General features: G+C 61.7%; 1 protein-coding gene across 5 annotated transcripts; it reads left to right on the top strand.

The window, feature by feature from the left end:
- The first annotated feature begins 50,000 nt into the window (after positions 1-50,000).
- GATA5 (GATA binding protein 5) lies at positions 50,001-62,152 on the top strand. Of its 5 annotated transcripts, none has more exons than XM_037812334.1 (7): positions 50,001-50,131; positions 50,513-51,068; positions 52,341-52,516; positions 58,095-58,220; positions 58,767-58,854; positions 59,166-59,290; positions 59,593-59,892. In XM_037812334.1, exons 2-7 carry the CDS (start codon positions 50,534-50,536, stop codon positions 59,746-59,748), a joined length of 1,206 nt encoding a protein of 401 aa, XP_037668262.1. In that variant the 5' UTR covers positions 50,001-50,131; positions 50,513-50,533; the 3' UTR covers positions 59,749-59,892. The 5 variants fall into 5 exon arrangements, with proteins under 5 accessions (XP_037668262.1, XP_037668263.1, XP_037668259.1 ...); XM_037812335.1 differs by having other exon boundaries at positions 52,193-52,516; positions 59,593-59,734; XM_037812331.1 differs by lacking the exon at positions 59,166-59,290 and having other exon boundaries at positions 52,193-52,516; positions 59,593-62,152.
- The last annotated feature ends 6,954 nt before the right edge of the window (positions 62,153-69,106 follow it).

The following is a 69,106-nucleotide window of genomic DNA, read 5'->3' as shown; positions in this document are numbered from 1 at the left end:
TGCAGCTCATTCTGCTAATGTAAAATTCTGCTGTGTGAGCTACTTCCGGAGGCCACACAAGAAGCAGATAATGGGGCTGGGGGTGGGGAGGGCAGGTGCAGACAGGGGCACACTGTCAGCGGGCAGGTGTGAATATTTTAACCACTTCTCTAAAAACCTTCAAAATATTCTTTAATAAAACCCTCCATCTAAATGATAAAATAATCCATTGAAAACTGAGAAGAATCCTGGTTTGGTTTATTTTGTATTGGGACCCTTTGTCCAATAATAGAGGATCAATGGAAGTCCACAGGAGTAAAAACCAACTTTAATTTCCTAGTTTCTTGAAAGGATACAAATATTTTCCTCCTATGTTCTTTAAGAAATTTAAAAGAGAGGCTATAAAACTCTGCTCAATAAATTCAGTACATAATTTGTGTGTATCAGTGACATATTGTTCCAAGTGGGGGCAGAGGACAAGGGTGAAGGGAAGTGGGTGCAGAGGCAGCTGCGCCCGAGAACGGAGGAGGACCGTCCCCCAGGCCCGCTCTGTCCGAGGGGTGTGCCAGCGTGCCCCTTCCCCAAGCATTCCCCAGGCATTGCCTTGTCCCTCGCCTCGTGGGGGGGCCAGGGCTGGGGTCCCCACCGTAGACAGTGCATCTGCTCATTGAAACGGATGCTGGAAACAAAATGCCCCAGGGTGACGGCCTGCTCCGGAGGCCCCTGAGTAAATGCTGGGTGAGACTCAGGTCTCCTTGCTCCCCAGTGGAGCTCCCCGCGCCCAGCCGCCCTGCATTCGAGGGTCCCCTAGCTCCAGCCGAGCCACACTCTGCTGCCAGACCCCGAAGTCTGCCCCTTCCTGGGAGCCGACTGTGACCTCCCACCTCCCCGATGTGCAGGGGGAGCCCAGGCCCGGCCGAATCTCTTGGACATCAAAGAAAGAGCCTGAGCCCTGGGGCTGGGCACCCCCCAGTCGCCAGGAAACAGCCCCGCCCAGCCCTGCACTGTGCCAGAAATGTCCCCAGTGACGGGGCTGCGGGGGCAGGCCTGTCTCCCTGCACTACCCAGACATCCCCTCGGATGGGACCCCTCCCCTGGGCACCAGGGTGACCGCGTGTCACCAGCTATGGGCCGGGGGTATGCCAGGGTCAGGGCGGAGGGCGTCCGGGGCAGGCAGCGGAGCAGGGCTGGGGGAGCTGGCAGAATCCCGGGAGGGGGCCTTGCCCTGGGTCCAAAGGGCCCTGCACCCGGGGGGGGCCCAGGACGCCAGCGTGGTCCCGAGAGGCTGCGCGTCAAGCAGCTCTGCCTGGGGGCCGAGCCCAAGTGTGTGCCTGAGCCGGCGGCCAGCAGGGCAGGGGAGAGGGGGCTGTCTGCTCACAAGAGCCCAATGGGGGTGTCGGCTCACCACAAAGGGCTCCCAGAGGCAGGGGCCTAGGAGCTGGGCAGTCACAAGCGAAGGCCCCCGCCCCCCCCCCCCAATTAACCACTGCTTCTCCCTCGAGCCCCAGGTTAAGTGACCTTCCTCCAGGAAGCCCCTCATCCTCAGACTTGGCTGCCTCTGTGTTGGGGCATCCCTGGGCACCCTGTTCTCTTCCCTTGCATTGCCTTTGCCCTGCATCGCCCCCACCCCCCAGGCCGGGTGCTCTGTGGAGGCTGCGAAGGGTCAGAGCTGTTTCACCACCGTCTCCCACGCTCCTGGCTGGCACGTGGTGGAGGCTCAGTAAATATGTGTTGAATGAATGAATGAATGAATCAATGAGTGAATGATCAGGCGGAGTCACAGCCGGTCATCCAGGAGGCCCCTGAACCCGGGGTCCGCTCCCTGGATGGCAAAGTTGGCACCCACTGGAGGGGCAGCCTGGGCCGCATCTGCAGGAGGCTGGGACCCCACCCTGGGGTTTAGGGAGCCTGTCCCCCACTGCCAGCCCCGACATCATGGGTGCTCCCGCTGGGGACAGGCCAAGGCAATTATCTTGGCCCCGTTGATCCCGAAAGCATTTGAGCGGCCGCGACAGGTGCAGCCCGGGTATGGCCCCCTGCCCTTCCTGGTCGCTTGGGGATGCCGCCCAGCCCCACCTTGGGGCCCGGCCGGAGCAGCACCTGCCAGGAGGCCACACACGGCCCCTTCCTCCTGCAGGCAGCCGGACACAGAGCGGGCACTGGGCATGCCCTGGAGGCTCCGGGCACAGCCCCTTGAGCAAGGGAGCGTGGGGGCACCAGGGGTCACAGGGCTCGTTCCTGCTTGCCCTCGTCCCGTTTCCCCAGGCTCACCTCCCGGGGAGAACTGGAGAATCCCTGGGGCGGATCCCAGTGGAATCCTGGAAACCTCAGAGTCTCGGAATCCTTAGAGCCACAGGGACCCGGAAGTAGCCGGGCACCCGCCAGCCAGCCCTGCGTCCTCGAGCCTCTGACCTCCTGGGGACCTGGTGACTGATGCTCGCACCGTGTTCTTGGACACTCGGCCTCTGCCAGCCCCGGGCACCAAGAGGACATACTGTCCCCCGCTGGGGACACTCCCAGCTCCGGCACAGAGCTCCTCCCCGCCGTTCCCGGAGCCACACCCGGCTCAGAACGAGCAAGCGGAGAATTTGGCCCAGCGCGGTGAGGGCGGCAAGTGGGGGAGCGAGTGGCCTGGCAGCCCACCTGCCCGTGTGAGGGGTGGTCCTGAACAGTGGCAGAGCCCCCTAGCTGGGGTGGGCAGGGGCTGCACACCTTCCGGAGCGAGTCCCACAGGCCTGCCCAGCCTCCCACCCCCGACCCCAGCTGGTCTCTCTCTGCCTCGGCGGTGGGCCGGGCCGTGGGCGCCCCCAGATCCCCATGTCCAGCAGTCCCGAGGGGAGCCCCCGGCCACAAGTGCCCTCATATCCGGGTGAGCTGTGAACCAGGCAGACTGGGGTGCCAGTGGGGTGGGAAATGGGTGCAGTCACCTGCTGTAGCCTGCGGTTAGCCAGGCCAAGGAGTGAGCGAGGAGGGGACGTGCAGCCCGTGCCCTGGGAGAGCCAAGTTCCCTGGGGCAGGGGAGGTGGAGAAGCAGCTATGGAAGGTGCCGGGCCCTGTGTGCTGGGAGATGAGGGGGCTCCCAGAGTGGGGGCGGGGGGTTCCCAGGGTGGGGGTGGGGGGCTCCGCAATGCCTGGTTCCAGGCTGATGGGCCCTGTGAGCTGCCCCCCAGGTGGGTTCAGAGGTGGGGTGAGGGCCCTCCCCCGTGCACCCTGGGCTCTGATGAGCCAGCCTGGACACAAGCAGGCCACTGACGGAAAGGAGTCCTTAGGGACACCCAGCTCAGAGCATCAGCTGCAGGGTGGCCACTGCCCAGCAGGGCCTCAGGGACGTGGGTTCACAAGCTACTGCCGCTGCCCATGCCGGGAAGTGCCTGCATCTTGCAGGATGTGTGGTCGGGTACTCGGCTCCAAGACGGCAGGTTTGGGATTATCGATGGATTCCTTTGGCTTGTTTTTCCCTTTGCAGCACCCAGACAAATGCAGGTGTACTTTTAACTGAGGGGATAGAGACGCCCTCGATGTGCGGCCATAATTATGTCACTGGCTAAATTAAAGCCCACTGGGAATTCCACGCCGCCTGCGACGGGATGGCAGCAGCTTGGAAGCGAAGGTCTGGGGTGGGGGCACACGGCGTGCTGGGGGCCCTGCGGGACGTGCAGCCTGAAGTGTGGCTGAGTCCTTGATGGGCAGCCCCTGGTGGCCAGGGCCCCCATGCAGCCTGGGCTTCGCCGGCCCGTGCACCTTCCAGGCTGGGGACAGCGCTGGCTGCGCCCCGACCGCCTCTCTCGTGCCCTCAGTTCCCGCTGGTTCCCTCCTCTGCGGGGCGCGGGTGCTGCGTGGGGCTGAAGCCCGGGGGTGCCTGACTTAGCGGCCCAAGCATCTGTGTCTGCGCTGAGGAAGCAGGGCTCTGCTGTGGGGGCTGGCACGCTCCTGGGGGGCCATGTAATGGGGGGGCTTTGGCAACACCACCTGGACGGTGTTCCCCCTGGGGGACCCCATCCCGGGACAACAGTTAATCCCAAAGCTGTGGTGGCAGCAGCCATGTCCGAGCCCAGCTCCTCCCCCCAGCGGCTCGGCGGGGTCAGTGCCCACCCCAGGTGCAGCCCCCGGGGTCCGCTCTCTCCCCTCCTGAAGTCCAGCCACGCTCCGGGGATCTGACCTCCAGAATTGTGACCTCCTGTGAGCTGGTGAAAAAGAAAAAACACTAGTTGTCAACCTCACGAGGACCCTGTGTCTGGGGTCACCACGAGGCAGAGGCGCCTGCCTGGGGACAAGGCCCCGAGGGGACCACACAGCACACTGGGGGGGTCTCACTGGCAGACCGCGGGAGGCAGCACGGGGGCCAGAGGAGCCCTGGACGGAGCCGGGGCAGGACGGGCCAGCGCCGTGTCGCCAGGTGCCCACCCGCTGAGCAGACCCTCGGGCTCCGCAGCACTGGGCCTGGGAACAGGTGACCAGAGGGGACACCGGCTCGGAGGCCGGTCCACCACCTGGCTGCCCCCCGAGAGGGCCGGCTTCCCGGCGGGGGGCCTGCTCCACGTCTCCCCTGTGCCGGCCACAGTAAGTGACGGGCTGCACTGCACGGCCCGGTGGGAGCCAGAGGCTCATTAACCAAACCTGCTTCTGCCATCACCTTCCTCCAGGCCCCCGGCCTGGGCCCGGCGCCCTCCCAGGCTGCGCTGCCTGAGCCCGGAACATTCTCTGAGCTACGTCCCACCTGCCACCCTTGCCTCCCGCTGCCCCACACCCGGCTCCTTCCAGCCTTGTCCACCCTCCCTGGAAAAGAGGCCCTTTCCACTGACCCCTGAGTCGCTTGCAGGGGTCAAGGTCAGAACACCCCCCTCCCCCATTCCAACGGCCCCTTCCCCACAGGATATCCCCTCCCCCACCCCAAGGGCCCCTCCCCCACCACACTGCTCCAGTCCCCGCTTTGCAATAACCCTTTCGGCTGAAGTCTCCTTGCCGAGTCCAGACTTATTTTTTACTTGACGCTAGTCTCTGGCAGGAACCGAGCGGCTCCCAGAACAGTGATATTCTTACCAGTATCTCGTTCTCATTATTAGATTTCTAGGTTTTTTCAAAGACAAAGAATAGGCATGGTTAAAAAAAATCTTACAGTGGCAAAGGGCACGCGGCTAATAGGAAACTTCCTTTTCACAGAGCACAAAGGCAGGGAGGTCTGACGTTGAGCCCTTGGAGGGTCTAGAGATGGTGACAGGGGGCCCACAGCCTGGGTTCTAGGGGACACTGATGGCAGAGGGGTCCGCTGGAGGGGCTCTGAGGGTTCCACACTCCCCCCGGCCATCCTCACCCGCCTCCGTGCTCCCCCAGCCCTCGGGCTCTCCAGCTGCATCTCTGGTGATGACAGTGACTTTCCCTCACCTCTGTCACCCCCATGGGGACCCTGAGGAGAAAGATCACTGCTGTCCCCCTTTGACAGAGGGTAAACTGAGGCCCACAGGACTTGCTCACCGGGGTAGAGGCCGGATCCGATCTGGTCGGAACCCCTGAGACTCGCTCCCAGCCCTGGGCCAGCATCAGCGGCCTGCAACATGGAGCGGACGGTGGGTGGCCGGTGCTGTCCCAGCCCTGCATCCTCTCGTGTGCTGACCCCAGGCCTCCTAACCTCCCCGGGCCTCGGCTCCCCCACGGCACGCGCCCTCTGCCACGTCCCAGCCCCAACCCCAGGAACCGCCAGGGGAGGCCCGGCGGAGGGTCCTTGCCCCTGGGTGTGCAGCGTCCCCTGGAGCAGGGGCACCCACGACACACTCTCCGTCCTCAGTGCTTTGTGTCCCCGCGAGCTGCCCGGGAAGTCTCGGCCTCTGGGGTGGCCTGGGGTCTATTAAAAAAAGTAATGGAGCAAAATTAATTCCTCTTTCCCAGCAGGATATTAGAATTTATCTGCTTTCCCAGCAAAATTAATTTAGCTCCAAGTTCCTCCTCACTGGACAATAAAGACACCAAATGCAACTGCCACGTTTCACGGTCTCGTGCAGGAGAGGCCGTGGGTGAGCGAGCTGCACCGGCTGTGGCCGCCTCGTGGCAGCCCCAGGAGGGTCTCCTCAGGACACGGGGTCAACAGGCCGGTGTGGATGGTCCCCAGCTCCTCTCAGCTCTGCCGTCGGGCCCACAGGTGCCATTCAAGGGGAGCGGGGAGCTCCGAGGCCATCCCTGCTCCTGGCAAGATGGCCCTGTCTTTCCTCCAAACTCCCCTGCCCCGTGGAGCCCAGTATAGCCACAAGCTCTCCCCCCGGCAGCCCCAACCGACCCTCCTTCCCACAATGCTCGAGTCTCGAAAGCATTTCTCTCTTGGACCCGTTGGGCCCGTCGTCAGTAGCTCCAGTCCTCCTGCCCCCAGGACGGGGTCACACCCCCCTCCTTGGCCGTGGCACTTGAGGGGAACGTCCACGAGCCTGGGTGAGGTGGGCAGCTCCTGCGTGGAAGTTTCAGGGGTTACGACGTGGTATCTTGTGTCCCCTTCCCCGCCATGGAGACCAGCAGGGTCCCAGGGGGGTGGGGGCTGCCTGGGGTGGAGGAGTGGCTGCAGTTTCCGACAAGGCAGTCAGGGAGGACCTCTCTGAGGAGGTGTCCAGGGGGAAACTTGAAGCACCAGGATGTTCTCTGTTCTCAGAGTTGGGGTGCTGGACAGATGTGGCCCTTTGGGCTGAGGCAACTTGACTTCTGAGCTCCAGAATCCCTTGGGGGATTGGACGGAGGCTCCAGGCCTCCCCCCAGAAGTTCCCCTGCACTCAGCCCTGGGACAACTTAAGGGGCTCCCGCCTGGAACCCGTCAACGGACTCAGAGACAAGCTCCGCTCGCCTGCACCCCGTGTCCTAGTGGCTGGGGACCCCATCCCCAAACCCTCATCCCCCAGGTGCCAGCCCTGACTGCAGAGTCATATTAAGGAACAACAGTGGCGGGGTGGGTGAGCTCCCCATGGCTCTCACCATTTAAGACCAGTAAGATGCAGCCGCCCCAGGCGCCGATTCATCCAGCCCCAGCAGCTGGCGGCTCTCGTCACACCCTGGGCGGCCCTGCCCGGCTGGCCAGTGGGCTCGGAGGCACTCGGCCGCCCCACCGGCCGGCGCAGGGATCGATCGGGGAGAGTGGTTTTCCTACAGACACGCATTTACCGGACGCAGCTTAAAAATAGCACCAAGTCAGAGCAGCTGGCGCTGCAGAGGCCCTGCCCCCGGCTCCCACTCCGGCTCGGGGAGAACCGACCCTGCCAAACCCCGGCTTGCCAGGACCCTGAGGGACGTTACCCAGCAGGCATGTGGGCCCGGGGAGGGGTCACCCAAACCCCCCCCATGTGGAAGGCCCCCCACTGCAGCCGGACCCGTCACCCCTCCTGACCTCTCTGTTCTCCTCAAGGTCACACAGCAACGCGAGGCTGTTTGGGATGGGACCAGCAGCGGCTCTCAGCCAGCCCGCAGTGGGCAGCCTCCACCAGGGGCTGGTCGGCCTGGCATGGGCAGTGGGCAGACGGCTTTTGGGGGCAGCGTGTGCTGCGTGGGCCCGGCCCTTAGAGGAGCAGCGGGTGCCTCGCACAGCTATTAAAAGGCTGGGACTGAACAGGTGCAGGCCAGGAGGGAAGGGGCCGGCGGGGGGGTGGCTGGCATGGGGCACCACGTGGGGGTCAGATGACCCTACCACGGGCCGTGGCATCGAGGGGGAAGACTGAGTCCCAGTAGGGGACCGGGCTGGGCAGCAGCCATTGGCCCCTGGGAGCCAGTGCACCCCCTGGCCCACCCCCGGCCCCTCCCAGGGCTGCGGGAAGATGACTCAATCTGCAGCCGGCGCTGAGGCTGGCCCAGGCTGGGAGGTGGGGTCCACGGGGCCCCCCGGAAGAGGCCGGAAAATCCCCCAATGGGAAATGAGCCCAGCAGGCGGTGCTGAGAGAATTCCACCTTTCCATGGAGCAGGAGCAGCAGGGGTCCGTGCCCCACACCTCCTGCTCTACCAGCCCCCCCACTCCACACAGGCTTGTCCACAGGAGCCCTGCCGGGTCTCCCCTTACAGACCCATGCCCCCTTGCACCCCCTCCTCAGGATTAGGCAGACGTCCCCAGGCAAGCACCCGCTGGCCCCGCACGCTTTCTGGAGGTCACCATGTCCCCTGCCTGGGGCCTGAACTCCCCCAGCCTTCTGCAAGCCCACACCCCTCACCACCCCCCGCCAGGGATTGGCACGGGTCCCCCACAGCCTCACCTGCTCAGCCTTGACCCCCAGGGACGGGCGGGGTCTGCTCAAAGATCACTGGGCCAGCAGGGGGCAGAGGACAGAGAGGAGCAAGCTGGCTGGTCAGGGGGTGTCTTCATGGGCCCCCCAGACATGCATGTGTGTGGGACAGGCAGGGTGGGACCCAGCCCCTGCGCCGTCCACCCCAGCAGCTGACCCACATGGGGGCTGTGGCCCCGACCCCCTCCCGGCCCAGGAGCCAAGGCCTCTGGGGGCCCCCATGTCCTCCCCCGAGCAGCCCCTCCTGGTGGGAGCCTTGCCCCGTGGGCTCCACAGTCCCCACCCTCCATGCTGCTCCGGACAAGGGAACGGCCCGACAAGCCCCGGGACCTGGAGGCAGGTGGAGGCTGCGGCCTGTGTGCCCCCCGGGAGCCTGAGCACGTTGCAGGCCCTGCACTGCAGCCACAGGCCATCCCCTGCTACCGTCATCCGTCCAAGCCAGCCCAGGGATGGACGGGCCAGGGCTGTGCCCACAGCCGGCTGCCCAGGAGGGGTGCAGTGGGGAGCACAAGTGGCTCTGGGGCTGCTGACCCCGGGCACCCAGGGCTGCAGGGGGTTGGGGTGGAGCCTGCACCCCCTCACCTCTGACCTCGGTGGTGGTGCCAGTGTCACCGTCCTCCAAGCAGGTCCTCTGACCGGGCAGCTCAACGAGCAGGAGCCCAGTACCCTGGACCCAGGAGCAGGGACCCTAGAGGGAGACGGGGGCAGCGGGGTCGCAGGGGCACATCACGGGCAGTAGGGACCCAGGGCATGTGCTTGGGAGGAGGGGAAGGAGGGGAGGCACCAACAGGAGGCCGGAAGGCAGAGAAGCAGAAGAAAGAAGCCTGGGGGCAGGCGGGCGTGGGGAGGGCTCTTAGGAAGGGGTTCAGAGCCCCACGGAGCACCAGGTGGGGGCCGAGCACCCCTCAGCCGGCTGCCAGCACAGCCCTAGGAGCCAGAAGGTGAGGGGGCACCCACTGCAGGATATCCCGGCAGGTGCACCCATGGCCCTCCGCACCCCCCACCCGCTGCACCTGTGATGCAGACGCTCCCTCCACGCGGAGGCTCCTGGGGGGCCTGCAGGCACCTTGGCGGGAGCCCCGCAGGCTGCCTGCCCCCCTCCTGACCAGCTCTGCCCCAGCCCCTGGGTGCTGTAAACCCCCAGCCACCCGCACCTCTTGGGAGCCTCCAGCTCGCCACCCTCAGGGACCCCACTGGCCCAGGAGCCCAAGGTGCCGGCAGAACAAGGCCCCGGGCGGAGGACACACCACAGGGACCCTCCCTGACGCCACATGGGAGGTTTAGAATTGAGGAGCCAGAGCAAGGAGCCGAGTCGAGACGCCTTTCCCCCGCCAGGACGGGGCTGCCTGGTGGCTGTGTCAAGAAGGATTCTGAGGCTGCCTGGAGGTACGGTTGCCTTCTCTGGAGATGGTGAAGAGGACAGAAAGAGAGACCACTCTCCCGGGCTCTGGGTCTGACAGCCTCCTCTAACCAGGCACGTCGCCTGTGTGACTTTTGGGTCCCACTCCCCCCGATCCATTCAGTCAAAGGCTCCTACCCACTGGCTCTGTTTTCTCATCAGGTTCCCCTCCTTCTGCCATTGGGTCTTAGCGATCCCTGCCAGACCCGAAGGCCCAGGGGCTTCAGAACGCACAACCTAGGGAGGCTGTGGTGGGGACCTGACCGACCCTGCCCCCGGGGCACTCCAGCGGCTGGGACCCCCACAATCAAGAGGCAGACCCCTGCCCGGGACTGGCCACAGCCTGGGGTTTTTTTTGAAATTTTTTGCAAAAAAGAGAAAGATAAAATGGACTGTGATTGGGTGAAGCAGGGTGGGGTGGGGGGGACCCTCACCCAGGCCCCGGGAGACCCCTGAGGCCACAGAGCCCTGGCAGAGAACAAAGAACGTGGATCAGACCAAGGTGGCAGCGCCCTGCCTCTGTGCCCTCGGGCGGGGGCCGTGCGGCGCCTTCCTCCCCAGGAGCATGGTGTGCAAAGGTGGGGACAACGGGGCGGAGACACCAGGCAGACCCGCCGCGCCCGGGTGACAGCCAGCACCGCCAGTGACAGGCCAGTGGCGAGAGCTGTCGGCAGCAGGTCCCCTGCCTGGGCAGGTGAGAGGGGCACCCTGCCGCGGGGTCTTCCCCCGAACACCCATCACCGGGTCTCGTCGAGAGGAAAGAGCAGACAGATCCCATAGAGGGGCGCTGCCCCCCAGCACCCGACCAACCTCCCCAGCCCTCGGCCCCCAGGGCAACCCCTGGCCACCGCCCAGGGCAGACCAGGGGCCAGTGGCAAAATGCCCCGTGGGGTCCTGGGCAGGGCCTGGGGGTAGGAAAGGGTGTGAAGGAAAACCTGTGGGAGCCGAGGGACATGTGGGCGTCAGTTAATTAATAATCACGCACCCACACTGGTCGTTGCCACCGATGCCCCTCGTCACGCAGGACATCAGTGAAAGGACTTCCTTGGAATGACCTGCTGAATCCGGTTCTCAGATGCGTTTTGTCTAAGGGGCACAGTGTTTATGCTGAATCTGGATCTCTGGCTCCTCTTGCAAACCCTGGGCCTGCTCCCTGGGAAGCCGGCCTGTGATTTGGGGCCACACTCTCCCGGGGAGACCTTCCAGCCCGCTGCGGCCCCCCCAGTCTCTGCCCGCTACCCACGTGGCCCCTCACGGCATTTGGTTTGGGACCTCTGCGCTCACCCACCTCCCACCTGACAGATAAGGAGTCTGAGGCATGCTGGGGGGGGCCTGTCACTCACAGGCAGGTGACAAAGCCAGGGCAGGAGGGGACGGGCACAGACGACAGAAGAAGGAAGGATGGGGGCTCCCCAAGTCCCCCTTTCTCCAGAGCACATCAGGAGCAGTCTGTAGTCAGGCAGGAACCCCAGAGGGTCCCACTGGGCGTGTTCTAGAAAGCCTCTCTCCACCACTCACAAAGTTTCAGGCAAACTACATTTCTTTAAAAAAATAAAAAAATCAAGGTATAATGTGGGGGAAGGGTGCCCCTGTAGCTTCTCCCAATTTATTCCCACCCCTGGTGCAGGCGCAGCCCCAGCCACCCGGGAGGCACCAGGCAGCGAGCATGGCCTGGCAGGGTGGGGGCAGCATCGGCGTCGTGGAAACCAGGCGAAGGCCGCGGCCCCCCAGCCGCTCACACGGGGTGCCCTGGCCCAGTCCTCCACGCAGCCCCCTTTCATGACAGGGGAACTGAGGCTTCGGTGGGTTCGGCAACCTGCCCGGGTGAGCGTGGGGGGCTGGGGTCCGGAGCAAGGCTGGGTGGATGACACCCCGTCTCCTACACTGCCATTTGGAGCACATGGAGGGGAGCACTGGGGCAAGTAGGGGCTCAGTCCTTTCGGGGGGCCCAGACCCCTCAGAAGGCCCCTCGCCTCCCCTCCGCACCTCTCCCCGTGTCCGTCCATGCAGAGTCGTAGGCGCTGGTCCCCGTGCTCAGTAGTGTGGGAGCCGCAGCATCCCCCGTGCTCTCCCCACCTCGGCCCCGGGGCTGCTCCCAGCAGAGCCTCTGACGCCACCTCGGGGCTGATCAGCCCCAGGGACGGACGGACAGGCAGCCGGGTCCTCAGGGCTCGCACACGCGCTCACATCCACTCAGACACTCACACATGGACACAGACCCACATCCAGACGCTCACACCCCCACACAGACACAGACACACACACTCAGATGCTCACACTCCCACACAGACACAGACACATCCACTCAGATGCTCACACTCACACAGACAGACACACATCCTCTCAGATGCTCACACTCACACATAGACACAGACACACACGTCCACTCAGATGCTCACACTCACACATGGACACAGACACACACACTCAGAGGCTCACACTCACAGACACAGACACACACTCAGATGGTCACACACACACATGGACACAGACACACACACTCAGAGGCTCACACTCACACATAGACACAGACACATCCACTCAGATGCTCACACTCACACAGACACAGACACATCCTCTCAGACGCTCACACTCACACATAGACACAGACCCACATCCAGACGCTCACACTCACACATAGACACAGACACACACACTCAGATGCTCACACTCACACATAGACACACTCACATCCTCTCAGATGCTCACACTCAAAGACACAGACACATCCACTCAGATGCTCACACTCACACATAGACACAGACACACACTCAGACGCTCACACTCACACATAGACACACAGGCATGCTCACATCCACTCGGACATTCACACACACACACACACACACAGACACACTCGCACATGCTCACATTCACACTCACATTCACACTTGCACGTAGACCCAGACACGCTCACATTCACGCGCACTCACTCTCGCACGCGGACACGGACCCGCCCGCACGTGTTGGAGGGAAGGCTTCGCGGTGCCCCCTGGTGGCAGCGTGGGGCAGCGCAGCCGTCCGGCCGTCCACCCGCAGCGATTACTCAGCCAACGACAGGCCCGGGCTGTCCCCGCAGGCGGCACGGGGTGGGCCGGCATGGCAGATCCCCCCTTCCCACTCGAGACGCGCTCCACGGTCAGTGCCAGGGGCCCGGGGCTGCCCGTCCTGGCCTCCGACTGTCCCGGACTCGGCCCCTGACACGGAGCGTCCACACAAACAGAACACTGCTTTCTCCCAAAAGCACTTTCCATCGTGTTCACCAGCCGCCTAAGGGAAACTACTCGGACGCCTTCTCACGGGCACTGTGCTCGGACAGTGGAGGTCGGGCCCCGGCAGGCGCCCGTGCACCCCGACTGGGAGGGACCAAGGGGCAGGCTGGTGCCTGGCACCCAGGCAGCAGGACCGTCGCGGAGCAGCACAGCATGTCGCCGGCGTCCCCTCGGCCTCAGCCCCCGGCCCCGGGGCCTCCCCGAGCCAGCTCACGCGTGGACGGGGCGCAGAAGCCCTCGCTGTTCGTTTCTGCTGCGCCTTCCCTCTTCACCCGCGTTTGTGCGGGCAGCGCTCACACTCCGAGCGTCCCCGAGCACCACATCCCAGAGGCAGCCACCTCCCCGGTCCTCGTGTGTCCTCAGATAAACCCACGGTCAAGGGACATTTCACATCACGGCTGCAAGAGGCACACGGCGTCAGCTGCCAACAGTACGAGGTGGCTGCAAAACAAACCGGACGCTGACAGGGCCAGGGCGTTGCAAGGGAAGCCAGCTGCCTGCCCGGGCACCGCTCCTCGTTCCAGCTGGGGTCGGCCGGGCTCGGAGCAGTGCCAGGGACACGGCCCCCCGCTGGACTTTCTCCTCAGCGGGACTGGGGGGCTGGGGAGAGGATCGGGGCGTGACTTGGCACCTCCAGGCGTCCCGTCCTCCCCGCACAGAAGCTCCCGGTCCACATGGAGCAACCAAGGCCTCCGGGGCCTACGCTGGTGGCCGGAAGACCAGAGACCCCTCAGCAGCTCCGCTGCCTCCAGGACGCCCTTCCTTCCCGACGGCGGGTGAGGCTGGGCTGGGCCTCTAACCCCAGAAACGGGGCGTCCACCTCGGGAAAACCAGGGGGGCGACACACCAGCCTCTGGTCCCGCCGGGCTCAGGGGGACAGACAGATTCCGAGCTCCCACCATCCCTGTCCTGAAAACCTCTCCTCCAGGGGCAGCCCCGGCTGCGTGGCTGGTTCCCCCTGAGCGGCGACGGGCGGGAGGCCCCAGGCGAGGAGGAGACCCCCGCCGCCCCCGGAGGGCCCCCAGCTCCAAGGAGGCTCCTCGGGCCGCGGCCAGCTCCGTCCTGCCTTCCCGGGTGCACGGCCTCTGGGGAACCACCGCGCGTTCCTGGGATAACCCACTGGGTGGCGGCCCCAGCCCCCTCGGCAGCGGTGGGTGCCATTTCTATCAGCTTTCCCTGGGGGCGTTTTGCATCCATGTTCATAAGGGAAATTCGTCTGTGGTTTTCTTTTCTTGCGACGTCTTTGGCGGCTTTGGTTTCAGGGTAAAGCTGGGTCCGAGGAGGCAGGAAGGTTGGGGTTTGAGAAGGGTGGGGGTTAATTCTTTAAACGTTTGGTGGAACTCAGCGACGCAGCCACCTGGGCTGGCCCTTTCCTCATTGGGGGGTTTTGAGACCCGATTCAATCTCTTTATTTGTTACTGGTCTGTTGAGATTTTCTATTTCTAAGTCAGTGTAGGAGGTTTGGTTTTTCTAGGAATTTGTCCATTTCCTCCAGATTATCTCATTTGCTGGTGTACACTTGGTCATACTTTCTTCTTATAGTCATTTTTATTTCCCTAGGGTTGGTGTAATGTCTCCCTTTGATTTTTTATTTCTGCTACTTGCATTGTCTCTCTTTTTTCCTTGTCAGTCTGGCTAAATGTTTGTCAACTTTACTGATCTTTCCAAAGAAATTTTTTTCAGATTGTTCAGATACCACACAACTATCCAAAGATCCAAAGTGTACAATTGATTGCCCACAGCACCACCATACAGCTGTGCATCCATCAACACAATTTTTTTTTCAATTTTTAGAACATTTTTACTACTCCAGAAAAGAAACAAAGACAAAAAAAAGGAAACTCACATCTTCCCATACCCCTAACCATGCCCCCCCCTCCATTATTGATTCATGGTTTTGGTATAATACATTTGTTACTGTTGACGAAAGAATGTTAAAATACTACTAACTGCAGTATACAGTTTGCAATCGGTATATACTTTTCCCTATATGCCTCTCTATTATTAACCTGTAGTTATAGTGACATACATTTGTTCTAGTTCGTGAGAGAGATTTCTAATATTTGTATAGTTAATCGTCCACCACAAGATTCACTGTTTTATACATTCCCATCTTTTAACCTCCAACTTCCCTTCTGGTGACATGTGTGACTCTGAGCTTACCCTTTCCACCAACTTCACACACCTTTTAGCACTGTTAGTTATTCTCACTACATGCTACCATCACCTCTGTCCATTTCCAAATGTTTAAGTTCACCCTAGTTGAATATTCTGCTCATAATAAGCAACCACTCCCCATTCTTTAGCCCCATTCTATATCCTGGTAACTTATATTTCATGTCTATGAGTTTACATATTATAATTAGTTCATATCAGTGAGACCCTGCAATATTTGCCTTTATGTGTCTGTCTTATTTCACTCAATATAGTGCCCTCCAGGTTTCTTCATCAACCCATTTCTTCTAAGGTGGTTTTGTGCAAACACTGTACATTCTGTCCTAAGTAAACAATCATTGGTTCCCCATATAGTCACGTATTTGTGTATTGAGCACCATCGCCACTCTCTATATAAGGACATTTCTTCCACAAAGACAGAGGAAGAGTCAAAGAAGGCAGAGAGGCAAAAGAAAAAGGCAAGAGAAAGAGAAAAACAAACAAGCAAACAAAAAAACTTGATAGCTAGAAGGTGACAAAAGGAAAGATAGCATTAACCTAAAGTAGAAAAAAGAGTCAGACAACATCACCAATGCCAGGAGTCCCACACCCTTCCCTATTCCCCACCCCTCCATATGCATTTAGCTTTGGTATATTGCTTTTGTTACATTAAAGGAGGCATAATACAATGTTTCTGTTAATTCTAGCCTCGAGTTTGCATTGATTGTATTTTCCCCCCGAATCCCACCCTATTTTTAACACCTTGCAATGTTGCCATTCATTAGTTCTGCCTCATGTAAAAACATATTTGTACCTTTTATTACAATCGTTGAGCACCCTAGGTTTCCCTGAGTTACACAGTCCCCCAGTCTTTATCATTCGTCTTTTGTTCTGGTGTCTCACATGATCCCAGCCTTCCTCTTTCAACCATACTCACAGTCATCTTTCTTCAGTGTACTTACATTGCTGTGCTACTATCTCCCACAATTGTGTTCCAGACCTCTCACTCCTGTCTTTTCCCTTCTGTCTGCAGAAAGTGTTTCCTGTAGAGCAGGTTTCTTGTTCACAAACACAGTCATTGTCTGTTTGTCAGAGAATATTTTAAGCTTTCCCTCATATCTGAAGGATAGTTTTGCTGGATATAGGATTCTTGGTTGGTGGTTTTTCTCTTTCAGTATCTTAAATGTATCACCCCATTTCCTTCTTGCCTCCATGGTTTCTATTGAGAAATCCACACATAGTCTTATCAAGCTTCCTTTGTATGTGATAGATTGTTTCTCTCTTGCTGCTTTCAGGATTCTCTCTCTACCTTTGATGTTTGATAATCTGATTATTAAGTGTCTTGGCATAGGCCTATTCAGATCTATTCTGTTTGGGGTACGCTGCGCTTCTTGGATCCATAGTTTTATGTCTTTCATAAGAGACGGGAAATTTTCTTTGATTATTTCTTCTATTATTGCTTCTGCCCCTTTTCCCTTCTGTTCTCCTTCTGGGAAACCAATGACACATAAATTTTTGCTTTTCCTTTTGTCTTTAAGTTCCCAGAGACATTGCTTGTATTTTTCTATTCTTTTCTCTATCTGTTCTTTTGTGTATCGGCTTTCAGGTGCATTGTTCTCCAGTTCCTGAGTGTTTTCTTCTGCCTCTTGAGATCTGCTGTTGTATGTTTCCAGTGTGTCTTTCATCTCTTGTGTTGTGACTTTCATTTCCATAGATTCTGCCAGTTGGTTTTTTGAACTTTCAATTTCTACCTTATGTACGGCCTGTGTTTTCATTATACGGTTCATCTCTTTTGCTATATCTTCCCTAAACTTTTTGAATTCACTTATTATTAGTTGTTTCAATTCCTGCATCACAGTTGAAGTGCAGGTTTGTTCCCCTGACTGGGCCATAACCTCATTTTTCTTGGTGTAGGTTGTAGTTTTCTGTTGTCTAGGCGTGGTTTCCTTGGTTACCCCAATCAGGCCTCCCCAGACCAGAATGGGCTAAGGTCCCAGAAGGAAGAAATATTTAGAATCTGGTTTCCCTGACGGTGTGTCTTAGAGAATTGCTACACCCTCTGATGCCTCCGGTCACTGTGCTTTTCTGCCCCAGCAGGTGGTGCCTGTTAGCCTATAATTCTTGACTGGTGTAAATTCTGAATGGAAGGCAGGTAGTAGAGCTGGGCCCCACCCCTTTCCTCTTAGAGAAGATAGACCCCCTAGGGGGAAGTCGTTAGCATTTCAGTGATCTCTCTCTGCCTGTGCTACACCCTTGTCTGGGTCACAGAACTGGGAACTGAAAATGGCTGAGGCTTTCTCCACTGAGTCGAAAAAGGAACAGAGCTAGTCTGAGGCGACCCTCCGGCTCTCCAAGGTCCGTTGTCACCCAAAGCCTCTGTCTACTGGTTGGGGATTCGCACCTCGTAGTGAGCAGGTCACACTCGCTGATTAAAACCCCAGTTGGAGCTCAGCTGAGCTATATCCACTTGCTGGGAGAAAGCTTCTCTCTGGCACCACGAGGCTTTGCAGCTCGGGCTGTGGGGGAGGGGACTCCCGGCTTGGATCCGCAGTTTTTACTTACAGATTTTATGCTGTGTTCTCGGGCATTCCTCCCAATTCAGGTTGGTGTATGATGAGTGGATGGTCACGTTTGTCCCCCTGCAGTTATTCTGGATTATTTACTAGTTGTTTCTGTTTTTTTTTAGTTGTTCCAGGGGGACTACTTAGCTTCCACTCCTCTCTGTGCCACCATCTTAGATCCTCATCCAAAGAACCATCTTTTGGTTTTGCTGATTCTGTTCCTTTTCTAATCTCCGCTCCTTTCTCCCCCCACGATCTCGTAACCTCCTTCCTTCTTGCACCTGCTCCTCTGACCGAGCGCAGCGGGTGCTGCCACGTCCTCTTCCCGGTGCTGCCCCGGCCGACCTGGGGCTGGTCCTGGTGTGTGCTGGCACCTCGTTCCCACGCTCCAGCCTGACGACAGTGCTTGTTGAAGCGATACCGGAACCCCCCGGCAGCCCAGGGCCCCTCAGCAGGCAGCATTGCAGCCACCAGGAGGCCCTGGAGGTGCAGCGGGAACTGGGAGCTGTTTCCACGCACCGCCCCGCAGCCTGGGGGCCCGTAAGGGAGGAGAGGCCCGTGGGAACCGGACAGGGAGAGAGGGTTCCAGAGCCGGGGTCGGGAGCAGCTCTTCTGGTTTGCAAAGTGTCTGTGGCGTTACGTTGTCCCAATAATTGTGGGGAAAAAAACACTTCTTGGTGGTCTCGGCACCTGCCCTCTCCCTGTCTGTGTATGTGCCGCCTCCTTGGCTCTCCACCCCCAGGCAGCACCCAGGCACCCCCTGCCTGCCAAGCCCACCTCCCACAGCCTGTCGGATCCAGTCTGTCTCCTGCACCTGGGGCAGCCAGGGGGGGGTCTCTGGAGCTGGTGACTCCCATGTGCAGACAGGGACAGGGGACCTGCTGTCGGCAGACCCATCTCTGTCCTCCACGGGGATGGGCCAGCAGCTCCTCTGAGGCCTGGTGAGGGCTGGAGGGTCCCAGGCCCCAAGTACTCTCTCTCCAAACCCCCCTCTGGAGAACCCACTCTGGGAAGCCCTTTCTGGGGGCCCCTCTGCTTTAGCAGGGCTCACCGCACCCCAGGGTGTGAGACGAGCACAGACTGCCTGGGGCCGAGGCTGCCCCGAGGAGGAGTGAGGGGCTCCGGCTTGCAGGGAACCAGGTACGGGGGGCCGTGGACACCCACTGAAGACCCAGAGCACATCCCCCTGGGGTCCCCTCCCTGCACCCCACATCCTCCACCGGCTGTCGCCACGGCTCCCAGTGCTCCCCCTGCAGACGGAGTTCTGAGCTGGGACCCCCCGTGCCCCACCTCGCACACCAGCCATCCCCTGCTCCAAGGACGCACGGTGGCCCTCACGGCCCCAAGGGCTCTGCAGCCCTGTTCTCACTGCCCACAGCAGACCCCGCCCACCTCCACCTGGAGGCCCCTGCTCGGGCTCGGAGCCTCCGAGATGCCCCCGGACCCCCGGCGGCAGCCCGCTGCTCCCCTCCCCACCCCACCATGCTCGAAGGAGAGAGGTGCCCAGAAGGGTGCCCAGAAGGGTGCTAGGGTCAGGTCTGCGTCCCCTCCCCGGGAGGCACCTGGCTCAGGGTGCTGGACATGTCCACAGGGAATGAATGAGTGAGTGGACGCTGCACGCACCCGACTGTCCACTGAGCCGACCCTTCCCGTGCAGTCACAGCACCCGCTCTGCCGGACGGCTGGCCTGTCAGCCAGGTGCCATCGGCCACCTGCTCATCTCTGACCCACGAAGGCTGGGGGACTCGCCCGGCCCGCAGGTGTGTGCGCCCAGGTCTGCCCCTGCTCGGCGGGCAAGCACGTCCCCTCCTGGACCGGACGGGCAGCTGCCCTCCCTGCCGGGCCCTGGCACGGGTTCAAGTGACCTCCCGCTCAACTAAGAGCACAGGGACAGACAATAGTTTAAAAGCAAAGAGCGCTCAAGACGAGAATTCAGCTTCAACACATATTTACCAAGGAGCACTTAGGGGGAAAGGAACAAGTTTACAATGTAATCATTGAGACGTTACCAAGCCTGGGGACCTCTGTCCCTTCCAGATGCGGCTGGACAGGAGACAGAAGACCCCTCCAGCCTGAGTTACAGAGCATTTACAGAGCCCGTGATTTAGGACACGTTCAACTGAACCATATTCTGTTTTTACGTGTGAACCACGGGTAAGTCAAAAACAAAGGAGGGTTAGGTCAGAGACTCAAACTTAACCTTGGATGTCTGCAAAATTTTACTGAAAATATTTCTACTAATTAAGTTATAACTTCTGTAAGAGTGATGTATCTTTTACTCATATTAAAACTAAAAATCAGAAAAGAGATTAGTTTTACTATTTCTAACTCAGTGTTGTTTTCTTATTTCATTCTATAACTGGTCTAGCCGTTACATCATGTTGATAAGTATACATTTGTTCAAAACTGTGTTCAGTCTCACTGCATTACTTAGGATCTTAATTATGATTGAAGTAACAGTTACCGCCCCATCCTGTTTTCTCTTTACACAGAGGACTAGACGGTCACATGTTGTCTATATCTAAGAAGGCTGAGAAGGGCTTTCTGCTTTCCTGAAAATATTCACAGCTTTTAACTGTTTAGCTTCCCCTTAAGTTACAATTTTCTAATAAAGGATTTGAAGGATATGAATCACCTGTTCTAGTTACCATAGTAAGGCCTTTTCACTTTTTATTATTTGGAAATTGTACTTGAGTATTTTGGGTAAAATTCTGTTAAATATGCTTCTGTATCCGAAGGAATAACGGGTCCCATGTCACTCACCGGTTCTGCAGCTGCGGGTGCCACATGTCACCTCCTGGGGTAGGGGGACAGCCCCCAAGTCTGCACTGGCCACCCCCCACTCCCTCCTGGGGCTGCTCTGGGCCCCCTGCCAGCTCCAGTACCATGCGGGGCCCCCGGGGAATGGGCCCTCCTGGGCTGCATCTGCACCGTCTGCCCAGGGACACTGCCAGGGCCCCTCCTTGCCCCTGCTGGGCCGCACCCTGGCCCAGGAAATGCCCCTCGTGGCAGCACCCCGGCCTCAGCGGCTCCCTTCCATTTCCAGGCCCGGGCTGGCAGGGATCCTCCCCGGCTGTGTCCTGTGGGAATGGGGTTGAAGGCAGGGGTCCCACGTGGGGGCACAGGAGCGGGGAATGGCACGAAATCCCCACCGGTGCCTGTGGCCGGGCATCCAGCCTGGGGCTCACAGACCTTGGTGAAGACGCAGATTCCTGGGGCCCCGACTGCCTGACACAGGGGACTTGCTTCCCGGGAGCTGGGGACTCCGACGGCCCGTGGGACACCCTGGAGAAGCCAGAAGGGGGGAATGCAGGTGACAGGACAGGGAGGGGGCAGGGAGGGGGCAGGGAGGGGGGACAGGGTGCCCCCACCCCGAGCCGGCCTGGCCCCCCCATCCTGAGCCCCCTCTCCTCCACACAGCCCCCGTCGGCCGGGGGCCCCTCCTGGCGCCCACACTGCATGGTGAAGGGAACCGGGCTCCGGCCCGACCACACGGCCACAGAGCCCTTCACACGCCCCCCGGCCAGCACCCTGCTCACGGTCACGCTGGCCAGCAGAGACCCCCACTGCTCCGGGGGACAAGACGAGTACAAGGAATCTGCTCCCAACTCGGGTAACTATCCATGGCCCCTCCCCATCCAAATCACTTCCCAGGAGCCTAAGACTTCAGGAGAAACAAGCAGGAGTCAGCGAGTTTCCACTTACTACAAAGACACAACAAAGGAAGTGGGGCTGGGGGGGAGTCGGGGAGTGGGGGGCATGGCCCAAGGTCACTATGAGATGGGGGGCCCAGGGCAGCCTGGCGGGGGTGGGGGTGGCCCCTGAGCTTGGGCCGGGGGCCCACTGCCCTGGTTTGCACAGCAAGTCCCGTCCTGGGGCCCCAGGCAAATGGGGATGGGATCACCCTCCTGGCTGGGCAGAGGCCTGGGCAGGGGGCAGATGAGTTAAGGATTGGGGGCCACCAAGGGCCACCAGATGGGGTGACGGGGTCCTCTGCTTGTCAGACTCCATGGAGTCAGAAAGGGTCACCACGGGGGGCAGAGGGAAAGAAGGGGCACCAAAAATCCAGGGAACATTCACGTTGAGGGGGTCGGCCACAGTCACTCCCAGCATTGCCCCCCGGGTCATTACCTGCCCAGCCCCCCACCAACCCCCTCCCACCTTGTCCCCACCCAGGCTCCTCCCACAGGGAGAAGCCCCCTCCTCCACTCTTGAAGGCCAGTTGCACCCTCCTCCTCTGTCCTGAGCCTGGGGGCCCTGAGTTTCCGTTTGAGGGCCTCTGCTCTGGGCCTGGGGCTGCCGAGACTCTGCCTGGACTCAGGAGAAGGCAGAGAGCTCAAAGGCTGCCCCAGTCCCAGGCCCCTGGACAGGGGTCCCCGCGAGGTCCAGTGCAGCTGCCCCCTGCAGGGCATGTGTGGAATGTTCCGGCAAGTCCCAGCTCCTGCTGTGCCCAGAGCTGCATGCACAGCCGAACAGGGGGACAGAGCAGGGGAAGGACCACGGCACCCATTCACAGACCAGGGTGACAGCAGGGACAGGCTGGCCGGCTTGGGGTGGGGACTAACCCCACACTCCCTCCCAGGCCAGGGCTGGGTCCACTTCTGCAGCCCCCAGAGAATGGGACAAAGGCCCCAGGCACAGGTGGGGCTCGGCCTACAGGCCCCCCAAGGCAGGGCCACTCTGGTCAGTGACCCCAGGCCCAGCAAGGCCATTTATACCAAACCTGCTGGAAAGTTCCACCCAAGAGTCAGCGGCTGTGCTGCAGCTATGGGCCCTGCTGGCCTGTGCCCTGGCCTGGGCGGGCAGTGGCTGGATTTTCAGCTTGGGCCTCACAATCCCCCCAAGAGCAAGGGCTGTCTGTCCATGCAGTGGGGGGGTGGGGGGTGGGCTGCAGGAGCGCCCCGGACGCAGTGCCCACTGTGTAGAAGCCACTGCTGCCCAAATCGCCACGTGCAGGGGCCTTGGGGGAGCGGGCCTGTGACAATGTGATGACAACGCTCAGCGATGTCATTCCCACAGCCACTGCCCTACAGAGGGGGCAGGGGGCCTGGGAGGTGCTCTGGCCACCTCGGCCCTGCGCCAGGTGCTCGGCCAGAGCCCGTGTCCCCCAGCTGCCCCGAGTTGGCCTTAACCTCCAGGGCACACGCAGCAGGGCTCCTCCTGGGTGACAGTGCCACTGACAACAGCACCCGGAATGACCTGCAGAGATGGACGGGAAGACTGGGGTGGGGATCGGTCTTGCGCCCAGCAGATCATGCCCCCCCAGGAGAGGGGAGCCCACAGGTCTGAGAACACACAGACCCTCTGCCACCTGCCCGGCACCCCTCCCCAGGCCCTGGCCCTCCCCCCAGGTGCCCTCTGTCCCCTGCACCCCTTCAGAGACCCCAGGCAGCCCGCGCCAATGTTAAAGATCATTAGCAATCGTGGACTCATTGCCTTAAAAAAGATCGTGTGTTTCAGAGCCAACGTGGGCTTGCCGACAATCTGTCCCTGAAAACCCCCGCGTCCCTTCCCCCAAGCCCAGGACCCGGACGGTCGCCTTCTCCACACGTGTGCATTCAGTTCTCGTTAGCTGTTGTGGTCGCGCCATTGTCACACCGGGACGCGCATTTTCACCCCATGTTTTCCTCTTTGCTTTGTCATAAGATTCATTCACTCGCGCCACGAAAACGCTCTGCTGAAAGGAGCGAGTTGGCCCTCGCCGTCCGCATGCACACCGCGGGGGCCCAGTGGGGACACAGCGCTGCCGCCCGGGCCCAGGGAAAGGGGGCCCTGGGACGCGGCAGGCAGTGGGGGTCCTGGACCCTTCCCTGGATGCCCAGGCCGCTCAGCTGCTGTACTCACTGCACCCACTGCACCCACTGTGCCCACTGCACCCACTACATCTGCTGCACCCACTGCACTCGCTGCACTCGCTGCACCCGCTGCACCCACTGTGTCCGCTGCACCCGCTGTACCCATGCACCCACTGCACCCACTGCACCCGCTGCACCCGCTGCACCCACTGTGCCCGCTGCACCCACTGTGTCCGCTGCACCTGCTGAACCCGTGCACCCACTGCACTCACTGTGCCCGCTGTGTCTGCTGCACCCACTGCACCCACTGTTTCCACTGTACCCACTGCACTCGCTGCACCCACTGCACCCACTGCACCCACTGTGTCCGCTGCACCTGTGGTACCCATGCACCTACTGCACCCACTGCACCCGCTGCACCCGCTGCACCCACTGTGCCCGCTGCACCCACTGTGTCCGCTGCACCTGCTGAACCCGTGCACCCACTGCACTCACTGTGCCCGCTGTGTCTGCTGCACCCACTGCACCCACTGTTTCCACTGTACCCACTGAACCTGCTGTGCCCGCTGCACCCACTGCACCCGCTGCACCCACTGCACCCACTCTGCCCACTCTGCCCGCCGCCTCCAGGCCCTTCCTGCCTCCCCCGGCTCGCCCTGCCTGGGCCCCGCTCCAGGGCCTCTTCCTGGGGGCGCCCAGGTCAGACCGTGCCCCACCCTCAGCGCTCCCCTCGGCTGGAAGTCGACGTGCCTGCAGGGCACCCTCTCCTTCGGGGTGAGGGGAACTGAAGGGGTCCCCTATCCACCCCAAAGACTGGCCCCTACCTGGCTCACAGTCAAGTGGACCTGACCGCTCAGGTGACCACCCCAGGTGACCCCTCTCCACAGGCAGAGAGCCTCTTGGGGGACCCAGTGCCCCATTTCAAGGGTGAGAAAATCGAGGTCCAGAGAGAGGCGCTTTGCCCAGGGTCACGCAGCAGCGTGCAAAGGGGACAGCGGGGAGGGGGTGGGCCCCACCTCACCACAGCCCCCTGGGACCCAATGGAGACAATGGCCCCCAGGAATTCCCACTGACCCTAAGAGCTGAGGCAGAGCCCCACATTCAATGGGGCTGACCTAGGGTGGGGTTCCCCAGTGCTGTGGGACCACCTGGGCCTGTCCCTGCCTGGGCACCCCCATCCAGCACATACAGCCTCCCTGACACATAGGGGGTGCCCCACAGGGGTGCAGTGAGGGTTGCAGAAGGCCCCACCTCTGCTGAGGGAGTGGTGAGCCCCATCCCTCACCCCAGGGAGGCTGGCGTGGGCGAGGGGAGGCAGCAGACCCTGGAATGGGGCCTGCCAACCCCTCTGCCAGGTGGATGCTTCGTACTGGGGTCACCTCTGTCTACAAGCCCCTGGCAAATGGAGCGGGGTCGGGCCCAGCCACCCGGTGCCTGCAGTGCACACCGTCCCTCGGCCTCCCCGCCGCCCGCAGAGCCTTGTCCGGAACCTCACCCAGCTCCCTACAGCCCTGATGCCCCGGCAACGCCCCCCTCCCAGCTTTTTTTCAACTTGCAGCCCCCCCAAACCCAGCACCAGGCTCAGCCTCTGGGATGGCTCATGGAGCCCTGCTCTAAGGCCGTGAGCACTGTGGCCAAACTCAGCATCTTGGCCCTCGCTGCCTGGGAATGACAGAACCACAGAGATGGAGGAGCTGAGTGGATGGGGAACAGGAGCTGAGCAGAGGGGGGACAGGAGCTGAGCAGAGGGGGGACAGGAGCTGAGCAGGTGGGGGGACAGGAGCTGAGCAGAGGTGGGGCAGGAGCTGAGCAGGTAGGGGGACAGGAGCTGAGCTGATGGGGGGACAGGAGCTGAGCGGATGGAGGAATGGGAGCTGAGCAGAGTGGGGACGGGAGCTGAGCAGAGGGGGGACAGGAGCTGAGCAGAGGGGGGGCAGGAGCTGAGCAGAGGAGGGGCAGGAGCTGAGCAGGTGGGGGACAGGGGCTGAGCAAGAGGGGGGACAGGAGCTGAGCAGAGGGGGGGCAGGAGCTGAGCAGGTGGGGGACAGGGGCTGAGCAGAGGGGGGACAGGAGCTGAGCGTGTTGGGGGGCAGGGGCTGAACCTTTGGCTCCACGGACAATCTCAGAGGCGGCAGCTGCTCCATCACTTGGGGGCGGGTCACTCTGGGGCCCCAGCCTGGAGCCGCCTGCCTGGCCCTCCCTGGCAGCAGAGGTTGGCAGTGGGCACAGCACTGTCCTCACCCTGACCCGCCTCTAGCCCCGACCTTGGTGACCGGGGGCCCCACGGAAGGCAGGGCCCAGTCAGAGCGCTCAGGCCCCTTCCCCGAGCCCCCAGCCCCTCCCGCAGGTGCTGCGTCAACAATGTCCCCCCCCCCCCCGTTTTACAGGACGCAACCGGCCATGCGCGGGCGCCGCGGTCCTGCCTGGGGTGGATCCGGCGAGGCCTGGGCCGCGGGTCTGCCCCGGCCAGTCTCCCTCGGACTTCCTCGCTGACCCCAGACCTGTCCCCACCCCGGCTCGATGGTGCAGCCCCGCGCGTCCACCGGGGGTGCCCGCCACCCGCCCCGTCTGCCCGAGAGCAGGGCCGCGGTCAGGGGCTCCCCGGGCACCCCCAGAGCCGCCCGGAAGGGGTGGGAGGCCGGAGCCGGTGCGGGGTCCCCGTGGGAACTCTGGGGAGCTCTCGGGAGCTGGGAGGGCTGGGGGGGTGCACTCCCGGGGCGAGCCTTCCCTGAGGAGGCATGGCTAGTGACAGAGGCGCAGGGGGGTCACCGGGGAAAATACAGACTCGGGGCCCGACCCCAGGCCGACTGAGGCCGGTGGCGCAGGGACCCCGCTCTGGGTCCATCCTGGGACCACAGGGCCTCCTGGGGGCGGCTGGAAGAACAGGAGAAACGAAAACGTGGGGTGCTCCCTGGTAAAGCAGCCTGTGTCCAGAGGAAGCTGTGGAGACGGACCCCCAGCCCATCCTCACCCTCTCGGATGCACAACCCCGGGACCCTCCTTGAACCTCGGGGTCTTCGTCTGTTCCTGGCGGCAGGGGCCTCCCGGCTCTGGGGAGAGCCCTGGAATGAGACTGTCGCGGAAGACACCTCAGAACCTGCTGGTCACCCTGACGGCCCCCAGGGGGCTTGGGCCCCTTCCCCGCCCTCGGACATGGTGCAGGGATGTGGGGAGAGCCCACCAGGCCACAAAGCGCCTATGTCGACCCTAACCCCGCCTGCCGCTCCCGTGCCCCTCCCTCCCTGTCACCCCCTCCCCTGAGCCCCAGCACAGCCCCGGGTGCCACCCGGGGGCCCTCCCGTCGGGCCAGCATCAATCACACGGCACATCCCTGGACCAAGCCCTGTGACTGCGGGACCCCCACGCTGATTGGTCACCAGCTGGGGACCCCTGCCACAGCGGTCAAGGGGTGCCTTCGGGATCACCCCCAAATGACGGGGAGAGGGGCAGCCTACACCAGACAGACGTAAGCCAATGTGCCCTGGCTGTGGGGTGCAGGGCCTGCCGCCGGAGACCGGAGACCCTCAGGGAACATCTGCCAGAGCCCCACAACCTCCCCAAGGGCCTCTGAGGACAGATGGCAGCCACGCTACCCTGCCTTGATGCCACCCCATGGGGACACGGGAGACACTTGTCACCGAGCCCTCCCAGTGGGGGGGAGCAAGCGGAGGAAGGAGGGGTGCAGCACTGGGACTCAGGGACCCCACCCCCATCTCCAGATCTTCAGGGGCCACCCCAGTTCCAACCCGGCAGCCACAGGCTGGGGCCATTTCCTTCTCTACGAGCCGAGCCGTGGGTCGTGGCAGCAGCCCGTCCTCCTGGGAGAGGAAATCTTTAGGCACAATAAACGGTTTTCCAGCCGAGGCGATAACCACCTCCCCGGGAGCCAAGTGAGTTAACGACGTGGCACCCCGCCATCTCCACGCATCCCCAGAACCCTCACTTTGGAAAACTCCTGCTGGTCTGTCCACCCATCAGGCAGTCAGCACACATTCCAGGGGCTGTCTCCGCAGCAGGCGGCCAGCGAGGCAGGCTTGGCCTTGCCTTTGGTGGCCCACGGTCAGAGCTAGAAGGTGCAAAAGGTCCTTCACTGGACAATGCTGGGGCGCAGGATGCTCAGGGCAGGGCAGGCAGGGAGGGCTTCCTGGAGGAGGTGGCACCTATGTCAAATGGGGATTTGGGACCTCAGGACTCCAGCTCTTCCTGGCACAGGTCGCTCCTGCCAGCATCAAGGAGCCACAGTTTCCCTGGGGCCTGACACAGCCCCCTGCACTCCCCCCCATTGGCCTCGGAAGGTTCTGGAGGACGGGGAGCCCATCATCCACCTCCAGCCTCCACAGTCTCACTGCCCCAGGGGGCCGAGGATATCCCGACCAGCATCAGTCTGCTGTGTCCATTCCTCAGTGACCTGAAGACACATCTGCATGCCCCCAAGCAGCCCCGTGCCCCTCCAGGGTGGGGTTTGTGGGCTAACCTCGGCCGCCTGGTGATGACCCTCCTGGCCCGGCCTCCTTCCACATTCGGGGGGGCTGGGGCGCAGCTTTCTCGGTGGACACTGTGCGTTGTTTAGCATTAATTATTGGACACTAGGAATAATATGTTCCGGGAAGTTCCACGAGCTATATTTAGCATGGTGGTTTTTTATGTCAGCCGCCCTCTCTGAGCCTGCTCAAAAGAAAAGCAATTGAGCACCCGGCCCCACCCTGGGAAGGGCACCCCTAGGCCCTGAGCTTTCCGGTCTATGACATGGATGCCAACATGCCCGTTTGTGTCACCCGCGGCCCAGGATGTCGCCCCTCCCCGCCGGGGTCTGCAGCCCCTTGCTGTCGATCGAGGTGGCACTGCGTGCTCAGGGCGCCCGGCAGCGTGTAGTTCTGACATCAGAACAGCGTCCGTGGGAGCCTCTGCACTCCCACCACTGATGGCTCCTGCCCGCTGCCTGCCCCTGCAGCCCAGGCCTGTACGGGGACGGGGGTGCAACCGGACATCCCCCAGGGCCCCAGCTCCACCCCAGAAGGCGCAGCATGGGACAGAGCCAGGGCGACCCCTTCTGCACCCTTGGGGGCAGGAGGCCTGGCTGCCTTCTCCACACTGAGCCATGCTAGCTGCACAGCTTGGACCAGTCACTTGCCTTCCCTGCCTCAGTTTCCCCATCTGAAAGCCAGTGCTTGACAGCAAGGATCTGGAGAGGGATTTCCCCTCCTTCCTGGGGTCTGCAGAGCCACGTGGGAGAGTCAGTCCCCTGCCGCACACACACACACACGTCCCTGCAGCCTCTGTGGTCCCTTCCTCGTCTTCAAACCCACTGAGCTCGTTCCCACCCCAGGGCCTTGGCAGGTGCTGTTCCCTCCGCTACAACACCCTTCCCCACATCATCCCATCACTGACCCCAACTGATCCTTTGGTTTTTGTCACAAACATCACCTCCTCCAAGACGCCTCCCTGACTGCCCATCTAAAGTACGTCCCTGGACCTCTGTTCTGTTCCCTTCGGTGCCCTCCTGGCCATCAGCAGAGACTGGCGCTATTTCCTCGTTTGTTCTCTGTCCCCCTGTGGACCCATGAGGGGGGGCTTCTCTGCCACCCGTCCCCACTGCCCCAGTGTGCGGCCCATACATGCGCGGAAGCTGTGCTGTGAGGGCCCTCCTCTCCCTCCTGTCAACCTCCGCCTATGTGGGCACGTCCTCCCCACCACCACCCCACCCCAGGGTCCTAGGAGCTCCAGGAATGCACCGTCCTGGGGGCAGTAACCCTCCGCCAGTAGAGAAAGGAGGCGCGAGCGCTGGGGAGGGCAGGATAGAGGATAACGGACAGGGCGGCAGGTCAGGGCCGACACCAGAGGGCTGTGAGTAGGGACTTCTCCGTGCCCAGGCCTGCAAGCTCCTGTGTTCTCTCCAGGAATACTCCTATTCAGCCTCCGGAGCCCAGCTCAGAAGCCCATCCCCTGGGAAGCCCCTCTAATCCCCACACCTACACTGGCAAAATCCGTGAACTGGCTCAGAGAGGCAGAGCACACGGCCAGCTCTCGTCCTCAGTGCCAAGGCCACCCCGGGAGAGAAGTCCCACCCCAACCAGCAGCCGCACCAGCAAGGCCCTCGAGAGGGTGCCTGGGTGGGGTGGGCCAGTGGGGGTCTGGGGGGCTTCCTGGAGGAGGGGGCACCCCGAGCGCCTCACAGGACGGGGTGTTGGGGACGCCTGGTGCAGATGCGGCACTGGACTGTCAAGGTGCCAGGCAGGGTGAACGCACCCGAACCTCACCCCTCGGGGAAGGGCAGCCGCGGGCGCCTCTGTGAAGAGGGGCAGGGGCAGCCCCTCCGGCTTTAATGACCAACGGTGAGGACAACAGTAGCACCACCCGCAGCCCGGAGACGGGTCCCAGGCCCCGGCGGAGCTTCAGGCACTGACACTGCAGCTCCTCCCGGCCGCCCCTTGGAGCAGGGGTTCTCCAGGCCACACCAGTCCCCACCCGGGACTCAGTTTCCCCCGCGGTAATGACTGGGTTGGAGTGGGCGGCTGTGGGTGAGCACGGCGCAGCGCAGGGAGGACACGGGGGACTGCACCGGGTGCGGAGGTGGGTGAGCCCGGGCCCGCGGGGGCTGTGCCCGCAGAGGTCGCCGAGGGCCAGGTGGGGGTCCCGGCGGGGCTGGGTGGTGCATGTGCCGTACCCACTTGGCGGCCTTTGAAATGTGTGAGGGAGGCTCGGGGCTCCCAAGGGTGGGACACTGGGGTGGGGACACTGGGGTGGAGCGTCAAAGGTGGCTGGACTGCTGCCGAATTCCTGGGCACAGGTGGGCCGCTGGACAGGGCATCAGGGGGTTGCCCCCCAGTGCTGGCAGCTCACATCGTCCACCCGCCCTGCCTCGTCCCTGGAGACCCCACCGTCCAGCACAGATTGGGCCCCCTGGGGCCCTTCTCTTTGGGGGACACACAAGCACCCCAAAATAATGACTATCACACCGCATCCCTCAGTCCTCAAACAGCCCACGGGGAAGGTACTGCTAGGAACCCCAGATGGGAAACTGAGGCACAGAGAGACTCAGAAGGCTGCCCAAGATCACAGAGTGACTAAGTGTGGTTTGAGCACTGCCCGAACAGAGATCTGCCCCACCCTGGGTCCCCGGGGAGCCTGAGGGGGACTGGGGTGCCACACTGGGCCCTGCGAGGGGCAGAGGAGCAGGGAGAGCCTGTTTGCCTCAGGCATCGGACCCTGGCTAGTCCGGCCAGCTGCAGCCCAAGCCCAGTGCCCCGTGGTGGGCTCTCCCTCGCCCCCAGCCCTGTAAAATGGGGAGGTGGGGGGACAGATGAGCACAGCACCCTCCAACCTTAGCACCAAGGTGTCCCCAGCCTGCCCTCGGGAGGCAGGGAGAAGGGGGACATGGTGGGGGCCAGGCCTCTGGGAGCATAACCTGGGGCCCCAAGCCCGTCACCCCAACTTTATGGCTGGGGAAGTGGTGAGTCACCACCAGTTACAGGCCGTGCCATGCACTGCACGGGGCACCCAGCTGCCAAGGCAGGCCCTCTGCCCCCGGTTGCAATCAGGGCACTGCCAAAGGGCAGGGCACCCACTGGGGAGCACCTTCCCTCACTCCCGGCAGGCCTGGCTCAAAGTCCGCAGCTGCCCGGCCCAGGGCTTCAGCTCCAGGCACTCGGCTGGTCTGGAGGTGCCCGGAGCCCACAGGTGGCCCTGGACCCAGCGCCCAGGGAGAGCCCGGAAAAGCCCTGTGATGCCCAACTGGCCAAGCCATTTGCAGACGCTGAGAAAAGCGGAGCTCGCTCAAAGTCAGGGCCCTCAAAATTAGAACAGACGAGGGGTGTGGCCTCACCCAGCCGACTGGCCCCAGAGCGACCAGCTGAGGACCCCGGTGCTGCTGAGCCAGGAGGAAAGCGGCCCTCAAACGAGGACGCTAAGGCCCCCAGCACCCCTGGAAAAGGACCAGGCAGTGTTTATTAGAACAACACGCGCTCGCAGCCACAGCCCCAAAGGCCCGCGTCCGGGATTTTGCGGCGGCTCCTGCACACGTGCCCACAGCCCGCGCAGCGTCTGCCCCGAAAGCCCCGGGCACACCTGGGACCACCTCCGGGGATGCGCTCAACCCGCCGTCACATGTCCCCGCTGCAAGATACCACGCCACTGATGGGAAACGCCGCCGCAGAGCTGCACGTGCTCATGGGACAAGACGGCGCCGCGTACATCCTTCAGGGGGAGGGAGGACTAATGGTGGCAGAATCACAAATTTGTTCAAAATACATAAAATAATTGCCCTTCCTGCAGTCGGGCATTTGTATGTATTGGTATAAGCAAAGAGGTGGGGTGCAGGGAGATCAGATCCCAGGTTTCAGAGGGTGGGGGCTGGGGGCAGGGGGCTCGAGGCCATCGTTTTCCTTTTAGACCCTCTGTATTGCCTAAATTGTTGTCGTGAGCGTGCATTACTTCCGTAATTCAGAAAGAAAGGATAGTGTAAGGAAAATGTTCAAAAATAGATCAGGGTGATGAAGGCACAACATGATGGTACTGTGAACTGTTGATTGTACACCATTGACGATTGTACGGTATGTGAATATATCTCAATAAAACTGAATTTAAAAAAAAAATGGGCAAAAGACATTGTGACGGTTTGAATGTATTATGTCCCCCAGAAAAAGCCAAATTCTTTGATGCAATCTTGTGGGACAGACATATTAGTGGGGATTAAGTTGGAACGCTTGGATTAGGTTGTTTGCATGGAAATGTGTCCCTGCCAACTGTGGGTGATAACTCTGATGAGATATTTCCATGGAGGCATGGCCCCACCCATTCAGGGTGGGCCTTGATCAGTGGAGCCATATAAATGAGCTGACAGGCAGAAGGAACTCAGTGCAGCTGAGACTGACATTTTGAAGAGGAGCTACAGCCAAGAGGGACACTTTGAAGAAAGCACAGGAGCTGCAGATGAGAGACAGTTTGAAGACGGCTATTGAAAGCAGACTCTTGCTCCAGAGAAGCTAAGAGAGGACAAACAAACCAAGAGCAACTAAGAGTGACATTTTTGAGGAACTGCAGCCGAGAGAGGAATGGCCTGGGAGAAAGCCATTTTGAAACCAGAACTTTGGAGCAGATGCCAGCCACATGCCTTCCCAGCTAACAGAGGTTTTCCGGACACCATTGGCCATCCTCCAGTGAAGGTACCCGATTGCTGATGTGTTACCTTGGACACTTTATGGCCTTAAGACCGTAACCGTGTAACCAAATAAACCCCCTTTTATAAAAGCCAATCCATCTCTGGTGTTTTGCATTCTGGCAGCATTAGCAAACTAGAACAGACATGGACAGACACTTTTCTGAAGAGGAAATACAAATGGCTCAAAAACATATGAAAAAATACTCAACTTCACTGGCTATTAGGGAAATGCAAATCAAAACCACAATGAGATATCATCTCACACCTACCAGAATGACCATTATCCAAAAAACAGAAAATGACAAGTGCTGGAGAGGATGTGGAGAAAGAGGCACACTTATTCATTGTTGGTGGGAATGTAGAATGGTGCAACCACTCTGGAAGACAGTGTGGAGGTTCCTCAGGAAGCTAAGTACAGATCTGCCATATGACCCAGCTATTCCATTGCTGGGTATATACTCAGAAGAACTGAAAGTTAAGACACAAATGGACATTTGTAAACCGATGTTTACTGCAGCATTATTCACAATTGCCAAGAGATGGAAGCAGCCCAAATATCCATCAACAGACAAGTGAATGAACAAACTGTGGTATATACACGTGATGGAACATTATGCAGCTGTAAGACAGAACAAAGACGTGGAACATAGAATAACATAGATGAACCTTGAGGACATTATGTTGAGTGAAGTTAGCCAGAAACAAAAGGACAAATACTCTATGGTCTCTCTAATATGAACTAACATTAGTGAGCAAACTTTGAGAGTTAAAAGCTGACAACACAGGCTACCAGGAGATAGAAAGAGGGTAGAGATCAGGCATTTGATGCTGATGGACTACAGAAATGTTCAGCAGGATTGATTGTATAGATCCAGAAATAGATAGCATAATACTGTGTGATGGTAGCACAGTATTGTAAGTACACTGAACAAAGATGTCTGTAAGTAAGGCTGAACGAGGTGGGATAGGGGAATCTATGACACCAAAGATAAAGATAGATGATGAAGATTGGGACTATATACCTTGGCAAAAACAGCCAATGACTGTTACTAAACATACAAATCTAAAAATGTTCCCACATGTGGGAGAACAAATAAATGTCAACCATGCCAAGTGTTGAAAAAGGGATGGTATTTGGGAAAAAAGAAAGGATAAAAGGAAATCCTATGGAGGATTGTGCTTTGACAGAGGAGGAGGAGGGGAAGGAGGAGGAGGAGGAGGAGGGGAAGGAGGAATGGAAACTTCCTGCCTTGCCTTCCACCTCCTCAGCCTGGTGTGGTCGACCCCCACGTCCCCTGCCTCGTCTCCTTCCATCAGCCAGCCCAGGGCCAGCCACTCACTTGTACCAGTCACTCTCCATGGGCCTCAGGATGTTTCTTACCCATGCACTGACCCTGTGCCCTGAAAGTCCTTTCCTTTCATCTCAGCCAGCAAACTCCTATTCACACTTCAAAGCCTTACCAAATGCCCCCCTCCTTCAGATACACTTCCAAAATGGAAAAGTTCCTAGCTGGGAATGAAACTAACATGGGGAGACACTCTCGGCTCTTTCTTTCTGAGCCCTGCTGTAAAACAGGGCAGCAACAGGGCCTCTTTGTATGAGTGTTCCCAAGATTGATAGAGGCAACTGGCCCGGTCAGGCTCTAAGTGTTTGAGGACAATGATGAGTCAGGTTTGGGGTTTCCACTGAGGGCCTCTCATTTGCTCCCCATCCACACTGTGCGCAGCCCCCTGGTCTGTAGGCGGGGCCATCACATGAGCAGCATGGAGAGGTGGGGGTCATTCCAGGACAGTGGTGTCTGGGATGCCACAAGGCCTCCTCCACTCCACTGCCCACCTGTCCTATGTGTGCTCCCCTTCAGCTGACCTGCTCAGGACCTGGCCACCCCTCAGCCACCTGCATCACAAAGGACATCACGAAGGGCGAGGTGCAGGAGCTGAGCAGGAGGACCTGCCCAGACCCAGGCTGGGCTCACTTCCCCTCCCACTCAAGATCCCCACTTCTCGGATAAAGAGACTGAGGCTCAGAGATGGTCCCATCTTGCTCTAGACAAAAGATATCAAGTGTGCCAGTTTCAATGTATTGTGTCCCCCAAATGCCATTATCTTTGATGTAGTTTTGTGGGGCAGATGTTTTGCTGCTGATTAGATTTGCTTGGAATGTGCCCCACCCAGCTGTGGGTGATGACTCTGATGAGATGTTCCCACGGAGGCATGGCCCCACCCATTCAGGGTGGGCCTTGATCAGTGGAGCCATATAAATGAGCTCAAGAGAAGGAACTCAGTGCAGCTGTGAGTGATGTTTTGAAGAGGAGCTACAGCCAAGAGGGACACTTTGAAGAAAGCACAGGAGCTCTAGATGAGAGACAGTTTGAAGACGGCCGTTGAAAACAGACTCTTGCTCCGGAGAAGCTAAGAGAAGACAAATACCCCAAGTGCAACTAAGAGTGACATTTTTGAGGAACTGCAGCCTAGAGAGGAACGTCCTGGGAGAAAGCCATTCTGAAACCAGAACTTTGGAAAGAGATGCCAGCCACGTGCCTTCCCAGCTAACAGAGGTTTTCGGACACCACTGGCCATCCTCCAGTGAAGGTACCTGATTGCTGATGTGTTACCTTGGACACTTTATGGCCTTAAGACTGTAACTGTGTAGCCAAATAAACCCCCTTTTTATAAAAGCCAATCCGTCTCTGGTGTTTTGCATTCCTCAGCATTAGCAGACTAGAACATGAAGAGCGAGGTGCAGACCAGGCTGGGCTCACTTCCCCTCCCACTCAAGATCCCCACTTCTCGGATAAACAGACTGAGGCTCAGAGATGGCCCCATCTTGCTCTAGACAAAAGAAACCAAGGAAGGGCTAGAACCTGCACCGGGCAGCCCCTTTAGAGACACATCTGCTCCAAAACTCTGAGTAGCTACGATCCCAACCTTGCTTCCTCATGACCCCAGAGCATCCTGCTCAACTGGCCAACGGCTACGGGGTGGAGACAGCTCAGGCCACTGCTGAGAAGCGGGTGGTGAAAGGACAAGGCCCCCACCCCACCGGGGGGCAGCAGGCAACGCCGCTGGGTCAGAGGATTGTGTTTCGCTTCTGCCTGCACTACGAACTGAATCCAACTGTGTGCGGCTCTCAGAAGGGAGGGCCGGGCTGGAGCTAACCCCGGAACAGCTGGGGGTGAGGGACAGGGCACGGGGCTGGGGTCAGGAGGCCCGGGGCCACCGCTGCCTCGTGGACGGCCTCCGGTCAGTCCCTTCCCCTCTCTGGCTCAGTTTCCCTAGACGGGATTGTGCCAGTTTGTCTTTCGGTGGATTTAGGCAGGCTGACCCTCTTCCCAGCAGCGAAAAGAACAGGTACAACCTGGAACTTGGGGGCCACCAGACATGGGGTTCCAAAGCCAAAGGGGCACTCCAGCTGCAACATTGCTGTCTGTGGGGATCAGGGAGCTGGGAAAGGAGCAGAGGGGACTTGCCACCCAGGTGAGACGCGCCTGCCCTGGGGACCCTCCTTACCTGCCTGTGCCCCTGAACTGCAAGGAAAGGGGCAGGGGAAGAAGAAGAGAATTTATTCCACCCCATCTGCCTCTACCCCTCCCCCGACCACCCACAGGGGCCAGAACTGGGGCAGGGAGGGCCGCTGGGAAGAGCCACAGCCAGAGGCTTAGGCAGCCAGGTAAGCCGGAGGACGCCCCCGGCCCGAGCAGGCCTGTTCATCAGACTGAGACGACACCAACAGAGGAAAATGCCACACAGGGCCAGGCAAACGCCCCCACCCTGCCCTCCACTCTGTGCAGCACCTTTGCCTTCTCCTTGTCCCCGCAGGGACCAGCCCCAGCTCCCAGACTTATCTCGATGAAAAACATTCACCTCCTTGAATCAACAGCACAAATGCTGCCAGCTGTGGGCGGCGTGACTTATCAGCCCGAGGAGTGGAGAAAGCGTGAACAGGCTTCTGGGAGAAACCAGAGTGAGCTCAGAGGAGGCTGGAAAGCGGCCGCCCCAGCTCAGGGCAAACTCAGGGCACCCAGCACCCCCCCACACACAGCTGCAGCTGCAGCCAGGCTGTGCCCTGCCCAGAGAAGTGACCAGGGATGGGAAGGACCCGCTCCCTCCACCCTCCAGCCCTGACATAGGAACCCCTTGACCAGGAGGTCTCCGTGGGGCCACAAGCTGTAAGTGGGCACCTCCCGCCTGACAGATCCCACGCCAGGAAATGGAAACACAAAGTTAATGACAGACAGTCCTGCCTCCAGGAGCTCACGGTGGGGGGAGAAGAGACAGCTGGTAAGTGATAAATGCCAAAACATCATATGTGTCCTATTGCTTAGTCCGGCATTGCTTAAAGAGTGATTTTTGGAACACTTGTCCTATGAAATGCTCCTCAAAAGAAGATTCCATGGTCAATGACATTTGGAAAATGTATAATTATCTCGGTCCCCCAGACCCACCAGAGTGCTCATTAGCATATGAAAGGCCACGGGGCCTTTCTTTTAGCACCTGCTGATTGAGAAGATAGGTAAGGACTCCAAGCTCCAGCCGGTCCAGCGTCTCCCTGGGCGTGCAGCTCATGTGTTGCTTCTGCAGGACTCTTCCCTGCAGCTGGAGTTGGGGCGTCTGTGGACTTGCCAGCTGTGTGTGCCAGCTCCAGGCCCTACACTCAGGCCAGGAGCCCCCTGCCTCAGCACAGGCTAACTAAGAGCCCCGGGACACCCCTGTGAAGCAGATGGAGAAACTGGGGCTCGGGGAGGCAGGTGGCCATCCCCTGAGGCCAGGTCAGCTGATCTCCCTACCGCTGGTGATCCTGGGGGAGGTTTGGCCTTTCCTGGGACAAAGGGGCCAGGCAGGGACCAAGGGAGACGGTTGGTCGGGAGTGATGGGGTATGTGGTGGCTGCAGGGCTCCGCCTTTGCCAAAGGGGAAGGCCTGCATGTGGACATGGGCTCTGTGCTGTCACAGCTGCCGGGAGAAGCCACAAACCTGGATGTGCTTACGAGGTTTCCCTGTTTCTTGAACCCGGCACACGCAAGCTGCGTGGCTCCCAGTGGCGACCTCTGCCCTCAGTGCCCCGTGAACGAAGGGTTTCCCACCCAGAGGCGCCAGGGGCGGGAGCTTCTCTGCCCTCCACTGAGCCCCTGACAGTCTCTCCAAGAAGCCCCTGGACCCCTCCTTGTAGCTCTTCACCCCAACGTGAGGTTCTATACTTCCCTGTGTGTGCCGTGGCGCCTCCCAGACTGGGGGGCTCAGGAGGGGAGCCACGTGCACATCCTTCATCCTGCCCCAGGCAGACGTGCTTGAGGACGAGGGGACAGCCCGTCCCCTCCTGGGCCATGCCCAGCTCCAGCTGGCTCTGCTTGGGGGACAGCAGCCCCCGAATGTCAGTGGCCCCCAAAATGACAGTGCTCCCCCAAATGACAGCAGCCCCCAATGACAGTGGCCCCCCAAAATGACAGCAGCCCCCCAATGACTGTGGCCCCCAAATGACTGGGGCCCCTGAATGACAGTGATCCCCAAATGACCATGGCCCCTGAAATGGCAGTGGACCCGAATGACTGCAGCCCCCAAATGACTGTGGTCCCCAAATGACAGTGGCCCTCCAAATGACCGTGGCCCCTGAATGACAGCCACTGCCAAATGACAGTGATCCCCCAAATATAGTGGCTCCCAAACGACAGCAACTGCCCAAATAACAGTGGCCCCTCAAATAACAGTGGCACCCCAAATGACAGCAGCCTCCCAGTGACAGAGGCCCCCCAAATGAGCCCTTGCCACATGCCAGTGGCCCCTTGGGCCCCAGGCGTTAAAACAAAACAAAACACACCACTGAGGGGCCCCCAGTACAGAACGGCCTCCAGGCTCGGGTGGGCCATGGCCTTGGGTCCCGGGGCCCAGGAGGGGAGGCAGGGAGGCCGGCCTTGCCTATCAGGAGCTGGTGGGTGCCTCACCCCAGGATGCCGCGGGCGCCTTATCTCCCCTCCAGGGAGCCGGCCGGCAGGGAGACTCGGGCGCGGGGCGCCAGCCACGTCTGCAGAGGAGATGGAGACACTGCCTTCCCTCGGAACGACGCGTCTGGAGACACGTTCCAGCTGTGGTGGCGGCGGCCGCCCGGGAAATGCCTCGCTCGTGAGGGATGGGCGATCCCGGTGGAGACGCCGAGGCAGGCGCAGCCTCGGACGGGGCAGTAGGGAGAGGGCGAGGCTGGCGGCTGCGGGGTCGTCCTGGGGGGGTCATTGGCTCAAGGCCGAGGCAGCCCCAGGCGGCCTGGGCACCTCCCCTGGGGCTCTGGGCAGCATTGGACCCGGGGATGGACAGGGTCTCACCCAGGGGAGGTCACGAAGGCACCACTGACCGCGCAGCCCCCTCAGGGCTCTGGTGGCCAGGACAGCAGTGGCTGTGACCCTGTCTGACATCTCACCTGTCCACGGCTCCCCTGCCAAGCTGAGAACTTTCCAGACGAGAAGCAGTGGCAGTCACTTCCTGAGCTGGCCTCCAAACATGCCAGTGCTCCCCTGGGGGGCAGAGGGGATTCTCTCATTTCATCACGAGGGCTCTGGGGGGACGAGGAAGCTGAGGCTCCAAGGCTGTGTAAGTGGACGAAGGTGGCCCGGCCCATTTGTGATGCAGCATGCCCGACTCCACTGCACTCCAGGGTGGACCGGCCAGGCCCAGCTCCCAGAGCAGCCCCAAAGAGGCGTCCTTGGCCGACCTCTCAAGTGGCTCCCCTGCGGTCCCAGAACACCAGGGCAGGGCTGGGCCGGGAGCCTGCAACTCTCAGCTACTCAAGGGGGCACCCCAACCTCACCCCGCACTCTCCAGTGGTCCCCAACCCGTGGCCACAAGTGGCGTCTCCAGGCTGGGGCTCCAGCCATCCTCCCAGAGCCTTTCCGGGGTCCCAGCTTCCCCAGCCCCCCATCTGAGCTGGGTTCTTGGCAGGGAGGGGGCAGAGCCTGCTCACCCCACCACCCACCCCTGCAGGAGCACCAGCCAAGCCCTCGGCCTGCAGGACCATGGGTGAGGGCCGCGGAGGGGCAGCGGGGAGAGGGGCTGTGGGGGGAGGCATGGGAGGGGCTGCATGTGGTCCCCCTGGTGCCAAGATGCTGGCAAGCAAGATCCCGCTTCCCAGTTGCCGGGAATTTCCTGACCTTTGCTCCCTTCAGCAGGGCCTCCAGCTGCCAGGAAGAAGGTTCTGGTTAAAGGGTGCCCTACCTATGGAGCATCAGAGGCCTCTTGCACCCCAAGAACCTGCCTGGGAGCTAAGCCAGAGCTCAGGCCCAGGGATGAATGGCCGCCCCACAGCAGGTCTCAGCAGGGGGCAGATGGCCCATCTGACAGTCAGGGTCCCAGGCAGTCACCCACCTGGGGTGACAGGGGTCTCTGGGACACTCTCCTCCTTCCCTCCAGGCCTGGCCGTGGCTGAGACAGACAAGCAGGCCCAATTCAGCTGCCTCCAGCCTGGAGCCGGCTGCAGCCGGGAAGGGAGAAGTATTCACCGCCAAGGTATCTGGCTCTGCACACGGGCCCGTGTGTGCACAGCTCTCGGTACATGGGTTTGCACATGCATGTGACTGTATGTACATGCAAGTGTGTGTGCACACGTGACTGTGTGAAGACGTGTGGGCAAGTGTGTGCACAAATGTGCTTGCTTCTGTGTGTGCTTGCAAGTGTGTGCAATGCATGTGTACCTGCAGGTATGTGTATGTGTGTGCAGGCACACACTCAGCTGTGCAACCTTGCTCCGATTCCACAGCTGTGGACAGAGCTGCCCAGTGCCTCCAAGCTACACCCCTCACCTGGGCCCCTAAAATGATGGTGCCAAACAGAAAGCAAAACCAGGGGATCCTCAAGGTCTTGTCTATTAATTGTCTGAGGCAGAAAAGTCTCCCTCTTTCCTCAGGCAGAGAAAATGTCTCTCCTTAAACAGACCCAAAAGGTTGAAACCGTGTGATGCAGGGGCACTTTGGTTCTGCTCCCCCATTCTTGCAGAAGCATCTGTAGCCAGATTCTGTTAAAATGTTCTTTATTTTCCATTGCATTTATAGTTCTAGGTTATCTGTGTACTACTTTGGTATGGAAAATAAGGAAAATGTAAAGAAGCAGGAAGGTGAAAATGAAAGACACCCGTCGTCCCAGCCCCTCAATCAGACTTTTCTTTGCAGACTTTTTGGCGCTTTCAGAACCCTTTTAACGCCCCCGGGCTTTCATCAGCGTCTCCCCGTCCTGCCTCTCACCCTCCCTCGGGTCTGTACACTGTGAGACACAACTGGAGCGTGATAAACCTCTGGTGGGGAAACCTCACTGTTCTGGCGAGAGGCAGGACGAGTCGGCAGGTGGGAGCTCCCGGGCCCGGCCACCGCACAGGCTCCCACTGGGACAAGACAGGGAAGCAAAGGCGGCCCCCCAGTCCCGGCGCCGTCTCCTTGGAGAGCCCAGATGGACCACCAGACTGGGTGACCTGGGGGAGAGAAGTGGGGAGCCCGGGGCAGGAGCCCGCAGGTTCCCGGGGGCCCTTCTACAGGCCCCGCTGCAGGGCCGGAGCAGAGGGAAGAAATGAACAGAGTGGGGGGAGGGGCGTGGGAAGGGGAGGCGGGGGAGGGGGCAGAGAGGGAGGGAGGGGGGCAAAGCAAAAGGGAGACAGGGAGGAAAGGGGAGGAAAAGAGCAAAGGAAAAATTTTAAAGACAAGAAAGAAAACTCAAGGTAGCAGAATGGAGAGAGTGATGCCCCGCCCACCGGCCCCACCCACCCCCATCCACCAGCCCCGCAGGGCCCCGCCCCACTGACCCCCTCCAGCCCCCCAGCACCTAGAGTTGAAAGTGGGAATTAAGTTAAGGTCCCAAAATAAATCCCCACAGCTGGTTCCACGGAGCCAGGGGTATCAGCCCCATTTGCACCCCCAAAAGAGTGTTATCTGGGAAGGCTTAGTGGGGGGACGCCGAGGCGGCCCACAGCGAGAGCCCACAGGCCAGGGTCCCAGGCGCCAACAGCCTCCAACCCACCCCTGTGACGACTGACCCACCCCTGGTGCAGGTCGGAACTCAGCCCTTTGCCATCGCCAGGGCCAGGGGTGGCCGGGCACCAGGGGGCTGTTCCAGAGCTGGGGCCATCTGGGCAGCTCCACTTCACAGAGCACAGGTCAGCCCGAGGCGGTGAGCTCCTGTGAGCCTCAGGACGGGGCTGGTACAGGGGCTGCAGCGGTGCCCTGGCCCCAACCCCATCACTACCACCCCCATCCATCTCCATCTAGGGCAGCAGGGCCTGATCTGAACCCACCCTGCCTCTTGCCAGCTCTGAGGCCAGCAGGAAGGGGAGTTTTTCCCAGCTCGGGTCTGGCTCCACTGGAGAAATTTACACCAGTGGATCAAGAAGTAGGTGGCCACTGGGACCAGCACGAGCTCCCCCCACCTCTAGGGAGAACAGGACCCTGGGGGGTGGGGGGCCAAGGAGACCCATGTTGAGCCCCCCAGGCTCACTGTGCTGGGGGCTCAGGCCACTTAGAGTCGCCAGGTAAGACACAGGACACTCAGCCAAAGGGAACTTCAGATAAATGAATACATTTTTTAGCATAAGTATATCCCAAGCATTGCATGGGATATACTAAAAATGCATTGGTTGTTTGTCTGATATTCAAATTTAACTGGGCAGCCTGTATTTTTACCTGCTGAATCTGGCAATCTTGGATCTTCTTTCTAGTCTGGGAGCCTCCCCGACAGCCCCCATGGGGTGTGGCAGCCCCTCTGCCTCCTCCCTGGGCCCGTCCAGGGCCCAAGGGCAGCACGTAGAGCCCTTCTCCCTTGAGCTACCAGGCGGGAGGTAGGGTGGTCCAGCCTGGCTGGGGGCTCCTTTCCCTCCATCCCACCCAGCTCCCTGCCATCAGGTCATCGAGTCTTTGCTGCTGACCAGCAGGAGAGGTGGCCGTGGAGGCAGAGGACGGGCTGGGATGGGCAGGCGTGGACCTGTGCCCCGTCCCCAGGGGCACCAGGAGAAGAGCTCGGCCGAGGCCTCAGGACCACATGAGCTTCACGTGCAGCCCCTTGCCCAGCCCCCAGCCCCTCTCCGGGGAGCCACAGGGCTGTGCCCGTCTCCTGGCCACCCGGCCTGGGCCTTGGGGTGGGACCCTGGGAAGGCCTCGCTCTCTCCCTCAAGCACCCCACCCCACCCCCACGCTCAGCCATCCTCCCATGAGGAAAGTTCCAGCATCTTATTCGCATCACCCTCTGGCAGGGGATCTGTGAGTTTTGCATGGGCTGACAGGAGCTGACCCCCAGGAGCACTCAGCCAACAGAAGGCTGCGCTGCTGTTGCTGGGTGCGGAGACTGGGGGCCCAGGCCATGGGGTGGCCTAGATGGGGGCCAGGAGGAGCACTCACCCCGTCCCCTGCACACTCTGCACACGGGACGGTCGTCAGCCCACGGGCCCCTGTGGAGGGAGCGGGCTCCAGGGGCCTTCCGGCAGGAGTGCCTGTCAGGTTCACTCGGGTGGGAAACGGGTTCAGTGTGGCTTTATCACTGGCGAGAGAGCGGGTCCCGCTGGGCTGCTGGGCTGGGAGAGATAAAAGGCCACTGGTGGAGTGTTCCAGGCTGACGCTGACCTCACTTTGGAAATGGGAAGGGGAAGGAATGGGGAGGGGGTGAGGTTGTTTCTGAGCTGCCTGTGCTTGTTTTATCTTCTGGAAGCTTCCAAAGAAGGCGTCTCTGTCCCGACAGTGGCCAGGGGCCTGGACACTTGGAAATCAAGGACAAGCGTCTGTCTCAGGGGCTCTGGGACCCGGGGTCAGTGACAGCAAAGCGGCGGCCAGGCCCGCCCTCTCCACCGATGTAGAAGGAAAGGCCACTACTGCTGGGCGTGTAGGAGCACTCTGCAAAATCCAAGGACTTTGCCTGTGAGGGCAAGGCAGACGGCGAGTGTCCTCTGCATCCCTGAGAGCCCAACAAGGAGATGAGATGCCCCCCAGATTCATCCCAAACCCTAAAACAGACTCCAACGAGCACCCAGCAAGGGGGCCAGGTCAGCGAGCACACAGCACAGCTCGGAGATAGTGCAAGGCCACGCCAGACCCCACTAGTGACTGACCTCCAGGAGAGACTGCGGGGCAGGCAGGCATGCACGCATGGGCTGTGTGTGCAAATACATGCCTGTGTGAGATATCCGTGTGGACATGGTGTGAGAGTGTGTGTGTATGCATGTGTGTGAGCACATGTGTCTGGGTTTGCAAGTACATGGTGAGCGAATGTGTATACATGTTTGTGTGTGTGCAGGTGTGTATATGCATGCCATGTATTTGGTACACACGTGGATGTCTGTATGTGTGCTGTGTACATATCCATTGTGTGTGTGCCTACATGTATATGTGTGTGAGTGTGTGCATGTGTTCATGGTGTGCACTGCATGTGCATTGTGCATGTGCATGTGCACAGGTGTGTGCATGCAGATACTCTTTTCTCGTGCGTGCACAGATCACCTCTAGAAAGATCTCCAAGGGACAGGACAGGCAGCTGTCCCTTGGCAAGTGCCAGGGGACAGAGAACCCAGACCGCAGGAGCAGCATGGATGAATCTCACGGGCTTGATGGTGAGTATGAGAAGCCTACACCAGGTGTTCCATTTCCAGGAAACTCAAAATGGGCAAACACACCTGTGGGGTCAGAGGTCAGGGTGGAGGCTGGTGTTGGGGGGTGGTGTGGAAGGGCCAGGGGGCTTGGTGGTCACACAGCAGTTCACATCTTTGTGTTTGGGTCCATCTGGGCACGCTACTCCAGTAAAAGCATCTCCAAAATGAAATAAAATAAAGGTTTTAGGCTTGACAGAAAAGTCGAGGAAAGAGCCACATTACACCGCAGCCGTGCTCGAGCCTGGCCGGTGGCCCCGTTGCGTGGGACATCTCTGTAGGCTGCGGGCACTGAAGCGGGATGGGAGGGGGCAGGTTGCACCAGGATTGAAACGAAGCACGTGCGTCAAACCGTGTGGCTGGGGCGTCCCACCCAACCCCCGCGCTCACCAGGCCCCGGAGATGTGGTCCTACATTTGAATGAAAGCCCCCTCCCCAGGAAAACACTCCATGCCCAGACTCTTCCAACAGCACGCGAGAACCCAGAGCTCCCGCAGCCTCCCGAGGAGCTCCACGCCCCATGGCCCTCATGGTGGGTGGCGAGGGTCCTTCAGAGCCACTGCCCGTGCCGTTCCCAGCCTGGGAGCAGCCAGTGCATCCTCGGCACTCAGGCCCCCGCTGCCCTGCCCTCCCCAGAGCGAGGCCATCGAGTGAGTGACCGATTAATGACTGTAACGACAACAAGTCAGCCTTGCCAGCTATTTTTTAAAATACAGAATTCAGCACTGCAGTTCTGTGGAGCCATCTGCCTTCCATTTGTAACCTTCTTGGCCAAGCCCGGGACCTACAGCCAGGGGCCTGAGGAACGGTTCGGACCGTCGGAGGTTCCCGGGCCTTACCTGTCAGGGGGCAGCTGTGTACACCCACCTGGCTCCCGGGCCTCTAGTGTGAGGCCCTCCTGGGAAAACAACCACAGCTGACAGAGGCTTTGGCTCTGGACTTTGCCTCATTTCCTGCCAGGCCCTGTGTTCCCTCTCCTGTCCCCTGCGGCCCCCCCCTTCCCTGGACCCTCCCCTGCGGCAGAGCCCACGGGCCTGGGAGCCACACAGCCGGCCGCCCTGTGACGCTGACCCGCTGCTCAGACAGGGAGAGCAGCCCACTCGGGACTTGGAGCGAGCCGGCTCTCTCTCCCGAGACACGCTTGCTTTGACTCCCTCCCCAGAAGACCCCTCTCTGAGTGGGTCTGGGGTCTGGCCTGCAGTGGCTGGCCGTTTACACTGCTAAGCCCCGAAAGGCCTTGGAAACCAGCTTCGGTTACACAAATGACGCGGAACCCAGGAACTGTCTGCCTTTCCCGCCCCCCTTCTCTCCGCAGCCAGCTCGGGGCCTCCGCCCGGCTGTGGACGTGGACAAGTCACTCTGTCCGGGCCGCAGACCTCGTCTATCAAATGGGCCGTGAGTGCCAGAGGAGTTCAGACAGGATGACACGGGACAAGGGCCGCCGGGGGCTGCCGGGCAGAGCGGAGGCGCCACGGCCCAGCCCCCCACCCCGCTCCAGTTCAATCAGATGGCAGAGGCCACGGAGGCGGGTGGGGGGCAGCCAGAGGCCTAGGGTTTTCTCCCCTGTGGACCGTGCATGCAGGAGAGGACACGGCTCACACCTGTGCACACCTGTGCCCCCGCCCCCCTCCAGCGGGGGCTCCCCCATCCCCGAGAGCTATCGCCAGGCCCCACCCAGGGCAATGGCCTGCCTGACCCAGCTCTGCCCGGCGCTGAACGTCATGCAAATGGAGTCGCGTGCACCAGAGACACCTGGGCTTCGGCTCTGGACTTTGCCTCATTCCCTGGAGGGGCGGGAAGGTCCTGAGGACACCCAGAGGCTCAGAAGGGTCAACAGACACACCCAGGCCACAGAGGAGCCCAGGGACAGAGGAACAGCTGGGGCAGGCAGCGTCTGGGGGGAGGGGGGAGGGGCTTGCTTAAAGACCTGCAAAGCCTGCACCCCAGGGATTTACTGCCGGCCTGAAGCGGGTCCCCCCTCCCCTGACCCCTCCCAGAAGGAAAGGCCCCGCTCTGAAGCCCCAAAGGGCTCCCTGAGCTCCGCCCCCTCACAGGGAGGGGCCAGGTGGGGAAAGGGCAGGCCCAGCCCCCTCCTGCAGGTAACCCAGGCCCGACCCTCAGGTGCTGCTTCCTGGACATGGTGCCCCTCCCCCAGGCTGGAGATCAAAGCCATGTCCTGCACCCTGTCCTGGATCCCCAGGTAACCAGGTAACCAGCATCCCTGAGCACCGACTAGTGCCTCAAACCAGAGCACAAGGAAGGAGCTTTCTCCCCTGCCTGGGGGCCCATTCCCCGGGGTTGAGCATGGAGCCACTGCAGCCCAGGCGCCGAGAGGCCAGCTCCCTCCAGAGAGCTGGTCCACAGGCCCTGACGCCCCACATCCCCCCAAACAATGGGGCCTGTTTTCCATCGATAAATGTGGCTGAGCTAAAAGTTCCCAAGCTCTGTAGCTGGGAGGGGATGGCGGCTGGGCAAGTGACAGCTTGAAACGAAACCCAGAGCCTGGCAGGCTGGCGGGAGCCTGCCCCCTCCCTGCCCCCAGCTCAGGCCCTGGACATCGCATTCCCCGGGCCGGTCAGCGCACAGCTCCCCTTCCAACCCAGGAATCACAGGAATTCAACTTTGTCTGGCCACCAAGGAGTTAATGTTGCAACCCTCTTATCTTCCTGGGGGTGGGGGTGGGGTCCCACCTCTGAGACTTCTCAGTCTTGTCCAGCTCTGGCTGGATCCCCAGAGAGGGGTCCCACTGGGCAGGGAAGTCGCAGGGATGGGGGGGTCACCCCAAAGCTGCTTTCTGAGGCAGAAATCCCTTCCTCTGCCTCCCTCACCAGCCTCGGCTGCCCTGCTCAGAGCCAGGCCCCTCCAGGCTCAGCTCAGCAGCCCCTATCCCTGCTGGCTCTGCTTCCCCAGCCATGTTACCTTCAGCAAGCATCTGGAGTGCCTGCTGTGTGCCCCCCCAAGCAGATGCTGGCGGTGCCTAGGCTCCCTAATTCACCCAAAAAGCCACTGTGAAGGGCAGGCACAGTTGTCACCCCCACTTTACAGAGGAAAGTAACTCGCTCAAGGACACACAGCCGGGAGATGGCAAAGCTGAGCCTCAAAGGTCTGACTGCTTCCGGTGCCCACTGCAACCTGCTGTCCCCGAAGGTGCCGTGGGGGCTCTGCGTCTGCGGGGGAGGCGGGACAGGAGCACATGGCCATCTGTCAACACAACACAATGAGGGGCAAGGGAGGAGCTTAGTGGGGAAGGCCACAGACAGGAAGGGTTATGAAGGCTGGGCCTTGAGGAATGTGTAGGAGTTTGTATGCAGAGAAGGGAGGCAGAGGAAGGGTCCTCCAAGCTGGTGGAATAGAGGCCAAGGACTAGGGAGAGGATGGTTTGCTGCTCGATGGGGGAGGGGTAGCAGACCACTGAAGGAGTTCCTGAGGGGGAGGGGTCCTGGGGAGCTGGGGGGACCTGGCTCCTGAGGGCCCCAGGGAGCCTGGGGATGGTTTGATATCAGAAGGTGACTTGTGGGGGTAGGGGATGTTGGGCCATCTTAGCTTCGCAGTTTTGACCAAGACTCGCAGACCACCAGGGCCCTCATCCCCTCCACTGCACCCCGAGGCTGTCAGGCACCAGCAGCCTTGGCATCTACGGCTGGCCCTGGCCGGAGCAGCCACCTCCCGGGGAGGCAGAGTGCCAGAAGAGCCGCCCTGCCGGCCCGGCCCGGCCCGGCCCACGGGGGACCCATCCTTCCCTGCTGCCCCACCCCCACCCCCACCCCAGCATCTTCTCCTGGCCAAACGGCCCGGGCCTTTTTAAGTAACATGATTTTAATTATAAAAATAATACATGTCCATTTTAGGGAATTGTTAAATCAGAAAAAATAACCATCTGCCATCACCCAGAGATTGCCTCATTTTGTATACTTTGCTTTAAATGCCCTGTTTAATTGCTAGCTGTGTGGCCTGGGGCACACTAGGCACCCTCTCTGTTCCAGTTTCCCACGGGTAAATGAGAAATTAATAAAAACACTACCTCAAAAGACTGAGGTAGAAGGAGGCACACAAGGTGTTTGCTATTCGATGTCTCACTGAGGCTTATTACAAGGAAAAATTCCAAGGGTCTCCCCGATCAGGCACCCGCAGAATCCCAGGAAAAGGTCTGCTGGCCATCTTTCCTTGTTTCCCCAGACCTTCTTTGGGGGAGGAGCTCTCTTTTCCCTTCTCTTCACTCCAGGTGTTCTCAGCAGAGTCTCTCCCTCTCATTTAGCTTTCTCTGTCCGTGACCCCCGCTGAGGGCGGCGCTGGCCGCCACCAGCTTTGCCCTCCCGGACATTGGCGGAAGGGTCGCTCCTCTGCAGCAGCAGCTGGACCTGGTGAGGACCCTGGTCAGACCCACTCATGCCCTGCGCGGTGCCCGGCATGGCAGTTTCCAGGCCCCTTGGCCGCAGGGGACCCCTCCCCGCCCTCGTGGGGCGACCTGCCAAAGAGGGAAAGACAGAGGTCCACAGATAAGAGTCTGGGGAACGGAGACAGGAGGGGCGGCGGTGCAGACGCCAAACGGTGGAGGCGGGGCCGGGACCACCAAGTCCCGTTGCGGGCAGCTTAGACCCCGGGCGGCGAAGGCGAGGCAGGATGGAGGGGCGGGTGAGTGTGGAGGGGGTGGGTACTGGGGGCCGAAAGTAAAGGGGGTACAAAGGGGGCCCTGAAGGTCGCCGCGCTCCCCCTCTCAAGGGCACACGCTAGCCGGTCGCCGGCGCCGCCGCAGATCCCGCCGCCGTGGGGTCTCCAGGCACCGGGCGCAAGTGGGGGCCAGCGCCTGCCCCTCTCCGGGGCATTCAGCCCGGGGCAGCCCGGCGAGGCCCGTCCTGGGGGCCTCGGAGCCACGGTACACGCCCGGAATCCGTCAGGGGCGCGCGCGCAGGGGAGTGAGCTCCGGGGCCACCCCGAAGCCGCCATAAGCCAACAGTGCCCTCGAGCCCGCTCGCTCATCGCGGAGGCGCCCCAGGACCCGGTGTTGCGCCGCTCCCACCGCAAGGCCCCGCAGCTACAGCCGCCCCGACGGCCGTCTCGGCCCCTTCCCGCTTCCCTCGTCCACACCCGCCCCGCCGGGTCTTCGTCGTCCACCGGGTTCATTCCTGCGGACACCCCCCACCCGCACGGTTTATTTCTGAAAGCGAAAAACATTTGAGGCCCCAAGGGCCGCTGTCCAGGGCCCCCCAGCCAAGGTCCCAGCCGGTGCGCCTGGAACTGGGCCCTGTCCCCTCTTTGCCATTGTGGCCGCAGCGCGCGCAGGGGCCACTAGCGAGGTCGGAAGCTCACAGTCGGGCCGGAGCCAGGCGGAGCTGCCACCGCGGGTCGGGGTACTGGAGCTGGGCTGTGGCGCTGGGGCCAGGGGAGTGCAGACAATCCCGCTTTGGGATGGGCAGCACGCGCCCAGCCATCCATTTTGCCCAGAAGTTGAGAAAACTGTGGGGCTTCCGCTGGACCACGCGGATCCCTGCGCGGGGCCCCGAGTTCAGGGGTGCACCCGCAACCCGGACCCAAACTCCAGGCCACCTGGGGCGGGGGGCCCTGGCCGGCGATGGGGGAGGGCAGGCGGATCCGCGAATCGTCCCAACAAAGTTAGGTCTCCGCGCCTAACTCCCCCAGGCCCCACGGCGGGCTCGGCCGCTCGGGTCGCCTGCCTCGTTGGGGCCCCGCGCGTGCGTCCCGGTCGCCTTTCCCGCCGAGCGCCGCGGGTCGGGCGGGCTGGGTCACGTGGCGCCGCGGCCGGAGCCCTGGCGCTGACCCCGGGGGAGGGAAGGCCGGGCCGGGAGGGAAGGGGCGGGGCGGCAGGGGCGGGCCGGGGCGGGGCGGCCGAGGGCGGCCCGAGCGCTCGGGATTCCCTGCGGAGCCGCACTGCCCCGGGTTCCCAGTCTCCAACCCGCCTGTCGCAGGGCCCCCGCGACCGCCGCGCCCTCCGGCCTGGGCCCGGGCCTCTCAATCCGCCGGTGAGTGCCCCAGCCGGGCCTGCCACCGCGCCCCTCACCGGCCCCGACCCCTCCCAGCGCCGCGGGCCCCGCGCCGGAGGCCCTGCGCCCTGCCCAAGCGTCGGCCGGGCCTTCCCGGCCCCCACCACGCCCCCCTCCCCGGGTGCCCCGAGACCTGGGCAGTGGGGGGCGGGAGGCTTGGCTTCCGGGTGGGGCCGGGGTGGCCGTTCGGGGGTCCCCCGCGCCCCCGCCGTCCCTCCCTGCTGGTCCCGGGAGCCGCGCCGGGCCCAGGAGTGCTGGGGAGTGGGGAGCGCGGCGGCAGCGGCGGCACCTGCCCCGGCCCCAGCGCGGGAGGGGAGCGCAGAGCTCTCGTAACCTCACGCCGGTGCCCCCTCCCTGCAGGTCAAGGCCGCGCCCGGGAAGATGTACCAGAGCTTGGCGCTGGCCCCGAGTCCCGGCCAGACCGCCTACGCCGACTCGGGCGCCTTCCTGCACGCGCCGGGAGCCGGCTCCCCGGTGTTCGTGCCGCCGGCGCGCGTCCCCTCCATGCTGCCCTACCTGCCCGCGTGCGAGCCGGGTCCGCAGCCCCCCGTGCTCGCCGCGCATCCAGGCTGGGCGCAGGCGGCCGCCGACTCGTCAGCCTTCGGTGCGGGCAGCCCGCACCCGCCGCCGGCGCAGCCGCCCGGGGCCGCGGCGTTCCCCTTCGCGCACAGTCCCCCGGGGCCCGGCGGCGGCGCGGGGGGCCGGGACGGCGGCGCCTACCAGGGCGCCCTGCTCAGTCGCGAGCAGTACCCGACCCCGCTCGGGCGGCCGGTGGGCGCCTCGTACCACGGCGCCTACGCGGCCTACGTGGGCCCCGACGTGGCGCCGTCCTGGGCCGCCGGACCCTTCGACGGCAGCGTCCTGCACGGCCTGCAGAGCCGCCCGCCCGGCCTCCCGGGCCGCAGGGCCGCTTTCGGTGAGTGCGGGAGTGGGGGGCGGTTCCGGTGACTCGGCGCGGGTAGAAACCCGCACCCTGCGAAATGCCTCCCCGACCCCAACGTCAGAGTTTTCCGCTGGGGCTTTTCCTCGCGGGGTCGAAGACCGGCCCTCGGCAGCCCCAACTCGGGAGGCCCCGTAGACCTCGGCAGAACCCGAAGCCGGCCTCAACCCACCCGCCCCAGGCGAAAGCACGGCATCCGAAACTTTTTTTTCACGTTAGTAAGGAAATATATTCATTTCTTTCTCCCATTTACCCCAACCTCAAAGAACATTCTGTATTATGCCAATTTGGAGCCTGAAGCCTTGAACATTTTTATGAAATCAGTTTGGAAGTTATTTTTTTTTAGTTCGAAATAGTGTTTTATTGAAGTAATTCCCCGCATTTGTCTCTTTGTTCTAGAATGTTTACGTCTTCTAACGTGAGTTCTGGTTTCAGTGGCTCCCGGGGTTATAGGTTTCGATAATCGATTCCCTGCCGGTTTCTGAGTCGCAAGCCCCGGATGCTTTGGCCCGGGAAGTGCGGCTGGCGTGAGGCCCGCGCGCTCTGCTTGTGGCCCACGGGGCCCCCGACTGGCCCCCCATCCTGCTCCATTCTGCTCCGGAGCCACTCGGCCTGCGCTGCCCCAGGACCCCGCCGCCGGCGCCCGACCCCGCGGGGCAGTGACCGCCCCCGCCCTGCCCCCTCCCGCCGGCGCCTGGTGCGGCCTGGAAAGGCGCGGGCGACCCCCACCTCCGTGGGCGGCACGGGCACGCCGGTGGGCCTCGGTGGGCGGCCGAGGCCGAGCTGCGCTGCCTTCGGAGGGAGGGCGGCCGCAGGATCCCGACTTCTAGTGGCGTCTCCATGACGCCCACGGGCCTCGCCGTCTCACTCCCTGTTCGCGGAGGCTGAGGACAAGGTAGAGGCGCCACGACGCCGGCCGCGGCCCTTCCGGCTGGAGCCGGCCCTTTCGGCTCCTGCCGCGGCCGGTGTAGACACCGGGGCCTCCCCGGGTCGGAAATTCCACCTTAGTGCGAGAAGGCGACTCCGAGGCCGTCGCGGGTCGCCCCAGATGGGCTCAACCCCACCCCACGATAAAAACAGCCCGAACGGTTTTTTTAAAGTCCAGGATGAATTTCACTATCAGTTAAAAATGGATTTTGAAAACGAAAATAAACAAATAGATGCGTTGCTAAACAAGATGGATTTAAAGCAAAGGAAAGGAAAGCGCCGGGCCGGGAGGCGCGGGCCCTCAGCTCCTCCTGCCCGCAGGGCCCGACTTTTTGGAGGACTTCCCCGGCGAGGGGCGCGAGTGCGTCAACTGCGGGGCCCTGTCGACGCCGCTGTGGCGCCGGGACGGCACCGGCCACTACCTGTGCAACGCCTGCGGCCTCTACCACAAGATGAACGGCGTCAACCGGCCGCTCGTGCGGCCGCAGAAGCGCCTGGTGAGTGCGGGGAGCGGGAGGGCCGGGCGGCTCAGCTCCCGCAGCGTGCGCCGGCGGGGACCGCGGACCGGGACAGCTCAGCGACCCGAGACCTGGCGTCTGGGCGCCCGGCCTGGGGTGGGGGACCCCGTGGAGCTGGGCCGCCCCTTGGGCCTGCAGCGCTGCCCGGGGACCCGGGAGACCCGGGCGCGGGGGCCACGGCGCCGGCCCGTCTGCGCACTCGGGAAGGGGCAGCTTGGGGCGCCTGGCTGCTGCGCCGGTGCTGTGCGCGAGGATGGGGGTTGCCTGCCTTGGGTCCCCGGTGGCTGCGGGGCCTCAGCCTAGCGGCCCGGCCCAGGGGACTGCACCCTGGGTGGCGCTCCAGGGGAAGTGGCCCCGACTGAAATCTGGAAAATGAGGGGCTCCAGGTCAGCCTGGCCGTCGGGAGCGCTTGGTAGTCACCACACACCGCAGGGTAGGGAGGAGCCAAACTTGTTTTCACTTTTGGTTCCTTCTGAGGAGTTGGGGGGGGGGGCTAGGCACTGGGGGACTTTGGGGCTGGGACTCTGCCCCCACCCCCTTCCTCAGGACAGAGCCCCCAGGAGCTGGTGGAAAGCTTTAAGTTTACTTTTACTTTGTTCCATATACTGTTTCACCTGCAACCTGCATGTTCCAATACATTTCCAAATAGGAAGGCCTGGGCGTTGGGGGTTGCAGGCTCTTTACAATTATCAGGCCAGGGGCTCCCCAGCAGCCAGGTGGCGTGTCCTCTCTGGCCCCTGCTCCTCTTCTTTGACTTGTGGCCTCGGCTCACGTGGCTGTCGGCTCCAAACCTTTGGTCCCAACAGGGCCCCGGGCTGTGGGGGGCCCTGGGCACAACCCTGCTGGGGAGCGGGCCCCTGCAGAGCCCTCCACAGCAGGACCAACTGGCCTGGGCAGTTGGCGGGAGCAGCTGCTGTCCTTCCGCCAAGCTCCCATAATTTGGGGCTCTGCAGGGCCCCTCGGCTCCCTCCCACGCGGTGCCTCTTGAGGGAGGGTACCCTGAGTCCACAGTGCCCTCTTGGCTTCTCCCCACACAGGGTCTGCCCCAGTGATCACGACCACCCCCCAAGTGTGCTTCGCCGGCAGGAAAAACAGAGGCTAGGAGGGGAAAGGAACGCTCCCCAGATCAGTGGGACCAGAAACTGGATCCCTCTACCCCAAGCCCCTGTCTCCAGGCAGCAGGCTGGCTCCTCCTGGCAGGCCCCGAGCTGGGCGCCAAGGACACCGGGGACAGGAGAGGGGGTCGGGAGAGAGCCGCCTGCCTCCCCACAGAGGCAGGCTCATAAGCCTCCCGCCTCTGGGCTGCGGCATCGAGGGGCTGGTCCCCAAGCTCTTTGAGCCTGAGAAATAGGGAGGGGACCCGGTAACTGTCCTCACGTGTAAAGATTTGCTCAGACGGCTGGTGCTGGGAGCCTGGGCAGGCCTGTGGCGCTTGGTGGTCCCTCTGCCGGCAGGGGACCGGGGTACCCGGCCTTGCTCTGGGGCTGGAGTAGGCTCGGTGCCTCCTTGGGCTGGGACCCCTGTGTCCCCACTGACTCCCCATGCAGAGTGTGGAACACCCCAGGAAGCAGGCACTGGGTGGGTCAGGTCATGGGGCGTTCTCAGCACCCCCCCACCATGTGTTGCTGAGCTGGGCCTCGGGACTGTCCTGTGACGTGCTCCTGGGGTCCCTGCCCTGCCACCCAGGGAGGTCTGGCCCCAGCACTTGCCTGGCGACGGGTCGTGGCAGGGCCTGTCAAGCCTGGTGTACCCCAAGACGCGCCCTGGACTCTCACCGAGCCCTTAGACCAGAGCTGGGCTGGTCACCCCCAGCATCCTAGACGTGCCCCCTCCACTGCTTCTGTGTGGCCAGAACTCACGTCCAGAGGGGCTCACCGGAAGCACGGTCCCAGCCTTCCTTTAGGGGCTCTAGAGTCCCCGGAACTCGTGCCCGGCAGTGTGAGGTGGGCACACCAGTGCGCCCACGTCTGCCACCCCTTCCGGCGGGCCCTGGGCCCCTCTGGCTCTCCTCCCGCCCTCCTGGGCAAGCCCGTGGTGGGGAGGAGGTGGCCTTTGACCGGAGAAGTCGGCTTATGTAGACTGTGGGGAGCCTTGTGGTGGTCCCCCCCTACTCCACAGCCCACCTCAGACAGCCCACACCCCCTCCTCAGTCCTGCTTTACCTGTGTGGGCACAGTGAGGTGTTCTCTGAGCCCAGCCCGCACATGCGGACACGGCCTGCTAGACACGGGATCGGCCGCAAGGGCAGAGGGAGCGGCGGAGGGGCTGGCAGGGCGGACAGATACCCTGTGGCCTGAGCCCAGGTTTGGCACCAGCCCCGGGAAATTCCTGCTGCCAGGTGTGGCCGAGAGTCCTTCCGGAGCAAGCTCGGGCCTTGGCTGAGTTCGGGCCTTGAGTGCCCAGCCCTGCTTCTGGGCTTTCCCTGTTGGGTGGCCTCATAAACCTTGGGCCCCCAAAAGTCCCTGTAACCAGGAAGGGACACCCAGCTCTGTCCAGTTAAATCGTCATCTCTTTCCTCATCACCCTGAGAGTGCCAGGAGGGCCCCCACCCATCCAAGCGGTCACCCCCAGGCAGTGTGGGCCTGCTCCCAGGAAGGGCCTCCATGCCAGGCCCCCTGGCAATGCAGCTTTCCTTTTCAAAACGCTCCTCTGTGTGGGCACCCCTCGTCCCTCCCAGCGGGGCCCACCCCTTCTGCCATCTCAGTCTTCTTCCTCAAGTTCCCACTCCTGCCAGCCCACCCAGGCCCCTCCTGCCCGCTACCAGACTTACTGGGAGCTCCGGGCCAGCAGCACGGGCCCCGCCACTGGGGAACAGGCTTTGAAGTCCAACTTCTTTTGAAAAGAACAGACCAAAGAAGAAAAACGCAGCCGGGAGATCTAGCCAGGGGGTCTGAGCATGGCCAGGCCTGGCTGCCTGTCTGGCAGGGAGAAAGGACAGACGGTTGGAGGCTCCACGGGTCCCTTAGGGCGAGGAGGGTTCCGGGGTGCCCGTGCAGGCCAGGAACGCAGTCAGCCAAGGAGGGGGTTCCACCCAGCCCCGGGCCCCCTGCTTCCCCTTGGGCCTGCTTCCCCGAGGGCACAGAGAGGGAAACGAGGAAGCCTTTCGAAATCCTAAAGAGCTCATTCTGTTTTCCCATTTGCTTACATTTATCAAAGTAAAACACGCCCATTAAAAAAAAAAAAACACTCAAAATATAGCTTCCAAGTTCTTCCCTTGCACACGCAGGGGTGTGGGCAGTGGTTGTGTGTGCTCCTGGCCTTTCTTTTCTACACGCGTGTGCTGTGCGTGGGTCCCACCCGCTCTCGTTTCCCCTCACTCCGTGTCTCTGTGCACAGAGCTCGGCCTGGGTGTGCAGTCACCTGGGTGTGTGGGGGGTAGTGTGTACAGGTGTGGCTGGGTGTGCGAGCTTCCATGGGGGGGTAAGTCTGCAGGGGCGCACGTGTGTGGGGGTGCGTGTGCGTGCACCCGTGTGCTGGAAAGGATGCTGCCCCGTGCAGCCCGGCGTGTGTGATGTTCCGCCTGCGTGGACCGTCCCCGCGGGGAGGGTGTGGAGGTGGAAGTGGCCGTCTCGGGGGGAGACCCTGAACCTGAGCGAAGGCGGAGGCCCCGCGTGTCCGCTGGGCCCTTGATCTGAAAGGGGGGGAGGTCGAGACAGGTGGGGTCCAAGAGGGCAGGCGAGGGCTGCCGGGTAGTATCCAGGACACCTGGTTAAAGGTGAATTTCAGGTAAATAACGAGTATTACTTTTAGCGTGTATCACATGGGACACACACAAGCATTCCTTGCTTATCTGAAATGCACATTTAACTGGGCATCCTGTTTTGTTTGTTTTGTTTTTTTTCTAAACCTGGCAGTCCCGGGGAGGGCCCCAAGGCCTTCCTCCCCCTTCAGGAAGACGGACAGCGGGGTCAGGGGATCCGGGCCAGGGGCCCTCTTGAGCCTCCCCGGCCTCCAAGGCCTCTTCCCGTCCTTTCCTTTTGGCCTTTTGTCCCGAAGCCGGGGGCAGCCCTGCCTGCACACCAGAGGCCGAGCCCCAGATTACATGGGGGTTGCGGGGTCATTCTCTGGAGCCTCCCATGGCCGCCTGCAGCATAGGCTGGGAGAGCAGAACGAGGGAGCGATTAGTCTCGGGCTTTCTCTTCTCGTTCTGACCCCTGGGGGCAGGGACCGTGCAGGCGTTGGTCAAGCCCCCCACTCCCTCCCGGACCGCTCCCAGGTGGCAGCCCGTGCCCTTGGCCGACTGAGCACAGCCTGGGGGGGCGGGGGGGCAATCGGCACTCGGCAGGTGGCAGGGAGGGGTCCTGGAGCCTGCTAGCAGATGGGGAAACTGAGGCGGGGCCTGGGTCTGCTTGCCCCACTGCAGAACAGTTCCTGCGGCCTGGTTTTGGCTCTGTCTTTTCTGATCTGCCTCAGTCCTGGGCCGGGGAAGGCAGAAGCACAGACTTGGCCCTTGGGAAAAGTTCCGAGTGGGCATCCTCATCCTTGGGCACTGGCCCGGCCACCCTGAGGGGCCTCCGAAACACCCTGAGCCGGGTGAGACGGGTGGAGACCCTGCAGGGGCACCCCGGAGTCCGGGCGAGAGGGGTGGGGCTGTGTGAGCAGAGGAAAGGAGCAGCCAGGTCCCTGATGGGGTGCAGGGGGTGCAGCCTCAGAGGTCGAGGCCTGGAGGCTGGGCAGGGGCCCTGGGCTGGGGCCAGCGTGCCTCGGGAGTCCTGGGTTGGGCAGGCAACAAGACTCCAAACACTGAAACGTGCTTCAGAGCAGAATCTGCTCCTGGCCGCGGGGGTGAGGCTGGGGGCTCAGGCGGCCCCCGGCTGGTGGGAAACCCCACACAGGCCTGCAGAGGCAGTTGCCAAACTGGCAGGCACATCAGAGCCCCTGGGGGTCCTCCCGGCCTCGTGGAATCTGGATTCCTGGACCTCAAATTGGCCCCTTGACAAAGGATCCCTGGAGCTGCTCCTAAGCAGGCCCCCAGGAGGTTCAGAAGTGTGGGGAGCTGCGGGAGCCCTGGTGGGGTCTGGAGCTGCAGGGTGGGGGCCGGCCCCTGCCGGAGGGCGTGGGAAGAGGGGGCTGATGCCGGGGCCTCCGGAGGGGGCGGGCGGGGTGGCCTTGCTTCGTGAGGCGCAGTGACAGCGACGGAGCCGTGGGCAGATGGGACCCGCTGCAGCCCTCGTCTAGTGGGCAGTGGGGAGCCATGGAGGGTTCCGACCTGGGAGTGCTGTTGCCTGACACCGGGACTGACTCGGGACCCCAAGTCTGGAGATAGGGTGCCCAGCGGGAATATTCAGGGGACCTGTAGCCTCCGGGGTTGCTGCTCCACTGTAGGAATTTGGGGTTAAAGCCCAGCCTTAGCACCCTCAGACACCTTCCCACCCAGCCCTTTGCGCTCCCAGACCTGACTGCCGGTCCATCCTGAGTCTAGCTTCCATCCCTCATGTTCCATTTGCCGATCTCTGCTCGGAGCCGCAGCCCGACTCCTCAGGCCCCGCGTCCTGCTGCGTACCCCCGACACCCCCCGCCCCCAGCGCCGGGCTCACAGCGGCCTCCTGTCCCCACAGTCCTCGTCCCGCCGGGCCGGACTCTGCTGTACCAACTGCCGCACAACCAACACCACGCTGTGGCGGCGGAGCGCGGAGGGCGAGCCCGTGTGCAACGCCTGCGGCCTCTACATGAAGCTGCACGGGGTGAGCAGGGCCGGGAGTGCTGGGGGTCCCGCAGGGGGCAGAGCCCCTGGGGAGGGGCACTGCAGGGTTGGGGTGGCCCTCGGCTCAGGACCCCGAGCCCAGGAGAGTCACCGGGGGCCGGGAGGAACCGGGCAGGGACGGCAATGACAAAGTGCCAGGTGCTGCCGCGGGCCAGCCCCTGTGCTAGGCGTGTCACACGCGTGGCCCTGCCGAGTGCACCGTGCTCTGCAGCAGGCACCGGCACCGTCGTGGGACCGAGGCCCCGAGCAAAGCTGTGGCACCCACAGTCATTCAGCCGGCATGGGGGCTTGAACGCCGAGCCCCCCCCCCCACCTCAGATCCTCTCGGCCCCCGGGCAGTCTGGGGAGGGGGCCAGGGCCCAGGCTCAGCCCGGGGGTGAGCCCCTGCCTGGAAGGAAGGAGCCAGGCTGGGGGTGGCAGCGGCCAGTCAGGGCTGGGAGGGCCGGGTGGCTCCCCAGAGTGACCACTGAGGAGGAGCCGGGGGTGGGGGGCAGGGCCAGCCACCCACCCCTCGCCTGCCCCCCAGGTGCCGCGGCCTCTGGCCATGAAGAAGGAGAACATTCAGACGCGGAAGAGGAAGCCGAAGAACGTGGCGAAGGCCAAGGGCTCATCAGGTGCATGGGGGACCCCAGACCCTCCCGTTGGCCCTGGCCCTTCTGGGGTGCACATTCTCTCCAGGGGAGAGGTGTGTGCTTGGTTTAAGCACGGCCTTCCCAAACACAAACACCCCAACTCTGCCCTAGATGACTGGGGGTGTGGGGGTGCAGGGCGGCGTGAGCTCACCCAGCGCCCCACCCCTCGCTGTGTGCTCTCGAGAAGTCCCTGCACCTCTCAGGCCAGGGTGCACGGACAGGAGGGGACGTCGTAGGGTAAGGAAGGTGCGGCCAGAGCTGGCACCTTCTGTAAATGCCCCACCCCTTCCCAGGACCCACAGCCAGCACCACAGCCTCCCCGCCCTCTGTCCCCAACCCCGAGAGCTTGGCAGCAACTTCAAAACCCGAGTGTAGCCTGGTGTCCCCGACATGCCCTGAGCCCAGCGTTGCTTCCCAGGTAAGGGGATGGGGCGGATCAGGGCGTCCAGGGCCGACTCCTGGGCACCTCCTCAGGGAAGTCCTCCCTGATTCCCTGGCTGGGTCCAACCCCCCAGGATCCCAGCCCCCGCGGGCTCTTCCCTGGGCTCAGGGCCAGCCCGGGATGGCCTTCCATCACAGACACCGTTGCCTGTGCCCAATGCCCACAGGCAACCCGTGTGAAGGTGTCTCCCTGGTCCAGGGGCGAGGGGGTCCCTTAGGACCAATTGGCTTGTCCTGCCCAGCCATCCCGGTCTCAGGACCCCTCCCCATCCCCTGCAGGCCTCTGGCCAGCTGGACGACCCCCTGGCCCCCAGCCACCTGGAGTTCAAGTTCGAGCCTGAGGACTTTGCCTTCCCTGCCGCGGCCCTGGGCTCACAGGCTAGCCTTGGGGGGGGCCTGTGCCAGGATGCCTGGTGTCCTCTGGCCCTGGCCTAGGCCCCACACGCAGGCGTCAGGGCTCTCCCCGGAACAGCACCGCGGGCCCCACCTCATGGCCTCTCCACTGAGCACGGCAGAGGCCACCGCCCAATGCTGGGTGAGCCTGGGCCCCTGCGCCGGCAGGGCGTGCAGGCTCGGGGTGTCCCGCGGCACGGCGGTGGGCGGCCCAGCAGGAGGCAGCGGCAGGAGGAAGGTGCGAGTCCCCTGGACAGCGGAGGCCCTGCCCCACCATGAGCTCCTGCAGCCAAGACCGGCCCGGGCAGCACTGCCAACTCAGCTCCCGTCGGCAACTCTGGCTGTCAACGTGTGTGCAGGCCACACAGTGGACAAACCCGGACCTCCTGCTGCACAGCAGAATCGCATGTTGGACACCGCTGCAGCCAAGGAGGCACTGTGGGTGAAGGAAGCAGCTGGGCATGGGGACCCCTCCAAGGCCATGGGGTCTGTCCTTCATTCCCCGTGTTTGAGGCACAGGGCCCTAGGCCAGGACCTCCTCCCATGGGCAGGACTGCCACAGACAGGTGTGCACGTTGTGCACTGTGCAAGGAAGCCACCCCCAGCGGGAAGCCACGCCCACCGTGGTCATCGGGGACGTGCATATTTATTGGACGGTTTTCCCAGAGGTGGCAGTAAAAGGCTTGTTCTGAAAGAACGCGTGTCGTGACCATTTCTGATGGACGCAGTGAGGTGTCTGGGGGTAACCGGCACGGTCGGGGCTGGTGGTGCGGTGACTCCGGCCCAGTGCGGTCCTGGCGTCCCAGCATGGTTACAGATAGCACCCCCTTTCACTCACCCCCAGTGTGGATGGTAAAGTAGCTGCTCACGCTGACGAGAGGCCACCGGCCCGGAGAGCTGCCGAGTGGGCACCATCGACCTGATTCCAGGGAGCGGGGCACGCCAGCCACGCAGAGCCCACACCCTTCGCCAGCAAGACCTTCTGACTTGCCCAGGGAGGCCACGGGTCTGGATTTTCTTTTACTGTGAAATATTCCAACTTAAAGCTTTTTTTTTTTTTTTATTTGATTCAGAGTATTTAAAATAACTGTGAGCCAACTGAAACAGCTCTGGGCCAGATTGGGCCCCACCACCGGTGCACAGCCCTGGTGGAAACTTCTCTTTTGTATTCAGAAACTCACCTCTGGCGCTGGCTCCCAGGGCCTGTCTGTCTGTCCTGAGTTGTCCGGCGTGCTTGCTGCTCTCTCACTGGGACCTTGAGCCCCTCCCTGCTCCTGCTCCCCTGGGGCTCCCGGCCTCGCCCTGCCCGCGGGGTCTGCACGGCCTGGGGCTTCCGGCTCCACTGGCTGCTCCGATCCAGCGCCTGGTGCCCAAGGACGCCCCGGGCCTTGATGGGCGCGGAAACAGCCGCTGCAAGGCCGCCCGACCTCCCTGATGGGGCAGCCGGGCTGGGCGAGGCGAGCGGAGGCGGGGTCAGCCCGGCACTGGCCCTCAGGGTGGGCGCAGGCCTGGCTGGCGGGGGCCCTTGGGGAAGTACTGTGCCCCCTCAGGGCTGGCTCTCTCCCTGGCTCTCCCTCTCAACCCTGTAACCTGGGTCCAGCCCCCCTCCTCGAGGAAGCCCCCCTGAGTGCTCCTGAGCCCTCCATCCCTGTGGATGGGGCCTGACAGCGGCTCCAGCAGCTCCTTCAGCCTTGCTGGGCCTGACTCCAAGGGAATCTCGGACAGGGCCCCCCTGTTCCAGTGCTGTGGGGGCCACATCAGGAGAGACCCCAGTGGGCCTGGGGGTCAGCAAGGCACCCCAGACCTTTCTCAAGCTGGGCCTGGCGGGGGGCTGCAGGGATGTGGCTGGTGGGCTGGGTCGCAGCCGGTGGCCTTGGACAGCAGCAGCCTTGGGTCTGGCCTTCCTGCCTCTTGTCTGGATGCCCAGGGCCCTCGGCTGCCTTCCCGGGCAGTGGGCGCGAACGAGGACTCTGAGAGCTGGAGAGGTTAAGGGGCCGCCCTCTGGGAAGGGACCGTCTTGCCTCGGGTGGGGCCGGGGGGGAGGCGGCAGCCCTGCCTGACAGGCGGGACAGGCCCTGCTCGGGCTCGTGGAGGGTGCCGTGCCCACGAGGTGCCGGATGACTGGCCTGGGCACAGCGAGTTCTCACAACCTGCCTGCCAGGGGACCAGGGTCCAGGCCCGGCCTTTCCTGGCCCTGGACTCCGGGTGGGGGGACGACGTCCGGGCAGCAGAGGGCCCGGGAGAGGAGAAAACCCGAGCCGGGGCAGCAGAGGGGACAGCGGGAGGCCTCGGGGCCGCCTGGCCAGGGGTGCAGGCCTCAAGCAGGGAGCCCGTCCCCACACCTGGAGGTGGGGGCTGCACCTCTGCAGCCGGGTCCTGCCCAGCCCCTCGGGGCCCCGGCATTTGGGGGCGCGTGGTTTAGGAGGCGGTGCCGAGCTCAGGGTGTCCAGGGCAGGGTGGGGAGCAGGAGGGGGCTGGGGACTTGGGTCCCTGAAGGAAGGTGGCTGCCAGGAAGGGGTTTTGGCCACGAGGGAAAGGGGAAGCAAGCTTTCCCCATTTCTTATTCATTTTTTAAAAACGCATCTTTTTAATTGTAGTAAAATAGATTTTTATCATAAAAATCATTTTGACCATTTTAAGTGGACCGTTCTTTGACATTAAGTACATTGACAGGACCGTGTCGCTTTCACCACTATCTATTTCCAGACTATTTCCATCATCCTAAACCCAGACTCACACTCACTTAGCAGTAACTCCCCATCCCCCTCCCGCCACCCCGGTGACCACCAACTGCTTCCTGCCTCCTTGAATTTGCTGATTCCAAGCATTTCGCATGACGGAAATCCTACTCTAACTGTCCTCTTGTGCTGGCTCATTTCATGCAACGTGCTGTCTTCGAGGTTCCCCACGTTGTCACACAGATCAGAACATCCCTCCTCTCTACGGCTGAGAAACATTCCACCGTATGAGCAGACCACACTGTTTGTCCACCATCTGTTGTCCGACACTGGGGTTACTTCCACCTTTTGGCTCTTATGAATAATGCTGTGATGTACAAAATCTGTTCAAGTCCCTGCTTTCGATTATTTGGGGTGCATACCTAGGAGAGGAACTGTCGGACTTTCCCGCAGTGGCCGCACCGTCTTCCGTGCCCGCGACAGGGTTTACGCACACCTGTTTTACCACAGCCTCACTAGCACTTGTTATTTTCTGTCTTGTTTTTTTTTCTTTAAAACACAGCCCTCCTAGGGGGTGTGGAAAGATATCTCACTGTAGGTTTAATTTGCATTTCTCTACAGTGATGTTGAGCATTTTTCATGTACTTCTTAGGCATTTGAATATGTTCTTTGGAGAAATGTCTGCTCAAATCTTCGGCCCATTCTTTAGTGGGTTGTTTATACTTTTGATATTGGTTTTTAAGAGTTCTTGAACTATTCTGACTATTAAACCCTTATCAGACATGTAGTTTCCAAGTATTTTCTCCCATTCTGTAGGTTCTCTTCACTTTCTCGATAATGCCCTTTGATGCACCAAAGTTTTTAATTTTGCTGAAGTCCCATTTATCTACTTTTTTTTTTCTCCTTGTGCTTTTGGTGCAAAATCTAAAAATCCATTGCTGACTGTGGGGTCCTGAAGATACGGAACTATGTTTTCTTGTGAGAGTTTTATAATATCAGCTCTTTTATTTAGGTCTTTGACCCATTTTGAATTAGATTTTGTATATGGTGAGAGGTGGCCCCATCTTCACTCTTTGCATGTGGATCCCCAGTTGTCCCAGCCCCATTTGTTAGAGAGACTCTTCTTTCCCCGTTGGTTGGACTTGGCAGCTTTGTCCAGAGTCAACCAGCCATAGATGTGTGGGTTTCACTCTGGACTCAGTTCTAGTCCGTCGGTCTTTGTGTGTATCCTATGCCAGGACCACACTTTTAGTTACTCCAGGTTGGTAGTAAGTTTTGAAATTGGCAAGTGTGAGTCCTCCAACTTTGTTTTACATTTTCAAGATTGTTTTGGCTATTCAGGGCTCCTTGTATTTCCATAGGAATTTGACAGTCAGCTTTTCCACTTCTGCAAAAAAAAAGTTGACTGGAGTTTCAATAGGGATTGTGCTAAATTTGTAGATCACCTTAGGCTGAACTCACATCTTGAGAATTTAAGTTTCCGATCTGCAAACTCGTGATGAGCTTCCATTTCTTCAGGTCTTCGATAGCTCCTTTCAGCAGTGCATATGGTTTTCAGTGTACAAGTCTCTCACCAAATTGGTTAAATTTATCCCAAGGTATTTTTTTCTGTTCAGTGCTATTGTAAAAAGTGTTGTGCTCTTGATTTCATTTTCAGATTGTCCGTTCCTGGGGTGTAGGGACCCAGCTGGCCTCGGCCTGTTCCCTGTGTCCTGACGCTTGGCTGAATTCAGGTTTTAGTCCTGGGCTCTCCTCGCAGCACCTTCGGGACTTTCCGATCCTTGTTTAAGGATGTGCCCGGGCTGCGGGTGGCTGAGGGCATCGTCTCAGGATCGGTCCTTGCTGCTGAACGTGGTCCTTTCCCCTGCCCAGCCCAGGGCCTTGGTTAGCCGCTGGACAAGCCCTTCCCGCCGCCGGCCGTCAACACACAGACCAGCGAGGCGGGTGCCGGCGGCCCAGGGCTCCCGTCCCGGAGGCAGGAAGAGGGACCTGCCTGGAGGTGAGCCTGTGCTCTCTAGCTTCTATCACCTTCCTCCCAGCTGAAGCAGATCCCGGGGAGCCGAGGGGAGGAGGCCACGGCACCTCCAGGTGCCCCCGCGGACCCCACGGTCCAAAGCCGCACGTCCACTGAGCCCGGTGGCTCCCCGGGGCAGGGAGCAGATCTGCCAGTGAAGCGCGAAATCACGCCGTGGAGCCCGGGGAGGGACAGTGCTGGGGCCCCGTTCCCGGGGCTTCTCAAACCGGAATGGAGTACAGTGCACCCCTTGCTCCCACCTAACACCCCTGATGCACTGCTTCCCCCCAGAATGCCGGGCAGCGAGCCGGAGGGCCACCGCCACAGGCCCTCGTTCCAGGGGCAGGTCCTGCAGGACATGCCCCGAGCCCGGCCTTCTGGACACTCTCCCCGCGGGAGCTCCACACACTTGGCCTTCGAGGCTCCCTGGGCGGGGCGGCCCAGGCTGTGTCCCCTTCCTGGAGGAGTGTCACCCGTCCACCCCCCAAGACACCCTGTACAAGCCCTATCCCGGCAGGGCGGGGCCCCCGGGGCCACTGGCATCGTGCTGGGGCAGGTCACGGGGTCACGGGCAGGGAGGCCACGGACCAGGCCCTTCCCAGGGTGCATCTCAGTGGAGCTGACCTTTCTCTTTTGCTCGCACACAAGACTGCTCTTTGCAAAACGGGGTGAGGCTCCCTAAGGTGCCCCCCTCCCCAACACCATAACATGTAAGCTTATTGAGAAGGGGAATTGCCATTTGGGGGCGGCCACGTGGGGTGCCAAGCTGCCAGGTGACCAAATTAGGGCATCAGCAGAAGTGGGCCATTCCACCACCGAATGCCCTGGGAGGTGCCGTCTCCCGCGGATGGACGTCTCTGGAACACTGAGCTTTCCCAGCCCCTCGCTGTGCTTTCCTGCTCTCCTTTTGTCACCAGCTGGTGGCCGGTTCCTTGTGGCCTGGGGGCTGCTCTTTCTCCCCCAGGGGAGGGATGTCCTGGGGTGGAGGTCACTGAGCAAGAGACGGAGGCTGTGGCGGGGGCTCAGCCAAGGTCCCCTCCTTTCTAGGGGAGGTGAGGGGCTCAGTCGAGGGCTGCTCCGTTGTGCAGAGTCCACTCCAGCAGCTTCCAAGGCTGGCCACACCTGTCCCAGGTGGGAGAAGTTGCCCTGTCTACGGGCCACACCCCAGCCTCTCAGCTCGCGGCAGCCCTGGGCTTGAGGGCTGTCGTTTCCTCGTCTGACAGCCCATGAGGGGGCGGGGGGTGGTTGGCTGAGACCTGCCCAGGGTGGGCGTCCCCGAAGGCAGGAGAAAGGCTCTGGGGGTTCCCCTCACCACTGGCCCCAGTCCTGCCCCCTCCACAAGGCCTGCCCTGGACACACACGAGGTGCTCAGAGAAGGTCGAGAAGGCTGCCCCCGAGCCCTCCACGTGGACAATCAAGGTCCGGGGGGCAAGTCCTCCCTGGGCCCACACCCACGGGGTCCTTCACGCCCCAGAACCTTTCTTCAGGGGATGAGCAAGCCAGGCCAGAGAGACCTCAAAGAGACCCCTGCCTTCCCAGGCGCCTGCCACCTTCTCCCCGACGGTGCCCCTTGGCCCCAAAGAAGGGGTGTGCTGGTGAAGTCCCTCAAACCCCAGGGGGAGGGCGGCCCGCCTGGGACAGCCACGCAGAGGCCAAGCGGACAGCCCGCCCCCCAGCTGCGCCCAGCACAGCCCGCCAAGATGTTGACACGGACGGCTCCAGCCGCCTTATTTATTATCTGATAAAACGCTCCCGGCACCGCTGGTGGACGGCGTCTGGCCTCACTGGGGCCGGCTGGACGGGGGAGGGGGCGGGGGGGACCAGGCCGAGCCCCGTCCAGCCAGACCCTCCCGCTGGCTCCAGGCAGGACAAGCGGAGCCGTCTCGTCCTCTCCTTCGTGGCCAGCACCTTCCTCTCCACCGTCCACCAGCCAGTGGGCCCAGGCACGAGTGGTCCCAGGGCCCCCAGCTTGGGTGTCACCCCCTCGCCATGGCCTGCAACCCCTGGCTCCAACCCAGTCCCCAGGTGGGTCCCCTCTTCTCCATCAAGTTGCTGCCACAGCACACACCCCCCCACACACTTGGACTGAGTGATGACTTCCAGTGATGCTAAGTTGGACCCGCCGCCTCATGGCTCCCAAACCCCAGCGTCCTCACGGCCCCAGGCACCGCCCGGTGACCCTGCAGTGTCCCTGGCCCTGGACGCACCTGGCCTCAGGCCCCCCTTCCTCCCTCCAGGGACCAGGAACACCTGGTCACCTAAGTGCACGGCGCCTCTGAGCCTTCGCATGTGCTGTTCCCTCTGACTGCAACACCCTTCCTCCAGTGTGTCCAATGGCGAAGGGCACCCAGGTGTCAGGACCTCTAGATGCCAACTTAGTCCTCAGGTGGAGCCAGGGGGTCGCAGTCTGCAGGGCCTGCCCCCTGCTTGGAGGCGTGGCCACACCTGGCACCAGGTGTGATGACATCATGACAGGGAAGATTGGCACCTTCCCCCTCCCCGGGCCACAGTGGGCGGCCAGCTGCGGGAGGGTGGCTGGATATGGAGACAAACACAGCACTGGCCTCCGCTGCGGGTCACTGGGTCCCCTGCCGCTGGGAGGCTCTGGCTGTGCGAAGTCTCCCACAGGTGGGGAGCTCGACCTCACCCCGAGACTCGAGTGTGGCCCCCGACCTTGGCCTGCGGCTTCCTGGGCATCACGTTGCCCCCAGCAGCCCCCCCCCCACAGGCCCTGGCCTCACGGGCAGCCCCAAACCCCCGGGCCTTAGCGCTGGCCATTCCCTCCGCCTGGAACTACCCCTCTACCTGGCTGCTCACCTCTCACCTTTCTGCTAAATGTCACCTCCTCAGAGGGCCCCCTGACCCCCTCCCCAGCGCTCGTCAACTGTCAACCGTAACGCAGGGCAGAGGTTTCCTGCTTTCCATCAGTGTCGCCCGCTGGAGAACGTCTTCCCTGAGGGCAGGGCGCCTCGGGCCCCTTCCCGGCTCGTCCCCGATCGGTCCGGCCCTGGGCACGTGAATGGGGGAACAAATGAAGGTGTCTGGTGGGCCTAGCCCCTCCTGGCTCCTTGAGGTGGGCTGTGGGGCCACCAGCCCCCACCCTGACCCACCCCACCTCTCCGAGGTCCTTGGCAGAGCCAGAGATGGGAGCAAGTGGGGGCGCCCAGCAGAAGGGCCCGGCGAGGTGGTCCCGGAAGCAGGTCCTGGAGGCTTTGTGCACAGCGACCCGTCTGCAGTCACGGCACAGGTGTGTTTTCCGGGCGGCCCTGCAGTGTAAGGCACCGCACGGAGGGTCGTGCCTGGAGGCCGGACCTTGGCCGCCCCGCCTGGCCCTGGCCGTGCTGCCCTCAGTGCCCACTGCGAGTGGCTCCCGGAACCTGCCGTCCCCCGCTGGCCCAGGGCCGCCCCTCAGGAGGGCCCCAGGTGCCAGCAGCTAGGAGAGGAGGTCACACCCAGGGGCCTCCACCAGGGAGCAGGGCCCAGTGTGGATGGCGGGGCCCGTGGGCTGCCCTGAGGGCCCCTGCGGGGTCACCCCGACTTCCCCAAGCTCCAGCGACTACGGGGGGAGCTGGGGCCGGAAGGGGCCCCCGGGCCCAGGAGGAGCCCAGCCCAGGAAGAACCTCTGAGGACCAGCCCCTCGGGAGGCCCCTCCGGGCAGCCCACCCTCCGGGCCGTCCCAGCAGCCCGAGTGAGGCTCCCCCCAGTGGGGCAGGGCCAGGCGTCCAGGGCCCAGCCCCCAGAAGGCCAGTGCACGCTGGCCAGGCGGAGCCCATCGGATTCTGCACCCCAGAATTTGGGAATGACCTCAGGGGACGGGGCTGCCCCCGACATTCCCCAAGAGTGTCACGGACGACTGATGAAATCATCAGGCTTAAGTCGTGCCTCGTGTGCGTGGGACACGCTCACTTGCTCAGCAGAAACATTTTCAATATTGCACAGTTTGTGAAGCCTGTACTGATGTTTATCATTTTTTAATATGCTGAGGACCCCAGAGCATGGCCATGGGCAGGACCCCTTGGCTCTGACCCCTGAGGGGCCTGGCAGCGGGCATGGGGGGGGCCGAGTTGAGCCCAGAACCTGCTGCAGGCAGAAGAGAGAGGGCAAGGCAGAGCGAGGGGAGTCTGGGGGTCAGGGCAGGGGAGGGAGGGGGACGGAGAGAGAGACGGGGAGACGAGGAGGGGGGCACCAGGGACCCTGGCCCTGCCTCCGGACAGCCTCAGACCCCCCCGTTCCTGGCTGCCTGACTGAGGACCGTCTGTCGCCCACACCCCGTGATTTCTGAGGGACAGGCCCCGAGCAGCCTCTGGGACGTGCACGACCCCCTCACGCGTGTCCCTGAGCCCCGGCCCCACCCCGCCCGCTGCGGGCTGCCGTCCCCTCCCCTGGCGCGTAGTAGGTGGTGGCAGGTGGCGGAAGAAATGGACGCTGCCGAGTCCGACGGCGGCAAACAGTCCCCGGCGGTCAGAGAAGGCGGTGAGGAGTTTCTCGGAAGATGTCAGACTGAGCACAGAAACCACTCAGTCCCGCGTCCTCCTGAAACTGGCGGTGATTTTCTGAGCACGCACCGTCCAGGCCGCCAGACGGGGCCTCCTCAGGACGTGCCGGGGAAAGATTCAGGGCCTTCAGCCCGGCCCCGTCCACCTTCCTAACCAAAATACTCGCATCAACCCCCTCCTGCCTGCCCCTCGCTTAAGAGCAGACTCTGCCC

This window comes from Choloepus didactylus, chromosome 19 (genome assembly GCF_015220235.1).
Source record: "Choloepus didactylus isolate mChoDid1 chromosome 19, mChoDid1.pri, whole genome shotgun sequence".
Classification (NCBI taxonomy): Eukaryota; Metazoa; Chordata; class Mammalia; order Pilosa; family Megalonychidae; genus Choloepus; species Choloepus didactylus.
Note: the sequence above shows the minus strand (reverse complement) of the source record. Positions and strands in the feature narration are given on the sequence as shown.

Bases quoted from the DNA above. Each gene is read 5' to 3' on its own strand.
- GATA5 (XM_037812331.1), top strand. From the start codon at position 50,534: ATGTACCAGAGCTTGGCGCTGGCCCCGAGTCCCGGCCAGACCGCCTAC. The intron at 52,517-58,094 runs GTGAGTGCGGGG...CTGTCCCCACAG, and splicing joins TGCGGCCGCAGAAGCGCCTG to TCCTCGTCCCGCCGGGCCGG. The intron at 58,855-59,592 runs GTGCATGGGGGA...CATCCCCTGCAG, and splicing joins GAAGGCCAAGGGCTCATCAG to GCCTCTGGCCAGCTGGACGA.